The sequence below is a fragment of the Notamacropus eugenii genome, chromosome 4 (genome assembly GCF_028372415.1).
Source record: "Notamacropus eugenii isolate mMacEug1 chromosome 4, mMacEug1.pri_v2, whole genome shotgun sequence".
Classification (NCBI taxonomy): domain Eukaryota; kingdom Metazoa; phylum Chordata; class Mammalia; order Diprotodontia; family Macropodidae; genus Notamacropus; species Notamacropus eugenii.
Genome location: NC_092875.1, coordinates 353,968,527 through 354,040,615, shown reverse-complemented (window position 1 = coordinate 354,040,615; position 72,089 = coordinate 353,968,527). Strand labels below are relative to the sequence as shown.

The 72,089-nt window shown below is 37.1% G+C and overlaps 1 long non-coding RNA gene across 1 annotated transcript; it reads right to left on the bottom strand.

Moving 5' to 3' along the window:
• Positions 1 to 39,221: 39,221 nt before the first annotated feature.
• LOC140501588 (uncharacterized) lies at positions 39,222 to 55,024 on the bottom strand. The gene is made up of 2 exons (XR_011966257.1): positions 54,864 to 55,024; positions 39,222 to 50,492 (listed from the first exon to the last, which is right to left on the bottom strand). It is a non-coding gene; the product is annotated as an uncharacterized lncRNA (long non-coding RNA).
• Between the last annotated feature and the right edge of the window lie 17,065 nt (positions 55,025 to 72,089).

The following is a 72,089-nucleotide window of genomic DNA, read 5'->3' as shown; positions in this document are numbered from 1 at the left end:
CCTAGACAATATGAGGCTTTAATGTACTGCTTTGGGCTGGAACAAAGAACAAAACTTGTATGAATAGACCAGAGCTCTCAGTGGCAGCTGGTGCCTGGGGTTCTTCCCTACCTCCCTATTTTCTACCTCTTTATTTCCTTCTAAAAATCCCAGGAAGAACTAGAGACTATACCTCTGCCTTTGCAGCCTCACATTTCTTGGGTTTACAAAAATGGAAGCTGTGGTATCATATTTTTTCCAGTGTGGTATGAGATGTGTGTGTGTGTGGATCTGTGTGTGTGTGAACATGTGTGTTTAAGGGAAGCTCCATTATCATCAGTGTTCTCTATGGAACTTGAGTAGGTTGCCCTGATTGGTTACATCTGTGCTGTAAGTTTATGTAAAATGTTCCAATGCAATAGGGACAGAATAAAAGATGCAACATTTTCTTTGTCAATATTAATACTGGAGCAAACACAGGCTTTGTGTAAAAAATGTTAATATGGTGCATGGCTATTGACAGCCACTATCAAATCTGCATATTGGCCTAGCAAGAATTTTGTAAAATCAGAGGGATTTGTTTGTGTTGTGGTTTTTTTTAAAGTACAATTGATATTCCCCAATCTCAAAGAATACAGTTTCATTTTGATGTGCTTTCCTGAATTTCTACTGAACTCAGAAAAGAAGTGAGTTCTTAAGTAATATGAGGACAGTTCCCTTAAAATCAGAGTTAAAATACAGATATATGCAAACAAAGGCAAAAAGAGAAAGGGAAAAATGAGAGAGAGAGTGAGAGATAGGTAGAGAGAGAAACAACAAAATAGACAAAACAGAGACAGGAAAATGAGATAGAGAGACAAAACAGAGACAGGAAGAGATAGAGACAGAGAGTGAAAGATAGAGACAAAGGATGAGCCAGAGAGACAAGAAGCACAGAAAGAGAAGAGGAAAGAGAGGGAGAAGGCAGTGGAAACTACATAGAGATTCTTGTGACAAGATGTCACAAAAAACATCTTTCTAGGCAGCATGTTGTGATTTTTGTGTTAGCAGGATCCCTTTTCTCTGAAAAGCACTCATAGTAACTCATTAACTCTCACCCCAAGCTATGAACATTATTATCTTCTTTTTACCAATGGTAAAGTCGAACTGTGGTGATATCACGCAGGTCGCATAGCTAGTGTTCTAGTCCTCCAACGTCCAAGGTCAGAACTTTCCATCATCCCTGGAGTGGGGGCTAAGTGAGGAGAGGAAAGGACCAAATGAGGAGAAGCAACAGAAACAGAACTTGGGAATGTCAAAGCAGGGCCACAGGGCTAGAGAATACTGTAGCAAGGGGTAGAGTCACAGCGGGATCTGTGCCTTCAGAAAGGAGATATCTGGTAGCTCTCAGTTTATATGATCTTTTCAAAACCTTATAAAGCTGTCATCAATAGGTTCAGTTTAATAAAATGTACGGTAGGAATGCTTTTTATAGGCAGGGAGTTCAAGCTTATCAACTTCCAAATGTTCCTTTTTTTTTTTAACCAAATGCCAAGCAAATGTTCAGTACAGACATTGACAAAAACAGATTCAAGGTGCATTTGGCCTTTCAGGCCCCTTTCTCTCTCTTTTCAGCTTTTCATTTTATTTGCGTTTTGCTTGTTATTATAACAACCCTTAGACACGCCCATGCCAGTGTGCTAATGGTGACCCAAACAAGTGCCTAATGAATTGTATCAAATAGGGATGCTGCAGAGCACATGAAGAGGAGGCCTGAGGCTCATTAATCATGTAATCTGCCTTTCTGGGCCCTGAATTGCTTGACGTAGGGGCATTGTGAGTGGCTCGTGCATCTGTCAGGTCTACCAGATGCCAGTCTTGCCCTCACCATTTCTGTGAAAGCCATTAATCAATATCCATGATTTGCCATTGTGGCCCCAGATCTTAATTAGGCACCAGCTAAAGGCAAATGAAAAGGTAAACCCTTCTTATAGATGGTGTTTCAAATGATTGTGCCCTACTTCACACAAAGGCAATGGGCCCTTTTCTATTAGTTGAACTGATAATTAAGAAGTGATTGCTATTCATGGGTTCCTTTGTTTGAAATTGTCCAGTGTGATGGTGCCAGGGGAGGACCATGGCAGGAAAACACAATGAAGACAGTTCTTTAGATATGATGTCTTATTGACCAGCTGTGGAGAATAGACTGAGGGACTGGATGACTTAGTGTGGTCTCTCTGAATCCAAAGGAGGGCAAAAAAAGCAGGTTTCCAGAAAGCACTGCCTGGATCCACTATGTCATGATAAATTACAGTGTTTCTGAAATTTGAAAATAAATTATATTTCTCTGTAGGGTAAAATGCCACAAAGGCTACCATAGGAGCCTGCAGGAGTGAATTTTTTGAAGCAATTCAGTGATCTCTCAGCCCTCAATCAATTTACCTATGATAGGCTACAGATTCAGTAAGTAAAATAGAGGTTACAATGTGAAGCTGTCCAACTTATAGACTCTTCTACACATTTCTTCAAGAAATTTTCTCCTCTTCCTTTGAAATACTACAAAGTTCATTAAAATGCTATCAAATTAGGAATCACAGAACTCTAAAATGGAAAGAATACTAGATTTGGGGTTAGAAGACCTAGGCTCAAGTCTCTTGCTGCCTGTCTTCTCACTTCTCTAGGCCTTAGTTTTCTCCTCTCAGAAATGCAGAGGTTGAACTTGATGGTACCCAAGGCCTCTTCTAGCTCTTCATCCTAGGATTAAGTAGCAAAAATCTAATTGCTTGCATTTGAAGCTCTCTCTTCTTTCATATAGATCAAAGGGTTCATAGTTTTCAGAAGTCACAACTGCTCAGTTGAACCTAATCCTGAACTCAGCTCAAAAAGCCCAGTATATGGCCCCTTATACTTTGATGAAAGAGGAAGCTCAGTTTCCTAGAGGAGCCTGCAAATGCTAAATGTGACACACAGTAAAACAAAATATTGAGAGAGAGCTGAGCAGTGCCTAGGTTTCTCTTGGAGGAACCAGAGCTGATTCATAAGATTTCCAGGAGCATGATGCCAAGGTCATGGGAATGTTGCCTGTATGAGACATAAGACTTTATTGTTATATAACCAAAGACCGAACATCTAAATTCAACCAGTCACTTGTAAAGTGACATTAGCCATAACAGGGATAGGCTCGATCAGTCCCATTATTTATACTAGAAAAATAACTCAAAACACTAACGGTATCTTTGATCCAAAAGGCAAATTACTTATGTTTTTATTATCTTCATGTAGTATAATTTACAGTTTTAGAAAATGGGACTAATACTTGTACTAATATGGACTCAGAATCAGTTTTCTGTACTATAATTCCAAGACCCAATTAATAAGTCCATATATATTTGTTTACCGGCATATGAGACATCTAATATAATACACCTATAAAAGTTTTTATTTTGAATTTCTAACTTGTATGAGTCTTCAGAAAACTTGGTCTCTTTTCATTTCCAATTTGGAGAACTAAAAAGAAAAATAAAACAAATTGTCTAGACTAAAAGCAGAGTCAAACAGGAAGTTGTATTCTTACTATTTTCAGCACTGAGACCAATATATAGTAATAGCCCCACAGATTCACTCTATTGCATGAATTGCTACTAGGATGGTTACTTTTCTCTTATTCCATCTCCTTTTCAACTTACCCCTCATCCTTTCAAACTGTAAACCAGCTCAGGGCAAGACCTAGCTGAATCTTGTCCTCTATTGGTAAACAGAAACTCACCATGATTGTCTCTGTGCAGTTCTTTTCCTTCTCCTTCTCCGTTACCAAAATCAAATGTATTTTTTTCAAAGGTAAGCCTCTGCCTTTTCATCTAGCTCAGATATCTCCCTTCTACACTAGTCCCTCCATCACTGAATGTGAGGTCCTCCTTGAAAGTGGTCTATGACAAGCTGAGAAATGTAAATGAGTGTCAGAGAAGTGAAGATTTAAAAACATGAGGTATTTCGACTCAGGCACAGGAGTTAGAAAGGACTTTAGAAAACAGCTAATAAGTAGTAAAGTCTGAATTAGAACTTAGTTCTTCTGATTACAAATCCAGGGTCCTATCTTCTACACATCTCGTTGTCCACAGTACAATAAAGGTCATGTGGTAGCTTCCACAGTTAACACAGGGCAAGCCTAGATATATAAAGTGTATGTAGCAGAACCAATCAGCTGATTTATGCTGTCCTCACAATCCCAATATTGTTCCTCACAGCTATATCCATTGTTCAGAGACTGGTATCAAATGTGATGAGAGCCAAAATTAATGGATTGATGGTTTTGCAATCTGTTAATTTCTCATAGATAGATACAGTCTGACGATACTAACATATAATAATGTTCCCCACCTCTCTCATAGAGGTACTGTCAGTCTTTATTACAAATGTCTCTAAAGGTACTGGGTTCCTGATAAAAAGAGGATAGACAAGATCTGTTATTATTAAATGCTATTTGGGGCTTGTTAGCATATTCATGAATCTATTCAATTTAAAATATATTTAATTTCCTTAGCACAGTAAGTAATTCATTTTTCCATGTGATCATGGGTTCTGTTTCATATTGAGGGGATTTTGTTTGCCATTTGGAAGATATGTATCATATAGTCACTATATTAAGGTGAAAGACCGGGGAAGCAGTAAGATGAAGACTTACACCTAACTTGTCAGCCTAAAAGTCTAAGACAGAACCCCTTCTGAATGGAAAGCAGCCAAGCTCAGTTTAATAGAGTTGCTCACTGAACATGTATCAAAATAACCCCCACAAGTGCTAATGAGGAACAGCATCCCTTGCTACTAATCAGGAGTGCATATGCATATTCTGCAGATTTGATGGGAGCGATGCATTTGGCAAATTGACATGTTGATTTCTTTGTGTGCAGCAGCAGCTGCCAATATTCAATGAAATTATAACTACCCTCTTTCAGAGCTAAATGAGGAGACAAAAATGGCAGGGCTGGGTGAGGCTGGTGGGGGTGTGGGGTTCTTTTCTAATGAGAATCTGCAAGTTTCTTTTTCCATCAGTACCCAGAGCACTAATGCAAACTAATCTTTTCCTTGCGGTAAACAGCCCCCTGTTGAAACCTTGTTTAATGTCTCCAATAGAGTATGAAAGTAGCATTAGCTTTACAAATTGATTGATCTTTACTCTGGTCTTAGGAGAAACAAAGATTCTAGTGAACACCAAGAAATCTTTGTGTATCTTTGCCTAACAGATATAACAATGAAGGTATTAATAGCCTGAGATTTGTGGACTCTTGAATTCTGTTCATTTTGGAGGTTTGGGGCTCTACGAGGAATAGTAGCCCTAGAAGATGAGAATAATACAATGATTGCTTTCCAAATAATAGGAAATGCTGGCACAGACACCATGCCACTCAGAGGGCAACTGGATGCAGTTGGAAATAGAATGCACTCTTGTTTGATTCACTCTGGCCAGCTTGGCCCCTTACTTACCATTGGGAAATCAGAATTTTCAGTGACACAGAACACAGCTTCCTGTTTGCTTCCTATTTGAGCCAGAACTTTTTGTTCTAATTAGTTTGTGGATTTCAATATGCTTTCCCATCTTTAGCACTATAAAACTATCTTTCTCTTCTCCTGAGAGATCCTTGAACTGTGAGCTTTAACATATTTGTATTTTTGTAATTTAATTGTTTTTTAAGTTACTGAATGTCTCTTCCCTCCTGCCAGCCAAAGATAAATGTTCTCCCATTGTCTGTAGTGACCCAAAATGTCACCAGGTACTGTTTTCCAAATTTTTCAGTACCTCAAAAGAAAGTGGGGGAGGTTTATCTGGATTTTGTTAATTACATAAGAATGCAATATGCTATTGCAAATGGAATTCTGCTGGTGCTTAATTAAAACAAATACAAAGATTTTAATGAATTAAACAGATTTTGGAACTGTCTTGTTACTAAAGAGCCAAATTTTAAGTGTGAATAAAACATCGGCACAGGAACAAGTTTTTACTCTTTGCTCCTAATGAACTTACATCTGGCCAAGAGGAAGAAGCTTAGTCATAAGTTTGTTGTACTGTCTGTGGAAAGCCACCTTTCCCCTTTTGACTCCTCTTCTCTCCTGTACCCTCTCCCCCACCCCGACACCATGGGTGGCACTGGAAAAGGAAAAAGAGAAGGGAGTTATCTTATTTCTCTTATCCATCTCTATCCCAGATTGAATCCTTATGATATTTCATTTGGAAAATGAACATAACAAAGAAAAAAAGTGATTCACAAATTGGCAGAGCAAAAATTTGTATGTATGATGAAACTTTCATCATGAGAGATACAAAGCATTATTTAAATATTAGCTCATTAATCTGTCTCACTCTTTTAGGAGGTAGATATGTGGAAATGAATATAGCTTCAGATTTATTAATGGGAAACTGAAAAATATGCAAGAAAATTTTGTTAATTTGATCCTTCACCAAAATGTGAGACCTGGACTCCTTCTTCCTCTTAACTTTACCTTTATACCACCCAGGGAGACATATTTAAGCTGTCAGAAAAAAAACAAACAAACAAACAAACCTAAAGCACTGTCTCTAGACTCAAGATCCTGGTTTGTTTCCCTGCTATGCATCTGACTAGTTGAGAAAATTTGGGCAAGTGACTTAGTGTCTCTAAGTTTCAGTTTATTCCTTTGTAAAATGAGAATAATAACATATTTATTACTCATATTACATGGTTACTGGAAGCATCTCTGAGTCACAGAATTTCAGTCTTGGAAGGGACTTCAGCAAATCTCTGATTCCACCTATATGTGAGAAGGAATCCTTATCAAAATATATTTAGCAAGTGGTCATCCAGCTTCTTATTGAAGATTTCCAGGTAACTCCTACCAGCTTCCAAGGTGGCCTGTTCCACTTTTGGATAGCTCTAATTGTTATGAAGTTTGTCATGATATCAAGTCTGAATTTTCTTCTTTGTGATTTCAATTCATTACTCCTGGTTTTGTCTTTTGGGGCTAACTATTCTTTCCTTCACATAGTCAAATTCTTTCCTCAAATTCCATTCCTCAAATACTATAAGATAATTATCAGACTATAGGACATCCAAATCTCCCCCTTCTTACAAATTTGATTATTAGATAACACTTCCTTTTAGCTAAAGTCCCATTCCTCTTTTACAGCCAGACTCCCAGAAGGAAATGATAAGAATATCAACATCTATACTCATTGAGCCTACTTCCTGCTCATTTCCCAACCCTTTGCAATCTGGTTTCAGAGTTCATGATTTAACTGAAACTTCCCTCCAAAGGTACCAATGATCCTGTCTCTGCTAATTCTGATGGCCTTTTCTCAATCCTACTTTTTATTTTTTTTTTACCTTTCTGTAGAATTTGACAAAATTAACCAGCCTGGAAATGCTCTCCTCTGTGGGTTTTCCTGATGCTACTTGTTTCTCTTACTTGTTTGATTACTCCTCAGTTTCTATTGTGGGATCATCATCTATTTCATTTTTCTTCTTGCTTTGTATTCATTCTCAGTGACTTCATCAGCTCATGTTAGTTTAACTCTTATCCTTAAGTTGATGACACCCATATCTATTTATCCAGTTCTATTCTCTGTCTTTGTTTCTCTCTCTCTTTCTCTCTCTCTGTCTCTTTCTCTGTCTCTCTGTCTCTGTCTCTCTCTCTTTGCTGTATTTCAGGCTCATATAACCAACTGCCTAATGGGCTTTTCAAAAATGTATTTCCCATAGGCATCTCAGACTCAACATGTCCCAATTTTAAAGTTATTATCTTCCCCTGAATATCCCCTTCTTCCAAACTTCCCTACTCACCCAAGTTTTCAACCTTATTGTCATCCTCATTTCTTCCCATCACCTATCAGTTCCCAAATAATATTCTTTCTACCTCCACAACAGATTTTTCGTCTATTCCCTTATCCGCAATCTCATAGCCATAACCTGTTTCAGGACCTCATCTGAACTTTTGCAATAACATAACTGCCAAAATTATTTTCCTAAAGCATTGATTGAAGTCTAAAGACTAACGTCTGACCATGTCACTCTCTTACTCAATAAACTCCAACGTCGGTTACTTTCAAAAACGAATGGAAATTCATCTGTTAGGCATTGAAAACCTTTCACAATCTGATTTCAACTTACCTTTCTAGACTAATTATACATTACTACCCTTCATGCACACTATGATCTAGCTAAACTAGCTTTCTTGCTTTTCCCCTTGCACAACTCTTTGCCTTTCATCTCCATGTATTTATCTTGTCTCCTGTGCCTGGAATTAACTTCTTCCACAACTCAGCCTTTTAGAATCTCCTGTCATCTTCATGGCTGAGTACAATTGCCACCTTCTTCTGTACTGTTTCCTGATCTTCCCATCTACTAATGCTTCCTCTGTCCCAACTTACCTTGTTATTTATTTTAAATATACCTATGTATGTACTTGTCTGTTCTATCTAGATTGTGGCTTTTGTCTTTGTATTTCCAGCAATTAGCTCAGTGCCTGGCAAAGTAGGTGATGAACAATTGTTGATTGATTATGTTCCTCCTCACACCAAAATTTTCTCTTCCCCAGGCTAAACATCTCTACTGCCTCTAACTATTTCTTATATATGACACAGATTTAAAGCCCTTCTCCATTCTGGCTGACCTCCTGTCAATGCTCTTCATTCAATTAATGTCCTTCTTAAGTAACTGTAACCAAAACTAAACATAATACTCCTTATGTGATCTCTCTAGGATAGAGTAGGGTGAGCTCACCTTATTATTCCTATAAACTCTACTTAATATAGCTAAAGATTACATAAGTTTTGGGCCGACATATTATAGTGTTGACTAATCTCAAGCTTTCAATCCAAACTCATTTTGATCTTTCTCAAATGAAATATTATCTAACAGTGCCTCCCACATTCTGTACTGAGAAGTTTGTTTAAAAAAAATCCTATGTAACACTATTCAATTTTATCTTATAGAATTCAGCTCAATACTTGAACCTATCAAGATGTGTTTGAGTCTTGATTTTCTCATCTGGAATCTTAGGTCTTTCTCTCAGCTCTCTGCCTTCTGAAAATATGATAAACATTCCATCTATGCCTTTAGCCAAAGCATTTGTAATGATGCTAAGTAGATAGGGGAAAAACCCAGGTCTCTGAGGCATCACACTGAAGACCTCCTGCTGTTTCCTTAGGTGCTTTCTCATTCTGGAAGATACTGACACACTACAATTCCCTCCTCCCATTGGTGAGTTCCTCTCAGAACAGAATTGCCTAGATCAGCCATCCTTCATCCCTCTGCGAGCTCCATTCTTAACTCTGAACTTTGCTACCATGTCTCAGCTCCCTCCTCACCCTGGAAGACATCTCTTCCACTTTGTCATTCTCACCCTGGAAAATCCCTCTACTCTCCTCATTCCCCTCTGGCATACTGTATTCATCCCAGGACCTCCATTTTGAGGAAATTCCTAGGTCATTAGTCCTTAACTATTCTTCTGTCTCTTCTCTTGGACTTCACCACTGTGCCTAGGCATTAGTACCTTTTCCTCCTCCACCCTCTGCTTTTCTCTGCTCTTTCATGTGTTGTCACTCTCCATTAGAATGCAAGCTGCTGACAGCAGCTACTGTCTTTCTTTTTGCTTATATTTATATTCTCATTGCGGAGTGCAGTGCCTGGCATACAGGAGTTTAACAAAAGACTGTTGACATAGAATTGTTGACATCTACTCTTTGAATCCAGTTTCATTCTATTGTACCATGAATTAGCCTACATCGTTTTATTCCCCTCTCCACAAGAATACTATTAGATATTTTGTCAAATACTTTGTTAAAATTTAGAAAAACAAAAGCCATGCCTATAATCACTTTATATACCAGATTCATCACTATCAATAAAGGAACTAAGTTTTTAGTCCGCCCTTCCTCTTCATGAAAGCCAAGATGGTTCTTTATAATCACCACTCCCTTTCTGAGGTGCTTACTATTTATTACATTAATGATCCATTTTTAAGATTATTCTAGTAATCCCAGTCAAGCTCATTGGATTATAATTTGCAGGTTTTATTCTATTACTTCTTGTGGAAAATCAGGACAATCTTTGAACTTCTCTAGTTTTGCAGCAATTGTCTTGTTCACCACATTTGTCTGTTTATTTGTTCGTTCGTTCAGTTGTTTTTAGCTATCACTGCTGGCAGCTTAATAATGTGAGCTTTTATCCGCCAGGTCTTTCAGTGGTGGAACATGGAGTTCATCTGGGCCAGGTAACTTGAAGCCAGCAACAGTAGCTGAGGATTCCTTTCCTATCTCCTTCTTTTCTGGTAGATCAATTCCCTATTAGTCATTTCTATTCTATTCTTTCCTGTCCAGGGGTCATTCTTCTGAGCAGGGAAACAGAAGCACATGACGTGATTATGTAGTGTGATTTTAAACTCATATTACTATAATCTAGTATTATTGTTAGCTATGGTGAAAGGGTTTGTGGAACAAATTAATAGTGTAAAAATAATGGGGGTGTTTGTTTTCTTAAATAGGTTAAACTTTTTCAAGTTTTTTTTCATTATCCATTTGAAGACAAACAATATATGTGCTAATTTAAAATGAGTCATATATTCATGAAAGTTGCCCTAGTAAGGCCTTAAGTATGTAAAACATAATAGTAGAAATAAGGAACTGGAAGAAAGGAGTGCAGGAGCTAGCTCAAATCATTTCTGGCTGGGAGAGTCAATTGTTCATTTTTCAAAATGAGCATTTACACCCTGGAAATCAGTAAATACAACAGATCATGGTTTGATTTATTATTTTGTTGAACATCTAGACTTAAGAAAGTGATGGAGAAAATGTTAATAATGCAAAATAAATTTAAATGTATGTCATATGACCCTGATTGTAAGAGACCATAGAGATCAAACAGATTCTGACACTGGTCTTCTTAGATATTCCTTCCTAGGTTCAAGGGATTGGTGTCAGAGTTTGAAATAAAGTGGAGCCTATATATGGTCATTAAATAGTGTTAGATATAGGGGCAGGAAATAAGACTGACTATGACTGATATAATATTCTCATTTCTTTTCTCCCCATGTTCCTTCCTCAAATATTGATTTGAACTTTTTTTTATTTGAAAGAAGTTTCAATTGTTAGCCAAGCATTTATGACTCACAAACAGATTTTAGACCACAAAAGCAAGCTTTCTCTCAAAGGAAAGTGAAGCTACCTTGTTGTTTACATCCTGTTTGCCCCCACAGTTGACAAAATAAATGTTTCTCTGGGAGCTACAATTAGGCAGCTCTTTAACACGGATGAAGAACACTAGAAGCTATTATATGAGTTATAGGTCTTTCTTTTACTGTCTCCCAGAGATGCTCATTAGATATCCTCTGTAGGACCGACTCCTGTCAACAGTGAGAATTAAGAATTACAGTGAGTAACTACTAAGAATCTTCTATTTTTAATAAGAGAAATGATATAGCTGATATTCGGCATCTCTAAGTGTACCATGAAGTCTTCCTAGTACAACATTTCCTTGTCTGAAGTCAAATGCCCAGACTAAATTCAAATGTCTGTGTTTTCCTTTTTTCTCTTTAAATTTAACATTGAGCTAGACTTTTATTCTCAGTACTTTTTATTGAATTCTTGGTATATTCAATTATTTAATACCAAGTAAGTATAGTAATAAAATTCACAAAATAATTAGAGGCAAAATAGATGGATTGAAAAACTTAATTAAGAGCATCGATGTGAGTGAAATACTGTAAGAACCTTGAAAATGAGTGTGTCCTGAAAAAAAGCCCACCAAAGCAAAATCTAGGCATAGAAGCAAACATTGAATGTTTAATATACTCCGCCTCTTCTCCTCAATCAGCTAGCAATTATTTATTGAGCACCTGTTTGGTGCCTAGTACATAGGATTATAGGATTTAGAGTTGGAAGGAACATGAAAGCTGAACTACTTACCTACCAATTTCACCATGCTGTTATAAGGAAAACACTTTGTAAGCATTAATATCTATGAAAATATGAGCTATTTGTATTATCATCATCCAGCTGAAGTGCTTTATTTTAAATATGAGGAAATTGAAGCCCGTAGAGAGGTCTTAGTCTAGGAACACACAGTTCCAGGAAAGACACACAAATCTATGATTCAAACACAGATTTCCTGGAGCCAAATTCAGAGTTCTTTCTACTACATCACCTTGTACTCTTTGGAGTACTCTGAGGGAGTGATACAAAGTTGTGTACATCATACTTCTCTTCCTAGAGCTTGTAATCTAGTTGAGGAAATAAGAGAACAATAAGGCAATTAGGGGCAGGGCACTGCCCCTGTAATTTCTAATTGAAGATACTCCCTGTACAAATGTATTTTGCCACTGTCTCTGCCTCTTATAATCTTAAGAGAGTTACCTTGATCATCAAGAGGTTAAGTGACTTACTTGCCCAAGCAGTATGCCAGAGGCCGGAGTTGAACAGGTCTTTGTGGATTTAAGCTCAACTTTCTCTCTACAACTTTAAGACTTAAACTCACAAGATAATTGTTGAATACTATAAGGTATTGTATAATGCCAAATTGCATGGTATAAACGATGTGGTAGATTTTCAGAGAAAGGGAATATAAGTGATGTCCTGAAAAGTCATAGTGGGTGGAATTTCAGATGGGCCTTATGTCAGAGTCAGGATTTAGGAAAGTGGAGGAGCCAGATTGTAGAGAGCAAACAGTCAATAAGTGAAGACAAGGGGATGGACATAGTATGTTCAAGGAACGATGGGAAAAAATACTGAATAGACTAGAAAAAGGATTCTCTTGGGAAGGAGGTGCAAACATGGAGAGGGAGGATGGGTTATGTGGAGGTCAGGATGATTAGACTTAGTATAAGAAACAGTAGGAAGCATTTATAGGTATTTGAACCTGGGAGAAAAATGATAAATACTGAATTGAAGAAAGAGTCATTTGACTGTAGGGTCTAAGAATGATTGGTTAGGGGAAAGGCTAGAGTCAAGGAAACCCATTGCTTCAGCAACCCAGTTGTAAGGTGATGATGAGGACATGAAACTAGGGTGCTGGATGTAGAAAAAGAGGAAGGTCCAGGTAGGAAAAACATTTTGAAGAAAGAATCAATAAGAGTATTTCTTTTTAGTTATGCTTTCCTGGAACACTGTGTTTGTGGAAGAAATCTGAAGCTATCTATACAAAGTGTACCTTTGCTAATAACTCCACATTGTTTAACTCAAGAGGTTTTGTTTCTCTCTTAATTATTGAGTTAGAATTCCAACGCATAAAGCATTGAGTAGAATAGAAACCCAGATGCTGGAAATGGCTTTTTGTGAGCTAATCAGAAGGCTTTGCTGTAGAAAACTCTCCCTAACATAATGGAAAGGCATGCATGTTTGAAACAGATAATTCAGTGAAAGGCAGAATTGGTTTGTCATTAATAAGTCAACATCCAGGGCCTGTTTGCACTAACAAAAGTTTCCCTAGAACATTGTTTATATAGACTTTTTGCATTTGCTGAAGGAAGATGTCTGTGTATTCTTAATATATGAGATCAGAGTAGAAGAGGCTACAAAGGGACAGAAGAGAGATGTAGTATCCTGGTCTTGCCTTGACTCAGAGACAGAGGAGACTTCCATGTACTTGTCTGATTGATTTCAGGAATCCAAACTATTCTGTTCTACTTCTTCAAGCTTCATCTCCTTAAATTTAGGTGTTGAATCCTGATAAAATCCAAAGTTGGTCTTCCAACTGTGACACAGTTAACAGCTAAGCTATTGTAATTATTTATATCTTAGTGTAAATAAATTGTATAATTTTGATGAGAAGAGGTGGGGGAAATATCCTGAAGGAATTCTATACTTGGAGAAGGAGGGAGGGGTCACAGTGAAGGGCACCCAAAGTATATTTCAGGAATTCCACAGTTTTGACAGTACCATGATAATATGATGTGATGGACCAGTGAACATTTTTTTTCTCAATAAACAAGATTTCCTACACTCCCTTGGACTTCTAAGTCCTAGATCAGGGCTTGCTACACTCCTGGGTCCTCATTAGTGATTCAAACTATTTCTCTACCACCATTCCTCAATAACTTTTTTCCCTTTTGTACTTCATGCAATCCACCAGAAGTACCCTTTCATCATCTTCAGTGATGCTATTATTAATAGTCTTCTAGGCCAATCTCCAAACTTGTAGAGCAACTTTATTATCTGTTTCCACAGCCTTTCTCTACTCTATGCCCTGGCACTATCTTGAGGTACTTCAATGTTTATATTGTCTGCCCACTAGAAACCTGTCCAAACAATTCTTCAAATCTATTACACTTCAACCATACACCAATGTGGTCACATGCTAGACCTCATTGTCTTTTAAAATTATAAAGCTCTAATATATGGCCTTTAAATTCAGCTTTGACCATAACATATTATTCTTCTACATTTTTTCTAATCTTTCCCCCATATTAAATCTACTCTTTGCTTTATATTCACTGTGATTCCTGGTTCCATTCCTATTTTCCTAATCCATCTCCTCAAATCTTTTTTCATTCCTGGCCTTGATCTCATGGCTTTCTACTTTCATGTTTTACTATTGTCCTAAAAACCTTCATCCCTTTCCCCATTTTTCAGTTGTGAGAAGAATACTGAGTCTGCCCTCGGGAGAAACTTGGCATTGAACCTTGCCTCTAATGCATACTGGCTAATGGACAATGTTCAAGTCATTTAACCTTTCTGAGATTCAGTTTCTTCATCTGCAAAATGGGGATAACAATATCTGTAGAACCTACCTCATAGCTAGTAAGTAGTTTTGTAAGGATCAAATATGAGAAGTGGAGTGTTTTGTAAATTTTTAAGCCTATGTGAACATCGTCATCGGCATCATCAATATTAACCTACAACTTTTCATCTCTAAATTATTCCCACCATTTCATTTCTCTTTTCTTGCTCAAGGAGCACTGGGACTTTTTTATAAAAGGCACAAAATCAAGTTAATTTCACCCACCACATATTGATGGTCATCTGAACTCTTTATTTTATTCTAAGTAGCCTTTGTTCTAAACTTCTCTGCAAGCTACCAAATATGCATCCTATCCCACATTTAAATGATGAACTACCCTCCAAATTCACTGAGAAGATCAAAGATATCCCATGTGAACTCCCTTAACTTCCTTCCATAATTCCTTAGCATCTTCATCCACCCTTTTCTCTCCCTTCAGGTGCAGAAGGATACCCTACTTTTCATCAAGGCTAAAAGCTCTAATGATCCCCCTGCCACTACCAGGATCTTATTTCAGCATTTATTCTCTTTCTCTCCTGTATCTTTAGTATCTCTGTTTCTGTCTTTTTCTTAATAGTGTTTTGTCTGCCTACAAACATACTCAGTCCTCATTAATCCTTAAAAAAAAACCTTCCCTTGACTCTTCTATGGCAGCTGTCATCCTATATATGCCCTTTCCCTCACAGCAATTTTTATAAATATTTTATTGATAGATTTTGTCTCTCCATCACAGTCACTTCTGTGTCTCAAGGGGAGGGAAGAACCTTTCCTCTCCCTACCAACTGAACCAACTTCAAAACTACTTGAGAAAAAGTACCCGATACTTCCACTTCCTCATCATTCATTCTCTTCAACCTCTTGAAACTGGACTTATGCCCCCACCACTCTGTTGAAACTGTCCTTTCCAAGGTTTCTAAAAAATTAATCATGAAATACAATGACCTTTTTTGAGTCTCCATCATTCTAGACTTCTCTGCTTCTTTTTGTGATCTTAACCCCCCTTTCTATTGGATATTTAGGGATACCATACATTCCTGGTTCTCCTTACTTCTCTCTACTGCTCTTGCTCTGTCTCCTTCACTGGTTCCACATTATCTTCTGAATCTGTTAATGTGGGTGCCTGAAGGTTTGAACCTCTTCCATTTTCCCTCTATATTCTCTCCTTTAGCAATCACATTTGCTCCAGGACTTCAATTGGCAACCTTGCATGGATGTACCCAAATCTCCATCTTCAGTTAAAATCATTCTTCCAAGCTTCATACCTGTATCATTTTATCTACCTTTAGGAAATCCCCATGTAGATGTGCTACCAACATGTTAACCTTAACATATCCAAAACTGAGTTCATTGTCTTTCCCCTTAAATATTCTCTATGTAATTTCAGTATTTCTGCTGGTAGTGCTACCATTGACATGCTGTTCATAATTCTCACTTTAGAGATTTCTTTGATTATTTCCTCTTGTTCACCATTAGATCCTATCATTTCTATCTCAGCATCTTTCTAATTCCTCTGCTACTTTCTATTTCGATTGCCACCACTCTAATAGTAATCCTAATATCACACTCATGGATAGTTTCAATGATGTCCTCATAGGTTTTCCCACATCTATCCTCTTGCCCTTCCCCTTTATCTTTAATACAGAAGCCAGGATAATGATTTTCTTTTAAAAAAACAGATTTGGTCACATCATTCCTCTATTCAAAAATCTTTATCAACTGTTGTCTACCAATTATAGTTCATTTTTTAAAAATCTGATATTCAAAACCTTGAACAAAATCAGTGGCACTGTGCCCTATATGGCTTCTCTGAGATAGTTAAATGGTTCAGTGGACAGAGCTTTGGATCTGGAGTCAGCAGGGTGTGAATCCAAATGCAGTCTCAGAAACTTACTAGTTTTGTGACACTGGCAACTCAATTAAGAGCAACTTAAGTTTTTTTTTTTCTCAGTTTCTTCATCTATAAATTGAGGATAATAATAACAGTTTTCAGGGTTCTTGTGAGGATAAATGATATATTTACAGTGAGTTTTAAACCTTAAAGTTGTACGTAAAGGCTAGCTATCATTGTATAGCTACAACTGAAACACTTTACTCTTTAGTCAATGACCTTTGATGATTTTGAAGGAAAGAGTGAGGCTGACAACTTCATGCAGTTCTGTCTCACTTACATCCAATTCATTTGCAAGTGAAGTGATGTCATTGGTCTTCTTTGAGAATTCAAGATGAGCAACAAGTCTCTAGCCATATTGGGCAACTTCCTCCCTTTCCATAGCATCCCTCAAATAACTTTACAATTTCATTTAGAATATCTTACCTCTCTTTATCTGTTAGATTCATACCTATTCTTTAAAGTCCAGTTCAAATGCTACCTCTCCCACAAAGATTTTCCTTTTACCAATTGGTAACCACTTTACCCTCTAGCACTTTGTTGTGTGATTCTTTACTACACTTAGTACTGAAATATTGTGCGTTATGACTATTCATATTGGTATACTATTTCTCCCAGTAGACTATGAGTTACTTAAGGATTAAGGTCTTACCTGAACTTCATATCTTTCCCTCAGCATCTAACTCTGTATCTTATAGTGGTAATAAAAATCATTATTTCAATAAGCACTTATGTGTGTTGTATTGTTCTATATTGTGGGCTTACTAACTTCCAACAATCCTGAGAGACTAAGGATTTTGAATTTAATTTTCAAAATATCAAGTGACTATACCTTCCACTGGTGCAATGGAAAAGACCTTTGTACTTTTATATAATATCAATTGTTGCAAACGATATATGTGTATATATATATATACAATGTATAATATAATGTATATGTATATATGTGTATATATATATATAATGACGAAATAGATATCTTATATCAATCCTGCTGAATGTCAGCACGTTATTCTTTATTAGCTTTAGAGATTGTCAAGATATTGACTACATCCTTTTTCTATTTCCTCAGCTACAAACTTTACTATGACAATGGAGAAGCTTTGTGCCCGTCCTCCAGAGATCTCAAGGCATTTTATAAACCATTCCTCTTGAAATAGTAGGCAGAGGAAGTAAATTGCTATCTTTGCTATAAGTGTACACACACACTCACACACACACACACACACACTTGTATTTTGCTAAATTGCTGTACTTGGTATAGGTAAACACAGACATATATGTATTTGCATTTTTCCCCCCAAGGGCCATGGATTATGCTGCCAGTTAGTTAAAGGGAGAAAGGAGAATGGAATTTAAAAGACTTGTAGATGATATCACAGGATTAAATAATTTACTTGTCCATTTCACTAAGTTTCATAGTAACCTTGGGGAAAACCCCTAGCCTTTGGGCTCTTCTTTTCCCCACCTGTAGAATGATCCCTACTACCACTTGGCAGGGTAGTTCATGAGACCACATAATTGGCACCATATTTTTATGGTAACAGTATAATTGTTACTATAATTTTCTTGGATTCTGAAATCTGTGAATAGATACGCATTTCATTTCAACCATAATTATGAGCTTTCTTCTGCCACCAAATCTTTTCCAGGGGCTGTTGACAACAGGCACAACTAACCGACAATTCTTTTCCTTTATTCTCCCCAGTCCAACTTATGGTGCAAATGCTAATGAGCAGTGAAATGAAAATATAAGCAGTCAGTGAGAGAGAAAAATGATCTTGGATAATTAAAAAGTAGACCTTTGGATCATAGATTTAGAGCTGGAAGGAATATGAGAGATCATCTGGTATTGGAATAATTGATACAGCTATATAAAGACAGTGGCAGCTAGGAGAGGCAGGTGTAGGGAGGGTACAAGATTTGGAGAGGCAAGTTCCAGTTCCAAATCTGTCACTGCTTTTTTACCCTGGGCAAATCATTTAATCTCTCCATACCTCAGTTTCTTTGTCTATAAACACGAGATGATTGGACTAGATCAAGTAATCTTAACCTTTCTAGTATCATGGACCCCTTTGACAGTATATTGGAACCTATGAACCCTTTCTCATAATAGTAATGATTATATGATAATAGTAAAATAATGATGATGATGATGACAACAATAGCTAAGATTTATATATTGCTTACTATGTGCCAGGCACCGTATTAAGATTTTATAATTATTATCTCATTTAATCCTCCCTAGGAAATAGGTGCTATTATTATACTCATTTAACAGATGAGGGAACTGAAGCAGAGATTGTGACCTTCCCAGGGTCACATAGCTAATAAATGCCTAAGGCTGGATTTGAACCTAGGTCTTCCTGACTCCAGGATCAGTGCTCTAGCCACCTAGCTGTAGAATAATGCTTTTTAAATGAATAAAATAAAATACATAGGATTACCAAAGAAAATTAATTATATTGAAATACAATTATCAAAATATTTGAAAAACAATTACACAGATCTCCAAGTTAAGGACCTATGAGCTAGATGATCTCTAAGTTTTCTTCCAGTTCTCATCCTAGGGTAGCCACAGCATAGGACAGGGAAGCAAAACTTTGTCATGAATTCCTGTTAGTTTCCTCATCTATGAAATGGGGTTGGGGGAATGGACAAGATGATCTCTGAGATTCTATCTGACTTTCAATGATTCCAGGACCTTGTTACTTCTTGCCTTTTCTTGTATATTCTTTGCAAAATGTAAACTCGAATTGAGGAGCTATCTGTCTCATCAGGGTAAGGTCTTTAGAGCCAACCCTGTAGTGACAACACAGAGTCAGCTCTATCAGTGGTCTATTAAATCCTTCACAACTGGTGTGCCAGCAGCTAAAGTCCGCACTGTAAATAAATATTCAGTGGTATACAGTTCAGCTTGAGTTCCTTTTCTTAGAAATCTATACTTTAAGATCTTCCATTGTGCAGTGATTAACTCATTGTGTGGAGGTTGGCCTCCTTCCATGTCTCTTATGTTTTATGTGGGCTTCCTGAGGAAAAGCTTGAATGTTTTCCCCAAGCAAGGAGAAAGGTAGTGCAAAGAAGGTGACCGCTTTCACAGAATTTTCCCCAAAAGGCAGTCTGCGCCAGGGAAAAGAGTACTAGAATTAAAACTGAGGTGCACTGGGTTAAGATACTAACTTTATTACTTAATATATATGTGACCTCATGCAAGTCTTTTAAATTCTTGGAACCTCAATTTTCCCCCAAAAAAATGAGGGTTTTGGACCAAATCAACTCTAAGCTATATCTTTTCGGCTCCAGTTGTTGGATGCTATCATAAAGTATCCAGAATACAAAAGGAGTGTTCATATGTTTTGACCCTTGCTTGTTTACTGTTTTTTGATCTAGGAGAAGAGTATGTAATTATTATCATGATGTAACTACTTTTGATGTTTTGAAAGTTTGCTGGATTTGGAATCAGCACATTGGATTTAAAAACATGCTTGGACACTTATTAATAAGCCATATGACCTAAGGGAAGTCACTTCACCTCAGTGAAACTACTACAGAGAGTTACTGCAAACAAAGTGCAACAGAAAGTGTGGACCACTCAGAGGTACACTGGATTCAGCTTGAGCGAAGGCTTCAAAAGCCAACTGGGCAATTTTCAAACCTTGGAAATCAGCAAATGCTACAAATCAAGGCTTGTTATATTGGATTGTGATTGTTTGTCTATATTTAAGAAAGTGATGGAGAAAATATTAATACCACAGATTAAATTTAAAAGTATGCCCAGAAAGTCGATATTTTGGTACAGCTTGCTGTTAAACATTTACGAGCACACCACTGAAAATGTCACACAGATTTAAGTCTTGTTATGGCAGTTGTGATGACAAACACCAAGTGCTCATTCACTATGGCAATCTGAACCCTAATCCCTGAACCTAGGATCAGAAGTGGATCCTACACACCTTTATTCCACTCACTTGCCTTGGGCAATATAACCTGGGGTGATTCATTTAACTTCACGATTTTTGCCTTGTCTACAAAATGGGATGATAGCACTGATTCAATTTAACTCCTCTCTGGAATTGAAAGGGCATGGTAGAAACAAAAATATTCTGAAGACAAAAGTGTCATTCTGAGTTTCAAATATGAATTTGAAGTGTCCTATATGACACAAGAACTATTTTCTATGAGCAAAATACCCTGAGTTTTGTTCCATCCTTTGAAGGAAGGTTATTGAATATTGGGCTGCTACTGCTAGGATATCTTTAGCAATAGGGTCATCAAAATGGGAACCCATCATCTCAGAGAGGATCATTGAAAATGAGTGGTGCCTGTTTTCCAAGAAGAGGCTTTTATCCTGTCATCTTTTACTTTGAATTTTTCCGAATACAGTAAGTGGCAACATCCTGTAGACAGCGATGTGTAATGATGTCACAGTGAATCGTGTATCAGTCCAGACAGTGCCAACTTAATAAAGGGTGGAGTTCCAAGTGGGAGACTATAAGGTATAATGAAATGAGTACCAGACAAGAAATAAGGAGATCTGAGTTGTAGAGTTTTAATGCTTCGCTTCACTAGATGTATGTAATCTTAAGGTAAGTCTTTTCACTTCTCTAAGCATTGGTCTCCTCCTCAGTTAAAGCAAAGACTAGGTAAGTTCCATGACTTCTTTCAATTCTACCATTCTAAATAGATCATTCTTTAGTTTATAGTCTGGAACTCTGAATGTCTTCCCCTTTAGAAAGAATCACAAATTGTAGTTAGGTTTTCTGTAGAATCAATAGAGACCTGTTTAACTCATGATTTACGTTATGAGTTATACCTTAAATAGCATTAACAGGAGGACTTTTCACCATTCCCTCCTCCTACTTTCAATCCTCTGACACGTGAGATTCTTTGAAATCTGATTCTTGAGCCACTCTGAATGCCTAAGCCTGTAGAAAATGAGTTGGAAGTCAATGGGCCCAAACTCTGCCAGCTGAATGGTGTTACAGCCCTGGGGAAAAACTTAAGTAATCAGGGACTTGTGGGAAAAGGAGTCAGTGGGGCTCCATCTTCCAATGTGTCATCAGGGAAATCTTTATTGGCCACTCGTGTTCAGTTATTGAGAACTGCTTGTACTTGAGACAATCAAGTAATTTTAGTGTTGGAAGAGAGCTCAGTGGCTGCCCAGTCTGACCCATACCTAAAAACAGTCCTCTAATGAAACATATTCAGTAAGTGGTCATCCAGACTCACTTTGATGGCCTCCAATCAAGGGGGCACCTATGATATCCCACATCAGCCCACTCTCCTTTTGGACAGCTCTAATTGTTAAGAAGTTTTTTGTTTGTTTGTTTTGTGACATCAAGCCCAAATTTGCCTCCACAACTTTTACCCCTGCTCATACCAGAACAAACTTAATCCTTCCCGACATTTAAACTCTTTAAGAAACCCCTTAAGAAGAAGCCCTTTAAACCCTTAAAGAACACTATCACACATCCCGAGTCCTCTCTTTTCTAAGTGAAACATGCCCACTCTCTTTAACCAATTCTCATTTGACACAGAGCTTGGGTACTTCAACTCTCTCATTGCCCTTTATTATATCTTCCTTAATTGTGATCTCCAGAGCTGAACACAGGCCATCAGATGTGGTCCAACAGGACAGAGTTCAGGAAAAAAAAAACCTGCCATCTCTTTACTTGTGGAAGCTGTGATGCTTCTCATGTGGCCCAGGGTCCTACCACTTTCTTTGGCTGCACATCACACAGTTCATTAAAATAGCTGGATCTTGTTCGGGTCAACTGCTTGATGTCCCTGGGATTGCTAATCTCTTTAAGAGTCCCTTTGGGGCTGCATTCTTTCTTAAATTCTTTTCCTATTGTAGCAGTCCTGAAGTCACTGTTAGTTGTTTTAAAGCTAGAGATGGGAAGCCTGGTGTCAGGTTAATCTTTCATAGATTCTAAATTCATAGAGGGCAGGAACCAAATTTTTTTTTTCTTTAATTTTATTTTAGATTCAAATGCTGGAACACAAAGACAAAATAGAGAAAAGAAACAAAAACATATCATAAACTTAAATATTGGAACTAAAATACAAAGTTAAAAAGAAAAAAAATGTCATGTGCATAGCAGAACATAAGAGAAGATTCAAATTATGTAACAATGTATTTTTATTTCAAGAAAGCCTGTATGATAAATAATACTTGAAGTGAAAATTGTCCATCTTTTCTTTGTTTCCTTTTGAGTTCTTTCATTCTCTGCTGTGTACTTTTTTACATTGTTCTTTTTCCCCTCCCCCTATCCCTTCCAGAAGCTATAGATACATAAATACATATATACATACATATATAGACATATATTTTCTCAAACCTATTCTACAACTGATCTTTGGTTTTTGTATTTGTGCAAATCTCTTGTTTCCTATCCCTCCTGCCTCCTCTACTTAACTTCTATCCACTACCTTTCCCTCCTCTTACTTGCCTATGCCCCCCAAATATCCCTCCCCTATCCTCCCATTCCCATAAATCTAAACATCCTTTTATACTCCTTTTTACCTATTCCTTCACTCTCCCCTCTAAAGATCCCTCCCTTGTCCTCTCCCTTCTTCCTATGCCCCTATGGTTTTATTTCTTCTGAATTTAGAAGTTTTTTTTTTTTATATTCTTCTTTAGAAGAATACTAAAAAAAAAAAAAAAAAAAAAAACTTGTTCCCTCTTAAACTCATTCCTGATGAAAATAGGTTACCAGAACTACCAGCCTTCCTACTCTCTCTAATTCCTCAGTATCAATTGTACCTCATTTGTACAAAATAAATGCTCTCTTTTTAGCTATTCCTAAATGGTATTACTTTTAAAATTAATATCATAGTCGGGTTTACCCTAATCTTTGTTATGAGCTACCCAATTATTAATAAGAGTCTTAGACATACGTTTTACATTTTATATATGCAAAAGGTAAACAGTCTGTCTTTATGAATACCTTATAATCAATCTTCGGTATATACCTTATTTTTCTCTTGGTTGTTGTATGTCAAATCTTCTATTAAGTTCAGGATTTTTGTTAACGAAGTCTTGAAAGCCTGAGAGTTTATCAAGTGTCCATTTTGTTCATTCTGAATAATACTTAACTTTGCAGGGTATGATATTTTTGGCCAGAGGCCCAGTTCTTTTGCTCTTTGATAAAAGACCTGTGGTTCTTTAATTTCTCTGCTGCTAGGTCTTGTGTAATTCTAATTGGGGCTCCATCATATTTAAAATGTTTTAATCTTGATGCTGTTAATATTTTATCATTGAGCTGAGGGTTTCGAAATTTGACTATGATATTCCTATGAGCTTTCCTCATAGGATCTCTTTTAAGTGGTGATCAATGATTTTTTTTTCTATTTCTACTTCCTCCCTTGTTCCTAATACTTCAGCACAATTTTATTCAATTTCTTGTATTATTGTATCAAGATTCTTTTGTTGATCATAACTTTTAGTTAGTTCAATTATTTTTATATTTTCTCTTCTTGATCTATCCTCCAAATCTGTTGTTTTTCTTATGTTTCACTTTCTCTTCTATTTTTTTTCATTATTCATATTTTGGTTAATGATTTTTTGATCTCGTATAATTTTGCTGGCTTCACTTTGCCCAATTCTAATTTTCAAGGTGTCATTTTCTTCCTTAAAATTCTGGATTTCCTTTTCTAATTAGTTGACTTTCCTTTCAGAACCTTCTTGCTTTTTTGGATCATACTTCTTTATTTTATTTTATTTTTAGTTTTTCCTCCATCTTCGTCATTTGATTTTTAAAGTCCTTTTAAAGATCTTCTATAAATTCTTTTTGGGCAGGTTACCATTTGACGTTACTCTTTGTGGGTTTCTTTACTTCAATATCTTCCTCTGAAGATGAACCCCAGTCATCTTTATTCCCATATGGCTAAATTCTTTCTCCTTTGCCTGTGCAGTTTTTAGTGGTAATAACTTAGTTTTTGTAATCATCTCTTGCCCCAGATCATTAGTTCTCCCCTCTAGCTTAAAAACAAAGCCAACCCTCCAGCCTCCTGTAAGTGCTCATAGCCAGAGGCTTTCTGCCCCACGGATTCCACACCTGTCTCTATAGCTGGGTTTGGCATTTCTTATGAGCAAAGAATCCCTCAATCTTCCTGGGCTCAAATGCCCAACTCCTCCCACTATCCCAGGGATGAAAGTTCCTGTGGGTGGAGAGAAGGCAGCCTCTCAAAACAACTAATCCCTGGACTTGCAGCTTGTTGTGGAAACAGGACCTTGCCTGGAGGTGTTTACTCTGCCCCCAGACCAAATCTCTTCCTAAGATTTTTTTTAAGATCTTCTTGAATTGTCCCAGGAAGACCCCTGCTGTGCCCCTATTCTGATTTATCTCTTACCAAACTTTGTTAGCCCTAAGGTGTTATTTTAACTCTTGTGGGGGAAAATCTTGAGAGCTTGGAATTTTCTGACCTACTCAGTGATCTTCCCAGAATCTTCTGATCAGAATTTTTCAAAGATCATTTTGTTTACTGCCTGAAACAGTACCAAAGTTTGTTAAAAATAAAGTGACTAACAGTCATGACTTAACTATAGTTTAAGATAGGGCCCAATTAAAAAATGGAACATAACCACACAAAAAACAATTGGCCTAAACAGCTGCTTAGCAACCCTAACTCCCAAAATCTCACAAACTGTCAGTGAGCATGTCTGTCACCCTTAGGAGGGAAAATTGGGGGGAGGGGAAGGAAGAAATGCCAGGAAAGAGCTGCCAACATTTCTGAGAAGCAGCTCAACCCTCCTGACCTACACATAGGTTGGAATTTTAATGTGCATGTAGTATGGGATTGTAAGCCTGCTCATAACCCATCAAAGGCTCTACCCCCTATCTGGGCCCAGTAGGGGTTGTAGTTTTATAGTTTGGGAATTGCTAGTTTACCAGCCATGACTTTGGTTGGACCTTCAGAAAGCACAGTTTAATTTTACGATCCTAAAAGGGAGGTTATCTGCTTTTTACTCCTGTGTGATTTTAACTTTTCCTAGCTTGATAGAAAATGCCTTCCGTAAACTATTGTTAATGCTTGTTTTCCAACTACAGGAGCTATATAATATAAAATATAACGGCAGACATTAATACAGCATTTTGAGGTTGGTTCTTTGCACCAAACCTGAGAGGTAGGTACTGTGCCCCTATTTACATGTGAATTAAGTGACTTGCTCATGGCTACACAGCTAGTTGGTGCAGATGGTGAAATTCTAATCTAGGCTGCTACTGTCTCTAAGTTGTAGGCTCTTTCTCTCATACTACTCTTGAGTTCAAATACCCCTTCTGATACTTGCTACCTGTGTGATCTTTGTCAAGTTACGTATATCCCTGAGTCTTAGTTTTCTAATCTCTAAAATGAGAGAAGAGGCAAATCAAGACTATATGATTTCTGAGGTTCCTTCTAGATTTACAAACCTATGTATGACTTTAATTTTTCTTTAATAACAGAGGAATCTAGATTTTTAGGATAGTAAATGGTGCATTTTAAGATCATGAATGATTACAGAGGATCTAAGAACTAGACCTCCTGACCCTGAGGCATTAATCAATGACTATATTTCCTTCTGTGATTCTGAGATATAGCTACATTTTAAGAGAAAAAATTAAGATACGTTTTTCCCTCATATCATTCCTTCTCTTCCTAACAAGCATACATTATTTTGTTCCTCCTTTGAAAAGGCAGATACCCTAGCAACAGAGACTTCTTTCAGTGAAATATACTCTATTCTCTCCAGGATGGATATAAGATTAAAAAATAATAGCCCTTCTACCTCCCTTAGGCTGGAAGATCAGGATTATTGATCATCCCCCCTGGACTTTTAGCTCTGTGAGTAAAAACAAGCAAAAGTTGGGGCCTGAACTAAAAGTGTTTATGGCCCAAATCTGAAACTTGAAGGCAAAAGAACTACTAAATGGTTGATAATGAGGGAGGAGAACTTTCAACTATTTTTAAATCATCTGCCCATCTCTTTTATACACAAATGCAGCCTTTCCTGGAGTATTCTTTCCTCATGATGAAGCTATGACATAAGGAAAGAAAAATGAGAGTTGGATGCTAATTACTTTCCCCATTGATAGCTTTTGGAGATAAGATAGGGATTCCAAGCTCCTTAATAACTAGTAATAATAATCTAAAACAATAGTGAGGAACAGAGAGAGTGACATCTAACCATTTTTCCAATGCTTGTATAATTCCTTGTCCTTTCTCTCTCCATTTTCCCCCACCCCCAACCATTTTGGAATGAAAGTATCAAAGAAAAAAATAGAAATTATTCAAATAATTATGATTTTTACTTTTATCTTTGGTAATTTAACCATTGCCTATGTGTTTTGGAATTTTTACATTTCTACTTTTTGCTGATTGATCCCAAAGTCATTTTTATCTTTCATTTGTTGATGACAATGACATTCTCTTAAGCCATTTCTCCCATGCCATCCCATTCCTCCCATACACTTATCTTTTTCTAGGTCAGGGTTCCTTACTTGAGGTACAGGGACTTGTTTTAAAATATCTTATACTTTCAATATAATATTATTGAAATAATAATTTTGATACAGTTCTTTTGTGATGCTATATATTTTGTTTTATGCATTCAAAATCTTCATTCTGAGGAGTTCTAACTAAACTGACCAAGTGGTCTATGACACAAAAATTGTCAAGAAACCTTTTTATATAGGTCCTAGAAGAGCTGCTTCCTAATTTAGAAAAAAAAATCCAATCAGGATTGGTAGCAAGGGTTGTGGCCATTAGATGTCATTCACTTGTACTTCAGAAGACTTCATGAGAAACATAGGTGGAGAAATCAGAACAGAAAAAGAAAGGACACCAGACTCTCCTACCCCATCAGGCTTTGTTCAAGTGAATAGTGATAAAATTAAAGTTAAGTGGGAGAACAAATAGTAAGGCAGGTCCAATGCTGATAATAGTCTTGGGGAAGAGGAGCAGAGAGTGCTGACAGTTTAGTTTGGTTGGTTGGTAATTGTCCTTCGTCTTCAAAGAGGTCTAAAATGACTGCCATGATAAAGTGAAATTTCAGTGTGTCCAACTGTGGCTGATCAGACCAATACAAGCTCAGGTTGGGCACAGATAGTCCATGTGAGTATTTGGGGTGGATATCCCAAATTTGCACATCCTAAGTTCACTTTGTGCTCTCTCAGCTCTGCAGCAGTTTAGGTATCTATTTTATGGAAGAAGAAGAATTTGTAAAAAACAGTTTTCGCCTAATTTTGGAGTTGTCAATGTTTGCAAACCATTCAGGAAATTCAGGCTAAATTATGGTTTCCCCACTCATTAACGAAGTGGATTAACTTATTCATTGGTCAATATTCTCCTTTACTTTATTGTTTATACCCCAAACAATCTATTAATATGCCTGAGAGTAGGAGCACCAAGTTAAATGCCAATCAGAATACTTTGTTTTCCTAATAATTTTAGGTTTTCTTTTCAATTCTTTGCCAGTGCTAGAATCCGGACCAGATGGAACATGGGTATTATTTGCTAGGACTCTGTCTTTCTTTTTTTTATTTTAAAGAAACTCTTCTAACAGCAGTTCCTGTAGATTTTTGTTTTTAATCTTGCCATTGTCTGTACCCATTACTTCTATCAGCACTAGAGTTTAAATGGTAGGAATAGGGTGAGATCATTTTATCTTTCAGGCTCAGCCTAATAATATATGGTGCTTCAAGGAATGTAAATTGCTCATTGCCCCACACCATTCAAAACCTAAGTGCCAGATTTCAATTTTCTAATGGGAATGTGGAAGCTGCAAAATGGCATAATCCTGTCCTGACTGTTAATTAATCAGACACTAAAAGCTCCTATCCTCTGGTTAAACAAAAGGAGTCTGACAAGAAAGAGGAAAGTTCCTGTCACTAAAGGTGCTTGATTCAAGATGGGGGGTGGGGAAGAGATAGGAATACATGTGTAGAGGGATGTTCTTTAATAAACATCACCCACCACCACACCTTAACCCTTTCCCTTCAGTTGGCAGCAAGAGATATTTGGAAGACCATGACTGAGGGCAGATCAGACTTTCTCCTGGGCAGAATTTTGTTTGTGTTTTACACCCAGTCCATCTTCCCTTACCCCCATCCCCAGGAGAGCTAGGGACAGGGAGAACAGGCATCACTGGCCTCCCATTTAGGGGCCTCAAGAGACCTCCTGTGGGTGTGTTAGTAAATCAGGGCAGACAAATGTGACTCGTGCAAAGAACCTTACAGCTGAGGCATTCTTGGCAGGGCTTTCTGCTGGCTTCGCAGAAGGGAACACTCCCCAGCAATTCAGCTTAGAGAGGCTGCTACCCAGGGATCATCGGGATCTAGGTGTGAAGGTTGCATATGGAGGCAGGAGGGGTATCACAACGAGAGAAAGAGAAGGGGAAAAGCAGTAGGGAAGAGCCTGGCTTATAACTTCCTATGGCATAGGAGCAGCCTCTCAATTTGTCTCCACCTGCTGTAGGTATTAAGTTCCAAATATACATGCTGCTGCTGTTGCTGTCAAATGAAAACCCTTCCTTCCTTCCTTCCTTCCTTCCTTCCTTCCTTCCTTCCTTCCTTCCTTCCTTCCTTCCTTCCTTCCTTCCTTCCTTCCTTCCTCTCCCCTTCTTTTTCTTTCTTTCTTCAGTCATTTGTATTAAAGTGGCTTAGAAGAGAAGATTAAAAAGGGGTAGAGAAGCCCCCAGTGCCTTAGACCATGCTTGTCCCCTAAAACTCCCTTTCTTCCATACTAACTCAATACAGGTTGATTTCTAAATATCTTAAAGGAGAAAGAAATAGCTGCTACCCCAGTACGGTGCATTTTGTTTTCTAATTACCAGGTTGAGTGAAAAATTATTTTCCTAAGTATAACCAGAACTATTTCCATGTTTGGTTTAACAGATTCTCTACAAGATTTAGTGCCTTAAGCCGTTTTGTCCCCAGTCCTCTCAGTTACCAAAACAAGAATCGTCCTTTGCAAAGGTCTTTCTGATTATATCCTTTCCCCCATCCCTCTGTCTTCTTGAATTTTTCATAATACTCTTTTTGGATTCCATTCACTCTCTAATGTGTATTATAGTTGCCTGAATATTTTTCTCATTCCCTTTTAGTAAAGTAAAAGCTCTCTGAGGGATGGGGCCATGTTTTTAGAAGCTTCTAGCAGTTGGAGCTGAAAGGGACTTTATATATCACCTATCTACCCCTAGTACCTACAGAGTGCCTTGGAAATAGGTGCTTAGTAAATACCTATTGTATCTCATTAAGCTGACAGTCACCCTGACTTCATTTGAGAAGTCTCTATTGTATCATGTGTTATGATGTTAACTTCTCAGGCTCTTTCATAAAATAAAGTGATCCCAACACAGTGAATAATTACAGCATGGACTTAGAAATGCTGCTTAAAGGGATATTATTAGATTTTGGTGCTAAAATCCACCATTCCTATGCTGTGGGAGGGAATTTATCATTTTGGGCAAGAATGTTATATTATAAGCTTCCATACAATTTATTATCATCTATACCTGCCAGGACTTTTTCAGTTTTGCTTCTTTCTAAATAGCTATGTCTCATTTTATGTAAATGCTGATCATTTCCTCCAGATATATTACCATATATTTATCCATCTCAAATCTTATCTTTTTTAGAATTGCAATTTTAATTTGTCTTTTTTTGGTTGTTGCTGCTGCTGCTAAAATGAGAAGTTATCCTTGTCAAAGTTGTTTTGGAATTTTATTAAAAAATTCAGATTCTCTGGTTGGCTGCCTACATCCTCTCAATCATGGATGCTGTAGAAAATCACTCACCAAGACAGAAGTTTGCAATTTCCTCATTTAGATATGGCTGGCAAACTCTAGTTTTCCCTGGTTTTGAGTTTAATGGAAATGAAATTAATTTTCACAACTTGACTTGCCTTAGTTTCACTGGGATAAGATTAGTCCCAGAGACAGAAAGACCTGCGGTCAAATATTACCTTTATACTTACAGCTGTGTGACCATAGGCATAGAATTTAAGAGCTTCAATTTCCATTTTGTTAAATGGGGATAAGATCTATTGCCTTTTTGCCTCATGGGATTATTGTGAGACTCAAAAGGAAATAATATTTGTAAGTACTATGTGAATGCCAGTTATTCTTACTCTTAGTACAATTACAGAGGCTGGAAGATTCGATTTAGCTTTGGACCAATGTATATGTTATGTTTTAGAGTCACAGTAGCCTAGTAGATAGAGAACTACCCACAGAGTCAGTAAGATGCGTTCCAATCATCCCTCTGAAACATACTGACTGCTGCATTCTTGGCAAGTCACTTAATCTTTTTACTGCCCCAGTCAACTCTTTAACACTATATGTTACAGAATCTCTATTGATAAAATGAGTTTCCTTTTATCTATGGGATTGTGAGTTTGGTTCCCCTAAAAAATTATTGAAATTTCAGTGCTATGTGAGTTTTCATGTTTTCCCCCTTAATCCATAATCTGTCTTCAATACATTAATATGAGCATTATCTTATAATCTATTTGTAAAGCAATCAAGTCATATTTTTGAGTGAGTGCTATATAGTAGACTAAAATTTATCATGATTATTGCCTCGGCTGCTGGGCTTTGCACATTCTGGAATGTGTATTCTTATCTCAAGGAGCAATCTTTTTTTTCCCTACTCGAGCCACTGTCATCTATCCATCCATCCCTCTCTCTCTCTCTCTCTCTCTCTCTCTCTCTCTCTCTCTCTCTCTCTCTCTCTCGTTTTTAAAGTAATTTAGTATCGATATTAACATATCTACACAACTTAACGCCTTTCCTTGTCATACCCTCCCCTTTTCCTTTTTTTAATCCCTTGGTCATCTAAGTCGATTTCTTATGAGATCCAATGTTTCCCTTTCATTAGTATAAGGTATTTTTCTCTGTCATGATTTTATTCTCCAGGTTTTTCATGCCTCATTTTAGCCACACTTACCCTGAAGTACTTTGACTCAATAAATATTTAAGGTATTTCCCTCTCTCAAGAAACTAAAGTCTTTCCTTAATTGGGGCTTTCCACCAGCTTAAACTTGTCTCTTCTTTTATTTCCATACCTTACCTGGACTTGGTGTTTTATCCTCACCCCCATCTCCTAGCAGTTCATAACTCTTTACCAAACCCTAGAGAGGCAGTCATTAATAACTGTGGCTATTTTCTTTCCTCAAATTAGAAGAGTCAAAGGGACTTGCTCAAGGATTGTGGTAGGTAGGATTAGGAACTAGAAATCTTATGTCTGGCTATATAGACAAGAGAATTGGAAGGCAGTGGAGGCAGTGGGGCAGCCTTTACAGAGAAGAAAGAGAAAATGACTGGATTTCACTATGAACACTGATGATAGGAATATAATTCCACTCTTGTTCAACCCTCTCCTCACCCTCCCAAATACTACACATCTCCACTGCAGATCCTGAAAATCTTTAAAGTACAAAATCAGATCCCAGAAAGCCTATTCCTTCTCTGCGGGGAATATAGGGGGTGGTGCTACTTGACTGCTTGAGTTAAACAAAACTACCTCAAGACTGAGCACCCTTTTGATGTCTCTCTCTCTGTCTTTCTGTCTCTGTCTCTGTCTCTGTCTCTGTCTCTGTCTCTGTCTCTGTCTCTCTCTCTCTCTGTCTCTGTCTCTCTCTCGTTGCTAGATTTCCTTTGAAGCCAGAGCCTCAGACCTCCTTAGAACATGTTAACAAGTTCCTCAGCAGTGAGGGGGCAGCTCAGAATTTCAACAATGGAACCCAGGCAGTTGTCAGACACATATAAACTCTTTCATTTTCTTGCTTTACAACTGGCTATCTGATTTCTGTTCAGTAAGGGATTTAACTTTTTTCTCCTCAGAGCTACTCTACTAAGCTCTGATAGGCCCCTAGTACAATGAAAAGTATCCTCCACATCCCTTTCTCTGCATCTGCTTTTGTTGGTGGTACAGACTGGAGTGACAGGATGACATGTGCACGTAAACTACTTGATTCAGTCTGAAATTATCCTGCGAATTATGGCATATCTCACCAGGGCTATCATGTTATTTAGTCTGCCAGTAGTTTATCTTTACCTTTTCACTGTTTATATAAAACATTTTTATTAGAACAATGTATAATATTAATAAAAATGAAATAAAGTGATAATGAAGTAAATAAAACCTATCTTCAATGTTATACTTGGTAAATTTATAATATATTTATTACATCTATTTAATACATACCAAGTAAATATGCTAACCATTACCAATATGCAATACATTTAATAGTAGAATATGACATTTCAAACTGTGTGTTTCATAGGTATCTCAAACTCAGTATGTTTAAAAAAAATACATTCTCTTTTTTCCCTCAAACCCTCCTATTTCCTGAATTTACTACTATTATCAAGGAACCACCACCCTTTCTGGCACCCTTGCTTACAATTTCAGGGTCATTTTCAGCTCCTTTAACTCACTCCACATATAAAATTCATTGCTAAATCTCATTCATGTCTCATATACTATCTTCTTTTCACTTGTCCAGCCAAATTCCTAATTCAAATTCTTGCAATTGCCTTCTGATTTTTGGTGTTTCTGCCTCAAGTCTCTCTCAATTTCCTTCTGTTCTCTAGTCAGCCACCAAGGCAATTTTTCTAAAGTATGTTCATTCATCCATCATGTCTGACTCCTTATAACACCCCCCTTTTTTGGAAAATATTGAAGTAGTTTGCTCTTTCCTTCTCAGATAAGGCACTAAGGCAAACAGGGTTAAATGACTTGCCCAGGGTCACACAACTAATCTGAGGTCAGATTTGAACTCAGGAAGATGAGTCTTGAGTTCAGGCACATCACTCTATCCTTTGTGGCAACAAGCTGCCCGTAAGTATTGGTTGAACGTATAAACTCTCCATGTCATCCTTACCCCAACTCAGTGAGCTCCAGTGGCTCCTTATTACCTCTGTATCAAATACAAACTCCTCTATTTGAAATTTCAATCAATCAGTTATTCATTAAGTGACTTTTAATACTGACATACAAGTATAAAGAATGAAACCATTGAAACTCATAGTGATTTTATCCTCTAGGATGAAAAATACACATGCAAACACATGAACTATATATACATATATGTATACACACAGAGATAATAAATAGAAATATAATAATATATATTATATAACATATAGATATTCTATAATAATATATAATAGAAATATAATAAAAATGATAAATAGAAATATTAACATAATAGTTTGGAAGGAAGAAGGTAGGGGAATCAGAAAAGACTTCATTCATAAAATGGTGTCAGAGCTACATCTTAAGGAAAGGAAAATAGACTCTGAGACAAAAATACAGAAGGAATACATTCCTGTCATTGAGGACTGCAAAGCATGGAGATGAGAGATGGAGTGTGTTATGTGAGGAATAGCGAGAAGGCCAGTGACTTCATTACAGGAGGAATAGTATTAAATAAAGACAGAAAGATTGACTGGGGTGAGGTTGTGTGAAACTTTGAAGTCTAAACAGAGAAATTTATATTTTATCCCAGTTGCAAAAGGAAGCCAACTAGAGTTGGTTGAGTAGGGGAATCAAATGGTCAGTCGTGTGCTTCTTGAAAGTTACCTTATTAGCAGTGTGTAGAACAGACCCATGAGGTGTAAGACTTGGTCCATGGAGACCAATTAGGAAGCAATTGAAAGAATCTTAGGAGGAAAGTGAGGCAAAGTTGACATAAAATGGTAGCTGTGTGAATGGAGATAAAGGGTGACATTTAAAGCTCTTGTGAGGGTAGAAGTGTTAAGATATGGCAACTGACCAAACATATGGAATCACAACTTGGCCTCTTCCTGTTTTTCCAGTTTTTTTGTATTTCATACTCTCCCCTCCCTGCATTTTGTTAGCTACAGCCAGCTACACTGGTCTAATTGTAGTTCTCAAATGGGACACCTCATCCTCCTCACCTGTTCATTTTCACTGACTATTTCTTATTCTTGGAATGTTCTTCCTCATCACCTCTGAACTTTTGATTTCTTTGGCTTCCTGCAAGACTTAGCTCAAGTTTTACCTTCTGTATGATGCCTTGTCTGGTCTCTCCAGTAGCTAGTGCTTTTGTTCTGAGATTGCCTTCTGTCTATTCATACATATTTTGTATTTACCTGGTTATTTACATGTTGTCTTCCCCTGTTATGGTTTATGTTCCCTCATAGCAGGAGCTGTTTTTGCCTTTCTTTGTATATTTAGCTCTTAGTGCAGTGCTTGGCATATATTATTTGCTTAACAGATGTTCTTTCTTTGATATAAACTGTGTGCAGAATTGTTTAGAGACAGAATGGAATACCTTAGGTAAAATTTGGATAAACTATGTCCCTAGAAAGCACCTAGAATGCACGGCTATGGTTAATGAAGACTTAGAAAAAAATTAATGATGATACAAAGCACAGGTAATATTTTTACCAGTACTGCTTCTCAAAAGAGAAAGGCATATTTGGAAAGTCAACAGCTGGCTGAGGCGCCATCTGAAAATGGGATTTGAATTTCTGGATGATAAATTAATATACAACAATGATGGACTCTTGGTAAGGAGTGGAGTACTTATAATAAGGACTGACTTTTTTTCTTGAACTTTGTGAATCAGATTAAGAAACCTTTATACCAAAGAGGGACATAGAGAAAACTGTCCACAAATAGGTTTGATAAAATACTGGAAAAATATCAGAGAAGGAATAGTAGAAAAATAAGTTCTGTAATTCGAAAGTGCTGGACACAATAGATTCACCAGAAGAAAAAGAACATTGGATTGTAAATATAAATTCACAAAGTGTGTGTAGCAAATGGACTGAACTAGAAATCCTAAGGCAAGGAAGCAAATTTAACCTCATATATATCACCAAGATTTGGGGTATTGACTTATGACTGAGGTTTTGTTTTTAAAGTGAATACCTTATTCAAAAAGAAGATAATAAAGGAGTTAGATATTGTTGTATGTTAAGGATACCTCACATTAGTTGTAAGGAAATAAAGAGACCTGAGAGGAATCACATGGTGGAAAGCATTTGAGTGAGAATCAATAGAGTAGAAACAGAGCTAAAATTATTGGTAAATACTACAGACTACTTGATTTTATGGCAGGGGAGGGCAACCTGTGTTTACATTGGTATAGGGAGCTCCTCATGGACAAACTCCTTTTGTCAGTATGGATGGGCACCTGCTCTAAAGTGTATAGACTTGGAGAGTCTCCTAGGGCACTGAGAGGTTCAGTGACTTGTCCAGAGTCATGCAGTCAATCTGTGTCAAAGGCTGGAGCCGAACCCCAATATTCTTGACTTGAAGTCAATACACTAAGCAGCTTTTCTAAACATCTATGAATGAATGCAACATAATGGTGGAGATCTCAAAGAACTACATCGAAAACACTAAAGCTCAGAATGAACTGAGGCTGGTGGTTAATTCTAATCATAACAAAGGCTTTTTTAGATATGTTCAGGATAGTATGTATGATAGATATATGTATGTGAAGAATAGAAGGGATAGGACAGCTGCTAGGGGTGCATGTGATGATAATAACAGGTGACAACAAGGGGACTTTTTACTCATTTTTTATGTTACTTCTGTCTTCTTGATATTTGGACCTAGAAGGACAGAACAAAAGTTGCAAAGATAGAGTGGAAGCCCCCTGAAAATTATGAAATTGTTAGTCAGCAGTTAATTGTCATCAATAGTTCAAGTCGTCAAAATGATTTTAAATCATATCTGAAGGAACTAAAAGATCTGGATGAAGGGTTCTACAGTACTGGAAAGGGGGGATGTCTTGATTTTAAGAAAAGGAAAAGGGAGAGTTTGAGTTCTAGAAGAGAAACAAAATTCTAGAAGTCTCAAAAAATAGTTTTGAGTGTTTAGAAAGATGAACAGCAATTATTGAATGCCAGTGTGGCTTCAGGACCAAGTCAAACCAGAATAACCTAATTTATTTTTTATTTTGAAAATTTAATAGACTTTTAGACCCAGGAAATGGTTATAGGCACAACATATTTAGATTCTAGGATGCAATGCCTGGAAATAGGATGGAAAGCTGCAGGCTAGGTGAGAGTAGCACAGTAAGATTAATTTGGAGCTAGGTGAATGACTACCCACAAAGTAGCCATTAATGATTTGATAACAGTTTGGAAGGAAGTGCCTAATAGAATACTTCAAGCATCTGTCCTTGGCTCTTTGCTGTTAGCTTTTTTTCATTCATGACATAAATGTCAATATAGGTGATGTGCTTGTTAAATTTACAAATGACCCATTGCTCAAGAAATAGCTAATCAGTCCACTGGATAACAGAATTCAGCTTTAGAAAGATCTCAACAGTGGCCAAACCTGATAAGAAAATAATTTAAGAGGTATAAGTGTCAAGAGGGGAGAAAAACTTAGTGATATTTAAAGAAGTTCAAAAATGGAAATAAGGGACAGCAAGTTTCCATTTCAGTAGAATTCAAGAAGAGATTTCTTGACCACTTATTTGAGACATAGTGGGCAGAATTTATTAACTGGTTAGAGATTGATTGTGACTTCTTTTGTCCCTTCCAACTCAAGTCTCTGTTTTCATGTAGTGAGTTCACCTTCAGTAAAGGAGTTTAAACAGCAGCTTGGTGCGTACTTGTTGAAAACATTCATGACTTGCATAAAGGTTGGATAAAGTGATCAATAAGGTGCCTTCTGAATATTGAATTCAGTGTTTTACTATGTTATTTCATTGAAGTCAAAGACAAATGACCAATGAAGCAAATGACCATGTGTTTGAATTATTTTAAAAATAAGCTTTTGTCTTTTTAAAATATCATCATTATTATCCTCAGTATTCATCCCCTACTTCTCTCAGAAAGCCATTTCATTTAACAAATGGTATTTTTAAAGAGGGAAAATATCAGCACAGCTGGTGCATACATTGGAAAAGTCTAAAAATATTCAATGTATAAAACCGTAAACTTATCTCCTTCATTTAGGGAAAGTTGAATGTGTACTCTCATATCTCTTTATTTGAGTCCTGCTGGATCTTTCTAATATTGTTACATTCATTCACTTTTGAAATTTTTTTTGGTATTCTTTTCATTTCCATTGTTGTAGTTACTTTTGGCTCTGTTTACTACACTCTGAATTAGTTCATATAGATCTTACCATGCTTCTCAATATTCATCACACACATCATTTCATATAGTACAGTAATATGCCATTATATTAATGTACCACAATTGTTTTAGACATTCCCCAATCAACAGACACCTACTTGGTTTCCAATATTTTACTATTATAAAAGTGCTGTTAGAACTCTTTTGGTGTATATGAGGACTTCTTATTGCTGACTTCCTTGCAAGCAATATCAAATAGAAAAATGACAGATCCATTTCACAGTTTCACCAACAATGGGTGTGTGATTGTCCTTCATTGCTGAAGAAGACCATGCTGTCAGAGAAATAATGACATGACTTACACTTGAGTTTGTTTTGAGTGAGGGAGGACTGTGCAGGTCACCAGCCTCACTTCTCCTCCAGAGCCATCTGAATCCAATGACCAGATATTCATCACAATGACTGGAGATGACCCAGGATGAGGCAAGTGGGGTTAAGTGACTTGCCCAAGGTCACAAAGCTAGTGAGTGTCAAGTGTCTGAGGTGAGATTTGAACTCAGGTCCTCCTGACTCCTGCACTGGTGTTCTATCCACTGCACCACCTAGCTACCCAAAAACAATGGGTACCTATCATTTGACATACCCTCCAATATCAACTATTGCAATTTTTATCATCTTTTGTTAATTTTCAGAGGGTAAGGTGAAACCTCAGGGGTTGTTTTTACTTGTATTTCTCTTATTAGTGGCTTTAAGCATTCTTTCATATAGTCATGAATAGTTTGCAATTCTTTTGAGAACTGTTTACATCCTTTGATTATCTATATTTTGGAGAATAGTTATTAGTCATATGTTTATCAATTGGTTATATTTCTTAGATATCAAATCTTTATCAGAAAATTTGATTAAAAAGTATTTTCTCATACAACCACTTTCATTCATGGTCTAGATTTAATTTTGTCTGTGCAGAAGCCTTTTGGTTTCATATAATCAAAGTTATCTATTTTATATTTTGAAACTGCTTCTATCTCTTGTTTGGATATGAATATATCTTCTACCCATTGTTGTTAGAGGTATATGATCAGTTTCTCTTCTATTTTGTTTTTGGTATGATCTTTAATATTAAGGTGATATATTCATTTATAATATATTGTAAAATATGGATCTAAGCCTAATTTCTGACAAACTGCTTTCCAAATTTGCTGATAGTTTTTATCAAGTAAAGAGATTTTTCCTAAGTGATTTGTATTTTCCACTTTATTAAACACTACATCAATCAGTTCAATTGTTTCCAATTCTTCCTTGCTTAGCTTCTTCTGTTAATTTATCTCTCTATTTTTAACCAATATCAGTTGGTTTTGATAACTACTGCTTGATAATGCAGCTTGAGGATTGGAAGTGCTTTTCTTCCTTCATCCCTACTTCTTTTCATCCTTTCCCTTAATATTCTAGATCTTTCATTTTTCCAAATGAATTTTATTATTTTTCAAGTTTTATTGGCATAGCATTAAACGGGTAAAATAACTTCAATAGTATTGTCATGTTTATTATATTAGCATGGTCTAGTCAGAAGCACTGGATATTTCTTCAGTTATTTAATTTGTTTCCTATTTCTTTAAGGATTTTGTAATTGAATCTATACAAGTCTTTGGGAGATTGGTCCTCAGATATTTTAATGCATTTTGGAATGAGACTTTCCTTTATATTGTTGCTTCTTCAGGTTTATTGTTACCATATGGAAATGCTGTTGGTCTTTGAGGGTTTTTTTTAAGACTTCAACTTGTCTGAAATTATTATTTGCCTCAATTAATATATTTTCTGATTGCCTGGATTATTATTATTTTTTTTACATTGGAAAGACTTATCTTTGTGAGTTTAAATCTGGCCTCAAACTCTCACCAGCTATTGATCCTGGGCAAGCCACTTATCCTTGTTTGCCTTAATTCCTTATTTGTAAAATGAGCTGGAGAAAGAAATGGTAAACCACTGTAGTATCATTTCCAAGAAAACCCCAAAATGAGGTCACAAAGAGTAGGACATGACTAAAATAACTGAACAACAACATAATTTTAAAAAGGTCTTTCCATGTCTCTACTTTGCAGAGTTTTTAGTGCAAAAGAATGATTTAATTTGTCAAAGATTTTTTCTGCATATGTATTGTGGTTTTGGATATTTTGGTTTTTAATATGATTAATTATGTTAATAGTTTTACTGATGTTGAATCATCCTTGCATCTCTGGTATAAATCCCACTTGGTCATAATGAATCATTTCTTGAACAAATTGCTGTAGTCTGACAGAATCCTATTTAAAAAAATTCTGACAGTATTCATTAATGATATTTGTCTAAAGTGTTCCTTCTGTATATTTGTCAAACATAAGGATTGTGGTAAGGTTTCTCAGTTTTTCAGAATAATTTGTGAAGCATGGGTACTGCTTTTTAAAAGTTTGGTAGAATTCTTCCGTGAATCCATAAGGACAAGGAGAACCCCTTTCCCCCTATAACTTCCTCATATATATTTTGGTAGTTTCTTTATATCTAAATCTATTTCATTCTCTAAATTTGGGTTATTTAAGATCTCTATCTGGTTTTATGGTACTTTGGGTATTTTATATTTTGAAGGTATTCCTCTATTTCTTTTGTGTTCTTATTTTTTGTAACTGCCTGATACACTCTAGCTGTTCTTTTTATTTGTTCTGCATTTGCTATAATATCACCTTGCTCATTTGCTATGCTATATTGATTTGATTTTCTGCTCTTTTTAAAAATCAGATTGTTAATTTTATTGGTGTTTTCAAAGAATCATCTTTTAGTTTTACTTATCATTTCAATGGGTTTTTTCTATAATTTATCTATTTTTCCTCAAATTTTTAATATCTTATTTTTGTGCTTATTTTGAATTTGCTTATTTGTGGGCTTTCTAATATGTAATGCATCTTTAGTCAATTAAACTTCTTTTCTATGCTGTTAATGTTTGGAGGGTTGTGATTCTTCCCTTAAGGATTGCTTTAACTGTATGTTAGAAATTTTGTATGTTGTTTCACAATTGTCATTTTCTTTTAAGTAATTAGTAATCATTTCAATGATTTATTGTTTGATCCAATAATTATTTAAGATTTCATTGTTAATTCTCCTTTTGGGTTTGCATTTTTTGTGTGGTTCATGAAACAACGGATATTTTTTATTGCGTTGTGGTCTGTTAATGATACAGTAACTTTTTGCCCATTTACATTTGTTTGTAACATCTCTGTGTCCCAACAGAGGGATTTTTTGTAAAAGTTATAGGGGGTGCTACAAAATACATAATTTTTCAGTCTCATTTAGAAAATGCCACAATAATTTTAACTTTGCTTTCTCCAGCACTAAGTTCAGTTTCATATTTTCTCTTTTGTGTATTTTTCTGTTAGATTTATTGAAAACAGGGAGGAATATTAAAGTTTTCTGTCACTATTGTGTTACTGTCTACGTCTTCTTTTAGCACAGTTAGTGTTTCCTCTATGAATGTGGATTCTAAGGTGTTTGGAACATGTAAGTTTATTACAATATTGTTTTTTTCTTATGGTTCTTTTCAGTATAATGTAGTTTTTTATTTATCCCTTTTATTTTTTAAAAGTTTCTTTTTGCTTTGTAAGATGATTGCAATTCTTGGTTTTTCTTTTTTTTTTTTTTGAAGTCATTTGATGCACAACAATATTTTTCCTATCCCCTACATTTTATTTTGCATATGTCTTTGTTTTTTAAATGTGTTTCTTGTAAGCAGTAGATTGTACTTGCAGATTGTAAAATTTTGTTTTCTCACCCAATTTATTACTTTATTTCATTTAATTTTCTATTTAATTCATCCACACTTAAAGTTATCTGTTATATTTTCATTTTCTTCCATTTATTTCTAACTTTTTGAATTACGATTTTCCACTCTTCAAATATAAACACAGTGCTATATTCTTTCTATGACTTTAGCTTATTTTTTTTAAATGTAGCCCTATTTTTCACTGGCTCTCTTGCTACCCCTCTTCCCAATTGTTACCCACTTCCTTTTTGGGTTTTGTTTACTGGTTTTATATTCATTCTTGTTTTTAATCTTGTTATTTCATTCTTCTCCTTCCCCACACCCACTCAAATAGATTTTTACTCATTTTTCTAATTTTTAACCTGTCCTGTTCATTAGTTTTTATATTTAATTTTTTGTGCCCCTTTCCTCTCTTTCTGTGCACTCCAGATCAGCTTTTCTTTTTTTTTTTTTTTTTTCAGAGTCGAACAAGGGTTGAGCTTTATTTCAGGGATTCAGTTACAAGTGCAGGGGATAGGGGGAAGGAGAGAGATATCTCCCAAAGAGGCAAAGATCTACAATAAGGGCTTAGGAATAAAAGTGTAAGTGGGGAGAGAGGGGGAGGGGGGAGAAAGAGAGAGGAAAGTGAGGAGCCTAGTAAGCTCACACGTGGTCCTTCGCCCAAGAGACTTTTTCAGGCTTTCCTGAACCTACTTAAGCCCTTTGCCCGTAGTTTACATATCAATATCGAGCCTGTTAGGAGACAACAGGTGTGCCCAATCCGGGACGACCTCGAGGGCAGGGAGACTCCACCCATCACGTATCTCCCGGGGAGAGGCGGAAATACCCGAGCTAGCCAAGCTAGCTCAGTCTGACCTTCTCGAATCCCCGCTGTTCATGGAGGGCCTCGTAAGACTCTAAGATTTAGAAGTCCCACTTTTACCCGCCCGAGACCGTCCACACGGAATTGAACTTCCAATCCTCACATTCCCCTTCTTTGTTTTGCACGGAGCGCACCTGGCTCTAGAGTAAACAGCGGTTGGAGGCTTAAGTGGGTTAGGAAGGCCTTTAGCATATGGGCACCTCACAACAAAAACTGCATTCACATGGAAGTCTGCAGCTAGCACAGCTGACAAAGAGAGGCATAAAATAAAACAAAGATGAAACTAAATGGCTGAGTTACAACAGGGGAAGTGCAATCAACTAATCCCAAAGCATTTTTTAAGAGGAGCAGTTAGTGCTGGCGCCTTACACATCACCACCCCCTCAGTCATGCAAATGGATCTCAACGGTCAAGCCTGAATGGCCAAGCCTGTGGTATTCAGGCGAAAAGTTGGTCACCCCTTCCCCCCCCAATGTCCTGGGTTTGTGATATCAAAGTCCTCCTTCAGCCGCTGAAAAAAGATGCCTAGATGGAATGGGCAGCAATGTTGGGATGAATGCTGCTTCCTCTCTGGGCAGCAGGGTTAAAGCTGTTAGCAGCAGACTCAGGTGGTGCATGATCCTTCTCCGGGGTCTCCGGGCTCTCGGCCTCCTGCGTCTCCGTCGCCTCCGACCTCGGTTCCCACTTACGGATCCTTCTAATGGGAATCCACGCATTCCTTTTTCAGATCAGCTTTTCTTAATCTGTGAGTTGGGACCTCATATAGAGTGGCATGATTAAATGTGGGGATCATGAAGAATTTGACAACAGTAAGAGTCTTCTGAACATGCAATTACCTAAAATTAATTCCAAATCAAATGTATAATGAATCTGTGGTGTTTATGGCAGTTTTCCTTTATTGCATCACACACCTTTTACAGCAGCCTTCTTCTGACACTCAACATGTTCCCTTTGCTCTGTGCATGCCACCCTACCACATACCACCGACAAAAGCTGCTAGAAACACTTCAGCTCAGATTTGAGATTATTGTATGTTATGAATCATAGTATTTTTACTGCACACACAAAGTTTTCTGCTTTCACAGAAACATAAGTTTAATTATGGAAAATAAAAATTTTAATATTTTTCTACCATCATTCCTCAGCATGCAAGTATCAAATTAATGTATCTTTGAATTATATTATGTTAGAATGTTTGATTTTTTAAAAAAAATGCTAACTCCTTTCACAGAAAAATAAGTGTTACATTGCAGCAAGAAAAAGTCCTTTAATAATATTTCTTCACTATGACCATTGTATATGTGTGAATATCAGGTTTTTAAAAATTAAGCACAAACACATGTAATTTCATAAACTAAACCTAGTATTTATTTGAGAAACTATTAGCAATATTTATTGATATTTTAGGAAAAAATATTTTTCAGCTATGAATAGGTGGCTAAATTTATACAAAAATAGAAAAAATATTGATGACTATGTGACAGTCTTTGCTATCAAATTGTAATACATCTAGATTGACAAGAAAAAGATAATATTTTGAATCATTTTTGCAATGTATTTACTTCTAATAATGATGATAGTGTGGAAAAACCTCTTTGCTTAATTTATAATGAAGATTTGGCTGTGGAGAACATGAAACCACCCAAACTGAAACAACATCTTAATATCAAGCATGCAGCACACTGCAAAAAACTAAAGGAATATTTTGAATAACTTTTGAAATTGTCAAATAAAGAAAAACAATGTTTTGAGAAATGTTGCTGTCAACAAAAAGTATTTACTTGCAGCTAATGAAACTTATTTAATTGCAAAAACTAATAAAGCTCTACATGATAAGAGAACATCTCCTATTACCAGCTGCTATTAAAATGTCAGAAATAGTTCATAGGAAAAAGTATGGGGATGAAATTTATAAAATTCCTTTATCAAATGATACTCTTTCTAAAACAATTTCTGAAATTAGTAATGACCAATTCCAATAGCTTATTACAGATGTCATTGCAGCCCCAAATTTTCAATTCAATTAGATGATACATCTGATATTTCTAACATGTCACAGTTGTTACTTTATATAAGACATGTTTATGAAGGAAGTGTTCATGAAGAATTATTGTTTTGTCACCCTTTGGAAGGACACATAAGAAGGGAAGACATATGTCACAAAGTCAAATTTTTCGTAAATCAAGGTTTATAGTGGAAAAATGACTTTGGAATCTGTACAGATGGTGCTAGAACAACGATGGGCAATAATGTTGGATTTGTAGCAAAAATTAAAGATGGTGGCAATGAACATTTCACTCTTCCTCACTGAAAAAGCCATCAGGAGGCACTTGCAGCCAAAAATGCAGACAGATGTTGTGCTTCAAGATACTATCAAAATCATTAACTTCATTAAAAGCCATGCCTTTAATAATTATTTATTTTCAAATCTTTAGAAAGACATGGACTCCAACTAAAAAAACTTATTATGACATGCAGAGGTTAGGTGGCTCTCAGGAGAGTGAATTTTATACAGATTATTGAAATTGAAATTGAAAAATGAAGTTATATTTTTGACTGAGCAGAATCCAATTTTGTTATTTTTTCATAAAGATTTATGACTTTCAAAACTGTGTTATTTGTGAAAAACTCAATGATTTAAGCATGGCACTTCCAGGGAAAAAATTTAGCATGTTTATGTTAAAAATTAAAATTGAAAATTTTGCTAAAAAAGTTACCATATGGAAGCATAGAGTGGAAAATGGTTCTTTAGAAATGTTTACACCTACGTATGATTTTATAGTTGAAAACAACCTTCCCAAAGATTTGATTGTTAAGAGTTATAACTGATCATCTGAAGTGGTTGGAGACACAGTTTCAGAAATACTCTCCTTCAAATTTTGATTCTGAAAAACTAAGTTGGGTTCACAAACCATACTCAATTGGAATAAAAAAGTCAGTCACCTAACATTAAAAGTTCAAGAAGAATTTGCCAAGTTATTAAGTGACACAGGTGTAGAAATTGAGTTTCCTAAAAAAAAAAAAATGTTAAATGAATTTTGGCTTGGGATTAGAACAGAATTTCCAACCATTTCTGACATGATCCTAAACATAATTCTGAAATTTTGTGTTAGATATTTCATGTGAAGCAGTATTCTCATCGTTGATGATTATAAAATCAAAATATCAATCAATTCTGAAAAATATTAAAGATGCTCTAAATCCTGCAGTATCCAATATTCTGCCAAGATTTAATTCTTTTTGTAAAAATAAACACATCATCTCATTAGCATGCAAATTTGCTTTCATCTTTAATAAATAATAAAATTAGATGTATACCAAAGAATTGTTTCGAAATAAATTTCCTTATGATTTATTCCAATAAATGTTTGATTTGTATACTGACTTCATATATCTACATACCTAGAGTTGCACAAAACTTTTTCAAGTGAAAAGGTCAAGTGGAAAAACTTTAAGAATCCCTTCTCTACATTGTCATTTTCTGGTCCATGACCTTTATAATCCCTCTCTGTTCTCTGTATTCCTCATGAAATCAAAACTTTCAAGATATCTATTCTGGGCTCTCCCCTCTAGGCAGTTTCTCCTACTGACTTTTAAATTTCACTCCTTGGATTCATTCCCCTTTCCATTGTGCTTAACTCACTCTAGTGGTGACAGAGGAGATATTGTCTCCCTGGGAAAACCTCTATCCGCCCATCCCACTCCTTATAAATCACCACTGATTTATATTCGTCCCCTTGCCCAATTTGCCTTGAAATCTCTTCCCTGAGTCCATGTCCTCACACTAACTCCATGTGCCAATTTTACCCAGGAGTTCCAACTGTTACTCTCCCATAATATGATGAGTCTTTTCAAGCGTTAGATCCCCCATACCACACCCAGCTCAAGGTCTTTCAGACAATCTCTCTCTTTATAGCAGCATTTATCAGTGGAAACTTCTTCCATTACCAAAAAAGGTCTCTCTCCTTTTCTCTTTTTTCAACCTTTTCCCCCTCCTCTCCTGCTCATCTATTGTCTTTTCCTCTTGTGAGACCATAGGGTTCATCTTCCCCTCATTGCTAAGCCTTGATTTGAACCTAACACATCCCACACTTTTCTCTATCTCCCTGCTACTCTTGGACTTTCATAATATTCCCCCATTTTGTAATATAGTTTCACCCCCCCCAATAAAACATAAAATCATTGATTCACCTTGATTTAAGGCAAGGTATTGTCATAATGTCCATAAGATGCCAGGCCCACAATGTCCATAGTGCCTTGGCCCGTGTTTTGGTTGTTCTTCAGTAATTTCAGGAACATCCAATTCTTTGTGACCCCATGGACCCCTGTCCATGGGGTTTTCATGGCTAAATTACTTGAGTGTTTTGCCTTCTCTAATGGATCACCTTTTTGACAAGGCAATGATCCATGGACAAACAGAGATTAGGTGGTTTGCTGATGGTCACACAGCTAGAAAGTTTCTGAGGCTGAATTTGAATTCAGTTCTTTTTGACTCCAAGCCCAGCACTCTATCCACTGTGTAACCTAAATGCCTCAGATCTACCACTTTACTGTTATCTCCATCTGACTTTCACTTCACCATTGTCTCTGGGTACATTTAGAAGAAAGACTCTTACTGGTCTTTCTGTTGTAACTCTGCTGCTTCTGCTCTCGACTCTTATTCAGTTATTGTTGTGCTGTACCTCTCCTACACTTCTGTTTCTGGAACATTTGAGAAGCAAACAATCTCTTCAAGTATGGTTTTTTCTAAGAATGCTTCAAACACCTCTTCATGATAGAATACACTACTCCTTTCTTTTATATTTGAATTCACATTTTCAGGCTAGGTCATGTTGGACTGTTACCTAAACTCAGTTGTTCTTGGGAATACATTATTTCTTTCCCTCCTGCATTTTCTGGTGGGTGTAGAATATTTTGTTTTCTTCAAAATTCCTTTTTTTTTATATTTGAAGATCTTTTTCCTGTTTGCTTGCAGAAATTGTTATTTCTGAATTGAGTTGTTAAATTTAATCACTCTGTGTCTTGGAGTTTATAGAGTATGTTTTTTTTTTCTGAAAGTGATCTGTGAATTCTTTTAAATGACATTTTATTTTCTAAATTCAGAAGTTTTGAATAACTCTCTAACATTATTCCTTGCATCACATTTTCAGGTTTCTCTCCTGTGTTTTTCTGGGAAACCAATGACCCTTGGGATGATTTTATAGATCAGAATGTTTTGGTGTTTTGATGAAGGTATTTTCTTTGAATTTTTTTTTTTTTTTGCTTTCCTTCTTCTAGATTGTTCTTCACTTATATGTATTTGCATTCTTGACTTGTTGTTTTCTTTTTTGTTTCTTGGGTTAGACTTGCTATCACAGATTCAATTTTTTTTATTCTTTCCATTATTTCTCTATGTTCATAAACTTGGTTCTCATAATTCTAATTTGTTTTATAAGTCACTCAGGAACAGCATGTTGTGGTTCCATGTTCTCAAGTTCCCAAAGTATTCTTTGTCTCATGAAGCACTGGATGATTTTCTTTTGTTTTACATTATTTTTTTATTCGTAGATGCCTGAACTTGTTTTCTAAATGTGGAAGCCATATTCCCTTTTGCTTGTAACATTTGACGTGTTGATATATCTGATTATGTTTAAGACATTTTGAGTTTCCATCTTCCTCAGATCTTCGATAATTTCATGATCTCCCCCCACCCCTTGTTTTATCATTACTCTCTTTCTGTCTCCATCCTCTCTGATGGTGGTTTGAATGGTGGCAGAATCTCTCAAGCATCTCAGCCTGCTCCCATGCTGAGTAGTTCAGTTTCACTATCCTAGTTATTTGCCACAAGTGACTATTTTTGGGGGGAGATGAACTGAATGCAATTGGATGTTGAGCTCTTTCCCTCTTTCCCTCCTAAGTGGAGTGCTGCATAAGCCTCCACATGTGGTATTCTGCCCTGTTATCCTATCCAACTTTCTCTGTTGATCCAACTGCTGTTGTACCAGCAGTTCAGAGAGCTGCTCCACTTAGTGCGATGGGGTTGATTTCTATAGTTTGAGTCTTCAAGACTCTGAGAAAAGGTTGGGATGCATTGTGGGGTTAAGTGCTCTTTCAAGCCTGTATATATATTCTGCCTTTTTTTTTTCTATTCAGCCACTCTCTTGCAGAAATCTGTGCAGCAAAGAATGCTGCCTCTATGATGCTGGCTGTATATTTGTGGCCCTAGCAAATGTCTAAAGTCTGAAGCCTGAATCTCCATACTACCAAAAAGGAGGGAGATGAATGTGTGAGGTTGGGTTTTGCGACAAGTCCATTTTGGGGGTCCTTGGGTCAGCTAGTGTAGACTCTCTCTGCTATTATGGTAAGTAGGGAGATGCTATTCAGTGAGTTCAAGGTAAGTGTCAATTCATTTTTTTTTAACTTCTTATGCACTGGAGATGTCCTATGCCATGGAGACAGCTGAAATTGCTTTATCTTTGCTGCATAATTTCTTTTTCTGGTTTTTTTTTTTTTTTGGAGAGATCTGAGAAGTTATAGGAATCAGAGAAAGTTTCTAGTCCTCCACCTTATTGATCACATATGAATCAATCCATACATTTAAAATTTTGTATTTTAATTGTACACATATTGCATTTTAAGGCAGGAACTGAGATTCATTCAACACTTTCCTTCCCTGCCACCTGTAATTAGGGCCAACTTGATTATATACCTGGTAAAGTTTATCTCCTGCATCCTATTACTTTTCCTTTCATCCCCTCATTTGATCCCTTTCTGTAAGTAGAAAAGGATCTAGTAAGTCACTAGAAACTTATTGTGAATTAAGTATTAACCTTCACAAGGGAAAAAGAGACCTCGAAGGAATGATTCTAGTGGGAGTTGGACTTTATGACCTCTAAGGTTTTTTCTAATTCTAAGATTCCACAATGCTGAGTCCACAAGATTTGGCTATTACATAATGAAATTGTCTCCTCTGTAGCTCTTATAGAATTAGCCTTCTGGCTCTATGTTATTACTTAAAACTTTTCTATTTCAGATAGACACTGCAAACTCTAGGTGGGAAAAAATATCTTTTAACTGGAAATATCTTCTTTTTAAAGTCAAGAGATTTTCTACTCTGGTTTTTTTTTTTTTTTTTTTGGTTTACTACATCTATCTATAAAACCAACCTTTCTTATAATTCATAAGGTCTTTCTCACTCTTTTACTCAACAAATATTTATTGAGTATCTACTATGTTTAGGGTGTGTAGGGGTATTCAGGGAAGACTAGTACCTCTAGTGTGAGGGCTGCCAAGCCCTTTTCAGGGCTGCTTTTCTACATTTGGTGTCCACCTGAATCATTCAACTCTCAGCTGTGGTGCCAAGAAGTTGTAGAATGGGCAATGGCCACACCCTGTCAAACCATTTCAGCAGATAGACTAAACCAGGCTGAGGGTAATCTAAAGGTCTCAACTCTTCACTGAGTTCGGAGGGGTCTACCCCAAGCATGCGATGACTTCCCCCAATGGAATGGGCAGATGAGAACAATTCGTTCCAATGGCAATGAAGGTGGCTGAAGCAGTTGCTATGGATTGCTTAGAACTTGGTTATACATCAAAGATGGCAAAGTCATTCACTTCACCCTGAACCATCACTAATTGTCTTGACTTTTTTCTTGCCACTGGATTTCAATGACTGGCAAAAAAAAGTGAGGCTAAGGACTTTGCACAACTCTACCTCACTTAAATCCAATTCATGTGTGAGTCAAAGGACATCACTCATATCATTTTTTACCATTTTTCCTAACTCAAAGTCCTGTGGTAACAGGCAATTGGAGAAGTAGTAGGTGTAGATATACTGGGAGCTGTAGTCACAACCCTGTGCACAGGTGGCTCAGGCTATAGGGTCATTTTCTTACTGTGCTGAAGCAGTAATAGGAGTTGTCAGTCCCCTGGGTGTCTGAGCAGGCTTTTTTAAGGACCACACTGCTTATATCCTGGTGTGAAGAAGAGGCTAGCAAAGGTGCCTTAAAATTGTCTACTTTACTCAGTCTTGGCCTACTTGCATTGGCAGGCAGGAATCCTACCTTGCTGTTGAAAAACACACAAAACTTTTGCAAAGATGATTCCACTCACCATAAGTACATGAAATGTGAATATGATTGTGGACAACATGATATCCAATAGATCTGAAAGATGCTCTTGTTGTGAGAGAATTCAGCAAGTATCGCATCCAAGTAGCAGCCCTGAGTGAAATAACATTGGAAAATGAAGGCCAGCTTACCGAAGTCAGAGCTGCATATATATATATTTTTTCTAAAGTGGCTGCAGTGATGGGGAGTGCCAAGAAGCTAGTATAGATTTTAATAATAAAAACTAATCTAGTCAACAAACTTGTATGCCTACCAAAAAGAGTGAATGACAAACTCATGACAATGTGCTTGACGCTTGCAGTGAAGCACCATGCCACCATCATCAGTGCATATGCTCCCACCATGATGACCTTGATGAGGTCAAAGAAAAATTTTATGAAGACCTAGGGACTCTGATCACCAATGTGCCAATAGGGGACAAAATTATAATTTTGGGTGGCTTTAATGCCAAACTAGGCACAGACTATCAGACATGGCAAGGAGTCATTGAGAGGAATGAGTCATAAAAAGCAACAGCAACAGTCATTTACTACTGAAGATTTGTCTTTCATGACTTTCTCATCACCAACACTGTCTTTCGTTTACCTAAATGCAATAAAACTCCATGTATGTATCCTCACATTGACATTTAATAGACTATGTCATTGTAAGAAGAAGAGACAGGATGTGAGTGATGAAGGCAATGTGTGGCACAGAGTGCTGGACAGATCATAGACTTATCCTCTCTAAGTTAAATATTCACATTCAACAGATATAGCAAGACAACTACTAGAAGACTTATTGCCAATAGATTAGAGTGCTTCTATGAGTGTGAACAGTTTGTTGCTAATTTGGATGGAAAGACAATCTAACACACTGTTGCCAATAGTTGAGCAGAAAAGGAGGGGGTAGCTTTCAGAGATTTAGTATATAGAATTTCATTTACTCATCTGGTCCAGATCACTCACAAACATCAAGATTGGTTTAATGAAAATGATGAGGAAATTCAGGAACTCCCAAATGAAAAATGAGAACTCCACAGGGTTTACTAGCAAGATAGTTCATCCATCTCTAAGAATGTAGCATTTAATTTCATTAAGGATAAACACAAGTGAAACTTAAGAGAGATGCAGGATTCTTGGCTTGGTTAAGAAAGCATATGAAATTCAGTTTTACACTGATAGGAAGAATTAAAAGTGTTTCTATGAAGCCAAGAAAGTTCTTTATGGGTTAAAGACACCTGGGGCATCTCAGCTACTCAATGCTAGTGGAGCCACATTGATTAGTGATAAGGACACGATCCTAGAGAGATGGGATGAATACTTCTATAGTGTTTTTAATAGATAGTCATCAATCAATGCTGAAGCCATTGACTGTTTACCTCAGTTTGATGTCAATCACTCCCTAGCTGAAGTTCCAACTAAAGAAGAGGTTTTGAATTCATTAGACTCATCTCACATGGCAAAGTACCTGGTGATAATTCTATTTCATCCAAGATTTATAGGATTGGGGTTCCATAGCTCATAAAAAAGTTAAAATAAATTTTATGGGCTATATAACAAAAGGATGTTATCTTCCAGGATTTCAAGGAGATCTCCATTGTTCATCTTTGTAAAGGAAAGGGAATTAGGTTGTCCTGTGACAATTACAGGGAGAAGGTCTCTCTCTTAGTCATTACCAGCAAGATGCTTTCACCTGGAAGGTGGTCATCTACCTGAGAAGCCAATATGACTTCAGAAAGGGTTGAGGAATGATCCATATAGTGTTTGCTGCTTGACAACTCCAAGAGAAATGCAAGGGGCAGAACAGAGGTCTATACACATTTGTAGATCTAATGAAGGCCTCTGACACTATCTGTTGTGCAGACTTATGGAAACTTATAGCAAAATTTGGCTGCCTGGAGAAGTTCATCAGTGTCGTATGTCAGTTTCATGATGGCATACTTGCTCAGGTTCTGGATAATGGACTATACTCTTATGCTTTCCCAGTCATCAGAGTGAAACAGGTCTGCGTGCTTGTTCCCATGCTTTTTGGCATGATATTTTCTGTAGTATTGTCAAATGCCTTCAAAGAGGATGAAAGTGATATCAAGGTCAGCTACTGCACTGATGGTAAAGTATTTAACTTGAAAAAGCTACAAGCCAAGACTGAGGCAGAGCAAGAGTTGTGGCGCATTACTTTTTGTTTACAGATGATTGTGCTCTCAAGAAGCCTTTGAGGCTGAGCTGCATCAAACTATGGACCAGGATGAGGTTCTGGGAAGATGGTGGAAGGTCAGAAAATTTCAGTCCCTCCAGATTTCCCCCACAAATGAAATAAAATAACATCTCAGGGAGAACATAGAACAGTAAAAATAAATGAGTAGGGGCAGAACAGTGGTTCTCCTGGGACAATCAGAGATCTGAAGAAAAATCCCAGGACAAGGTTGGGTCCCTATGAAGAATAAACACCTCCAGGCTAGTCCCACTTAAACAACAGGGAGGCAAGCCCTGGGCTTAGCTAGGTTGGGAGGTAGCCTCAACACCAGGCACAGGAACTTTTTACCCCTGGAACAGTAAGGAGAGTTGGACATCTGAGCTGGGGAAGATCAAGGGAGCCATGCTGACAAGGAACTCCAAACCCAGCTGTTCTGTGAAGACATGGCCCTAGACAAGAAGGAACATACCTAGTGAGTGCAGAAGGAGTGGGGTGGGGTGCTATTGTCTGTGGGCACTTACAGGAGGCTGGAGGTCATGGTTTTGGTTCCAGGCCAGAAGGGAGACCTGAAGGAAGATCTGAGGCCAGAGACACCATCTCACATACTGTAAGACTAGAAATCCTAAAAATAAGCTGCTACAAATTTAAAAAAAAAATGAACAGGCAAAGGAGAAAGAATTCAACCATAGAGTTACTATTGGGAATGAAGAAGACTGGAGTTCATCTTCAGAGGAGGATAAAAGAAATCCTCTTCTACCCTAAAGAGTAATTTTAAATGGTCATCTGCCCCACAAAATTCATAGAAGAACTTTAAAAAGACTTTCAAATCAAATAAGAAAGATTGAGGAAAAACAGCAACAAACAAAAAGAACCATCCAAGAAAACAAGAATGTTATGAAAAGAAAGTTGATGAATTTTAAGGAGGAAAATTACTCCTTGGAAAGTAGAAGAGGGCAAGGAGAGGCCAGCAAAGTTATAAGAGATCAAGAAATAATTAAACAAAATATAAAGAATGAAAAAATAGAAGAGAATGCTATATATCTCATAAGAAAAACAACTAATCTGGAGAACAGATAAAGAAGAGAAAATACAAGAATAATTGGACTATTTGAAAGCTATGATTACAAAAAGAATCTTGATACAGTAATACAAGAAATAATTAAAGAAAATTTCCCTGAAGCATTAGAACAAGAGGGTAAAGTAGAAATAGAAAAAAAAAATCACTGATCACCATCTGCAAGAGAAAACCTACAGGAATATCATAGCCAAATTCCAAAACCCCCAGCTCAAGAACAAAATATTATGAGTAACAAGAAAAAAAAACAGTTTATATATGGCAGTATCACAATTAAAATCATACAAGACCTAGCAGTAGCAACACTAAAAGATTGCAGGTCTTAGAACTTTATATATCGAAGAGCAAAAGAACTGGGATTCAAGCCAAAAATATCATACCCAGCAAAGCTAAGCATAATTCTAATGAAAAAAGGATATTTAATGAATTGTCAGACTTTCAGGAGTTTGTTAAAAGAAAAATAAAACCCTGAACTTAATAGAAGATTTGACATACAAGAGCCAACAGAAATATGATACACACTGAAGACTGATTACAAAGGACTCAATAAGGATAAACTTCTTACCTGTTATTAGGGAAAATGTAAAATGTATGTCTAAGATTGCTATTAGCAATTAGGTAGTTTACAAGAAAGATTGGGGTACAGATGAGTATGATATGACTTCAAAAAGTAGAACTGTCCAAGGACAGTTAAAAGAGTAATTATCTTATACAAATGAGGTGCCAGAGGAAAAACCAAAGCAGAGGAATCAAATGAGGGAGGAGGGCAGGTAATTCTGCAAGTTTACTTTCATCAGGAATGGATTCAAGAGGGAACAATACATATATATTTAGAAGAGTATAAAAGTATTCAGTTCACGAAGAAATAAAATGCTAAGGGGATAAGGAAGGGGGAGAGGATAAGGGAGGGATCTTTAGAGGGGAAGGTGAGAGAATAGGTTAAAGGGCAGTATAGTAGGGTGTTTAGGTTAATAGGAATAAGAAAATAAGGGAAATAAGGGAGGGATCCTTTGAAGGTGGGAAAAAGGGGGAGAAAAGAACAAAGTAAAAAGTACACAGCAGTGAACAAAATCTTGACTGATTCTCTGCTGCCTGTGCTAATTTTGGCCTAACAATTAACTCCAAGAAAACACAGGTTCTCCCCCAGCTAGCTACATCTCCAATCGGCTACAACAAGTAGAAAACTTTTGAATTCTGTGGATAAGTTCACTTACCTTGGCAGTGTACTTTCCAGGGATGTACACATAGATGATGAGGCTGATGCATGAATTGCCAGAGCTAGGTCAGTGTTTGGGAGACTCTGAAGGAAAATATGGGAAAGAAAAGATTTTAGATTGCCTACCAGACTAAAGGTCTATAGAGCTATTGTACTGTGTGTGCCTGTGAAACCTGGACAGTAATACCAGTACTATACTAGGAAACTAAATACATTGTCTTAGGAAGATTTTGAAGATCACCTAGCAAGATAAGGTACTGAACACTGAGGTCTTTCTCAAGCTGAACTACAAAGCATTCAAACTCTGTGACAGAGAACATAACTCTGATGGGCTAGCCATGTTGTTTGAATGCCTGACATACCTTTATCTAAAAGACTGTTTAACAGAGAACTTACACAAGGCAAGTACTCACATGGTGGTCAGAAGTGATACAATGAGACTCTCAAGGTCTTTCTGAAGAACTTTGGAACTGATTGTGAGAAAAGGGAGAAACATACGCAGGATCATCCAGCATGGCATGCTTTCATCAAAGAAGGCACTGTGCTCTATAGGTGAAGACCAATTTGAAGACATCTCCATTCCAAATGATTATATGGACTATTTGTGCCTGACCTATGGTAGAGCCTTCTGACCTTGTATTTTCCTGATCATTCACAGTCAGAAACACTGTACTTGATTCCAACAGTGATGCCATTTTGGTCCTCTGTGAGAATGAAGGACAGTAATCGACCAACCATGTTTAGGCACTATATTAGTTGATATGGGGGATAACAAGACATAATTTGAGCCCTCAAGGACTTTAAGCCTAGTGGTTGATAAAAGCATGTACCCAAGTTGCCCCACTTTGAGGGGCAAACAAGGAAATATAGTAGACTGGGGAAAGAGACATCAGTGTTTGGCACATGGAAGCCACTTAAAAAATGCTTGCTGATTAATCCTGTCTGAAGTTACCAGGGAAGATTTTTATGGAGCTAATAGCATTTAAACTGAACCTCAAAAGATGAGCCTTATTTTGAAAGAGATGGAAGGGGAGATCAATCCAGATGGAAGGAACAATATAAGAAAAGACAGATAGAAAGGTGGAAATTACAAGCAGATAGTGGCAAAACTTACAGCTTGGATGGAGAGTAGGATATATGTAACACAATCGTGGAAAATAAATCTGCAAGTGTAGATTAGGGAGATACTGTGGAAGGGCTTGAATGAGATGGTGAGAAATTTAGACTCTATTCAGTAAGTAATAAGGGGTCATTAAAGGTTTTGTATTTTACTGTGACAAAATGAAAACTGCTGTACAGACACTAATCTGAAAGTGACATACAGACTAGATTGAGGAAAATTGAGTCAAGAAGATTAGTTAGGAGAATATTGAAATAGTACAAGTTTGAAATAATGATCATCTGAATTCTAATCTATAAATGTATCTATTGTTCTTTTTTAATGTGAACATTTAAAGGCACCTTGTTCCACAGCAGATTTAAACACTGGGCCTAGATTCAGGAAGTCCTAATTTCAAACCTAATCTCAGACGCTTATTAGTTGTGTGACTTTAGGCAAATCACTTAATCTCTGATTGCCTCAGTTTTCTTAACAATATAAATTGGGGGTAATAAAAGCACTGGCCTCCCCAGGTAAACATGAAGATCAAATGAGATATTCATAAAGCGCTTAGCACTGTGTCTACTACATAGCAGGTACAATATAAAAGCTATTTCCTATAAAGCTTTCTCATTCAGGCTCAAAAATCTTAAGAGTTACACTTGAGTCTCCATCTTTCCTTCAACCTCCACTTTCAATTAACTGCCAAATCTTGTCAGTTCTATTTTCAAAAATATCCTTCACATCTGTTCCTAGTCTAATATCAGCATCTTAGTCTAGAACTTCATTGCCATATGATTAGATTATTGTAATAATTGTAATAATTTCCTATTTCTCTAGCTTGCAGTCTTTAAACTGTTCTTCATATCATTGCCAAAGCAGAATTTCTAAAGCTCAGATCTGATCATATAATTCTCTTACTGAAAACTTTTTAGTTTCTTCCAGTAGGTTTCTACAATATTCTTTTTAAAAGTGATCCATTGTTTCATCTGTGTGGATATTCTCTCCACCAATGTAGATTGAAACCCCTTCATATCTTAATATATAGCCTTTATGATTTCCTGTACCAAAATTAAATATTTGACAACAAACTTTCTCCTGATGAGTCTTTCCAAAATTATCAAGGCTTGACCTAAGATAAACATACAGACATTCTATCACAACCCCTTTGCTCAAAACTTTTAAGCATGCATTCCACTGGCATAGAATTCTATTTTACAATGAAACATCAGACTGGAACTTTAGCAAATAGCCTAGAACATTTAAATAATAGATTTTTGGATTGTTCAATTATATCCTTCCTTAGAAACATGTCTTAGTTGTATTTGTACTTAAACTTTTGATGAATATCATTCCTGGGTAATCAATCCATTTTGTAATTAACTGTTTCAATAAATAAAAGCAAAATAAATTTAATGAATTTCATTGTATTTAACCATTTGATTACTGTTACACCTGAGCATCATCACTAATCACTGTATTTTCCCTCTTCAATTACTCCTCAAACAAGACATTCAAGTAGCTATTTTAATTGATGAACTATAATCAATTAAGAGAATTGATAATGTTGACTGCTTCATGTAAAACATGACTTTCAATTACAATAAGTAGGGCTCAAAGGAAAAACAAAATATGTCTTATGAATACTATGAAAGAGAGAACCCCTTGACATCAATAACAACTTACAATTTATCAAGTGCCTTACAGATTTAGAACTGGAAGGAGGCTCAGAGACCATCCATCTAGTCCAGCACTCTCATTTTCTGGATGAGGAAATTGAGTAACGGTTATAAGTTGTATAGGGGCAAATTTAGACACCTTGTCAGTCATTGTCTCATAGTTGGAGCTCTCCCAGTGTGTAAAGGGCTACCTTGGAAGATGCTCTTCAGTAAAGGATATCACAGATGCTGGATGAGTACTTAACAGGTATACTAGAGAAGTTTTTTCTTTGGGGGGGGGGAGTGGAAGAGGTGGACCAAATGACTTTTGAGTTCACTTAAAGCTCTCAAATTATGCGATTCTGCTGTGAAGATAGTCAAGGGGCATAGGTAGAACTATTCATTATAATGTGGAGCAGTATTCTTTTATAAGCAAAATGAAGGAGGGGGCAGTAGAAATATCAACCATTGGAATCAGAGGACTTGCATTCAATTCTGACCTCTAACACTTCCTACCTGAGTGACCTTAAGGAGGCCAACTTCTTCATACCTCACTTTTTTTTCTTCTGTAAAATGGAAGTCATTGCATTAGATGACTTCTGATGACCCTTTTAACTCAGTCTATGATCCTAGGAGAAGGGAAGGGGTGATGATACTGAGATGTTTTTAAGCATAGAGAAGGCACATTGAGGGAGCTCACTATGGAAAGCCATCTGTTTCAGGAAAATAGGAAGATAAAGAATCTGTTTAATAAGCAGTCATTAGAGAAGGATTAGATAAGCTTTTAAATAGAAATGTGGATCCCAAATTCACAGATATTTTGTATGATGTTGTGTTTAGTGAAGAAAATTTGGTGCAAAGCATTTACACAACTGGCACTGAGGGCACAGCCTGGAAATTTTTGAAGGTGCTGGTCCTGAGGAATTGCTTATTCAAACCTGAATTAGAAATCTGTGCACATGTTGTCTGAATGCACATATTAACACAAGGCAACCTAGTTGTTTTTGTTTTCTGACCCATTGATCGACAGATCTCTCCAGTTGCTATTGATATAAGAATAGCTCATGTCCAGCACTAGAAAATTACTTGCAGATGGTCCACTGGAAGTCTGCCGTTGACCCAGCCATATGACATTTTCAAATATGAGCCATCATTGAACAACACAAAAAAGAAAAAAAACACTGCCTATGGTCATATGATAGAAAATGTTGGATTGCTTTCTTATTTTACTGCTCTTTGGATTGCTTCTTGCTTCAAGGAATTTGATTTGCTTCCATGTATTCCAGTTTAAGAAGGATGGTGACTTGCTGGTGCGTATATGGAGGACAACAAGCAGGATGGTGATGGACCTTGAGTCTGTCATGTTATGATCAGTTGAAGTAACTGGCCATGGTAAGACTGAAGAAAAGAAAACATGAAGAGGTCTAATGTAGAGAGAAGCATGTGTCTTCAGGTATATAAAAAACTGTCATGTGGAGAGGGGTTAGATTTGTTATGCTTGGTACAAGAGGGCAAAACCAGCAACAATGGCTAGATGTTCTAATAAGGCAAGTTTATTTTTTTAATCCCAGGAGATGAATTTAATTATTTCAATTACATGAAATTGAAAAGATTTCACATATACAACATTAATGCAACTCGAGAATACGACAGGAAGTTGATTATTACAAAAAAAAAGATTGCATCCAAGGACTGATAAGAATCTGCTATCCAAGCTCTCTAGAGAACTAACACATGTAGAGAAGACCATGAGCCATGTCCCAGTGGACAAGTGGTCAAAGGTTATAAACAAATGTTAGCAGTCACCTGAAGGATTGTTCCAAATTCCTACTAATAACAGAAATGCAAATCAACACAACTTTAAGGCTTCTTCTCATACCCAGCAAGCTATCAAGAAAGGCAACAACTAAAACAACAACAAGAATTGCATCATCCACATATAGGAGAGCTGAGGAAGGCAGTGACATGAACAAAACCTTGATGGAGCTGTGAGTTGGTCCAATCATTCTAAAAACCTTTGCAGGATTTCACTTAAATAAAGTTACTGAAATGTTCATGCCCTTTTACAAAGATCCCACTGAGGGATATTTGTTCCCAAGGAAGTCAAAGATATGGCAAAAGGGCCTGTATACATCAAAATTTTCATAGCAGCATTTTTATTTTGGTTTTCATAAAGAACTACATTCAACGAAGAGGCCCATAGAGTGGAGAAAATTGTTCTTGAATAAGGCAACTTTAGTCTTGATGTTGGGAATTTTTTAAAACCATTATTGCCATTTAAGAGCGGAATGAGCTGAACGAAGAAGTGATGCCTTCTCCCTTACTGGAGGTCTTCAGGCATGGTGGGGTGCCAGGCCTAGAGGCCTGAGAGCTACCCGAGTCTTACCTTACCTATCGCAGGTCTTTGGCTGGCCAAACCGGATAAACGTATGAGAGAAGAGACTTTCCGGAGTCGAACAAGGGTTAGGCTTTATTCAGGGTCCTGGTTACATGTGCAGGGGGAACTCTTCCTTAGGAGAGAGAGAGAAATCTCCCAAGGAGGCAAGATCTTACAGTAAGAGAATGAAAGCAGACGTGGAAGTGGGGAGAGAGGGGGGAGGGAAGAGCGAAGAGAGGAAAAGGCAAGAGGGGCCTTCTGTCCTGTAAAGGCCCCTCAGCGCTAAGAGCACCTTCGGGCTTTCCTGACCCTGCTTAAGCTCTCCTGCCGCATCGTTTGCACCTCAATACCGTGCCTGTTAGATAACAATAGGTGTGCCCAGATCTGGGCCAATCTCGAGGGCGGGGATGCTCTCTCCCATCACGTTCTCACGGGAAGAGGGGGAAATACACGAGATCTCACTCCTCAATTCCCTGCTGTTTCCTGGGGGGCCTCATGAGAACTCTAAGGTTTAGAAGCTCTCACCTTTACCCGCCCGAGACTGTCCACATGGAACTGAGCTTACACCCCCAACAGTGGGGATTCTTTCTTTTTAGATATGTGTTGGGATGGATGGCTTCTGGTTTCCATTCTAATTCTCAAATTCTGTGAATCTGAGATTCTCACTCAGGGACGGAGACCTTTGTAAATCTGAGCACAGAATTTATCCCTCAGAAAAACTTTTAGTTGCTGTATGGATTCTGTGATTGAAAAACACTAGACAAATGTAAAAAAAAGAATATGACCTCTTATGCCAGCACCTTTTTTCTACCTTCCCTCCAGCTTAGTGCCTAAGCTAGCTAAAGAAGAAAGAAAAAAAAAAACCCAAAGAGATTATTGAAAGGTACTGGATCCTATAGCCTCATGATGGCAGGGAAAAATGGACAGAGTTTTGGAATCACAGTCAGGAAGACCAGAGCTCAAATACTTTCTCGGATACTCATGACTTAGGCAAACCAGGATTGCTCTATAATTTTGCAAACAATTAAGTCCAGAATTTTAATCCCTTCTATTACTATCTTTTTCAAACATTTTTTGATTTGTTCTCTGATTTCTTCTCATGAGTTCTTAGGCAAATATAATCAGCAGGTGCTCAAATTAGCATAATTCCCTGGGATAGTATGGGGACCACTCAACTTAATTACAAACTATACACTAGGAAGTCTATATATATTTACTTGTACACAGAGAGGATAAATAATTCTAAAGGATACTCTTTGTCCTTAGTATTAGGATGAAGTAAAGAATAGAACTTTTATTCTGGATCCAGTAAAAAAAAAAATATTTGTTACCAGGCATTACTCTACATACAGCTTTGTTTCACATTTTGTTAGGGCAGAAGCTGGTTACCTCTTATAGTATGTTGCATTGGGTCAATTACCCTCTTTTAGCCTCAGTTTTTTCATCTGCAAAATGGGGATGATAGCAACTACCTTTCAGGAGAAATCAATTGAGATAATGCATATAAAGCACTTTACAATTCATAAAGTGTTAAGTAAATGTTAGCTATTATGGAAATACATATAGTATTTAATACCTAAATAGACTTACTTTGGAGTTGAAATAATACCAATATGTTCTGGATTAACATATTTTGTTGTTCTTATGCAGACTACAAATTTATTGGGTTTTGTAAACTGCCAGCGTAAAAACTCCTTCCACTGAAGGCAGTTGATAATTTATCTAATAACAATAATAATAATAAATAATAACAATCATTACAATAATTGGCATTTATATAGTGCTCGCCATATGCCAGACATTGTGCTAAATGCTTTATAATTATCATTTTGTTTGATTCTCCCAATAAGTCTGTGAAGTAGAAGCTATCATCATCCTCACTTTATATATGAGGAAACTGAGGCAAAAAGAAGTTAAGTGTTTTGCTCAAGGTTCCACAGCTAAGAAGCATCTCATGCTGGATTTAAACTCAATTCTTCTTGACTCCAGACCTTGTGCTCTAACTACTGTACAATTCAGCTGGCTCTAGCTTTAGAGTGTTGCCTAGGACACTGAGAAGTCAAGTAATAGACCCACAATCTTGGATAGCTAGCATGTATCAGTCATTGCTTAAACCCAGGTCTTCCTGATGACAAAAGTCCCTGTTCTTATTCCTCAAGGCCTCTCAAGCATAACAAAACTCAGTAGTTATCATTGACCTTACGCTAGAAAATTCTGAAACAAAGCAGTTAAAAGACTGCTATTTATCCAGTCCTTTGGAGTCCTGGTTCCCTCATTTGTTATTTGTATTATCCTAGACAAATAATTTTCCTTTATTTAAGCCTCAGTTTCCTGATCTTTAAAATGGGGATGATATAACTTGCTCTTTGTACAAGTACTTGGGAAGAAAATATTTTGTAAATCTTGGAAATCCATAAACGTTTCCATTACAACATACTAGATTACATGATCTCCAAGGTGGTCCAGTTAGAGCAGTCTATGACCCAATGTTCTCACTATAGCACTGTTCAGGTGTTTCAAAATCTATGCCTTTTTTAGAACAAGGAGCAGGATTTTTTATGGAACGGAAGATGCCAGGATTTTCCTACAATTATTTTTGGCAATTTTTCTTGAGCTTGTATTACATTATGTCTATATATTTTGAATAACAAAAAGCAGCTACATTTTAATTAGTTCCCAGCCTTAATTATTGGACTTCCCCATGTAGGATGTTTTTTTTGAATGGATTGTCATTACAGCTTATTGGCAGAGTGGTGTAGGGGGACCTTAACTCTGATGTAGCTGGCTTCACATCAAAGCAGTCTTTTTGAAGGAGTCAACTTCCTTTAAAAACCTTTATACCTTTTCAAATGCATACATAACCCTTGCCCCTCCCTTTTACCACCAACTTCAGAGAAAATCTAACCCCCAATTGCCTCTCCATTCATGACCAAGGGCATCCCATTCAACCTGACTTGGCCCTCTCACCAAAGTGATCAGACTATTAGACTGGGTCCAGATTTTTGCCTGAGGTCTCTGTGGTTTTCTGTATTTTGAAATGCAGCCTTCCCTACTTCACCCCTCTCCCCTGTGTTAAGGGGCAGTTTAGAAAGGCAGCAACTGTGTCTGACATGTAAATCAAGTACAGATGGAAGAAGGCAGGGATTCAGAATTGCCCATCAGAGAGAATAAAGGAGGCTATGTACACATGAATAAAGTATTTTACATTTTGTGTATGAGGCTGTCTGCAGAAAAAAAAATCTTTGGGGTCTTTCCCACTATAAAAAATCAACAGAACACAGCTTGACTTTTTTTTTTTTGAGATGAAGAGAGAAAGCTGCCCTTAGCCTTCCTCCTACTCTTGTTCTGGGAGTTCTGTGATTTGCATTTTGGATGTAAACTCTTGTAAATCAAAGCTGATTTCCAGATGAAAGTCTTACTGTTGAGCACAGACTAGAGGAGGTCTCTAAACTCCTGTATATATTTGGCCCCTAAAAACCTGCCTAGCATATGGATGAAAGCCAGAACAACCAGGGGATAGTCATAGATTTGTCATGGAAGACAAATGTCCTCTTTTTACTAAACATACTGTGGTTTAGTGAAAAGACCATTGTGTTGATAATACGAACACCTAGGATCAAGATCTGACTTCCATTAAGTACTAGGTATATGCCCATGGGCAAGAACCATTGCTCTTCTGGGACTCTCTGACCAGTTGGTCCAAATAATCTGTGAAGGTCCTTTTCCAGGACCACTGTCCTATGATCTGTGACTTTAGTGCTGGAGGCGAGATAACAAAAAAGGAAACCTAGGGAGCTCAGCTGGTAAGAGCATGGTCCTAAATGGGGGTATTTCAGTTCCCAAAAAACTTTAAATTTTTCTGGTCAAGCACTTTTTCATCTAACATGTTTCTTAGTCATGACACATACTCCTGAATGAATCACAGATTTAGAGCCTTAAAAGTCATCTAGTCCACCTGCTTCATTCTAAATATGAGGGATCTAAGACCCACAGTGCTTAAATGACGTGTTCATGTTCACACAGCTAGTCAGTACCTTGAATCATGATTTGAACACAGGTCTCTGATTTCAAGTTCAGAGTTTGATCTCTTACTCCAGGGGCCCTCATCCCACCTGCCTTCCTCTTCCTCTAGAACCTCGTCCTCTTCCCTCCTCCTCACTGCGAAACTTGAACTTTTATTCTTGCAATCTTTCAGGTTCACAACTTCTAATTTCCTAGCTGAATGGACATTCCCCACCTATGACCACAGAGGACTCACCCACAAAGGATCCCTTTCTTCTCTGTAGGAATACCTGCATAGTGGGGCAGCTAGGTGGTACAGTGGATAGAGCACCAGTGCAGGAGTTAGGAGGACTTGAGTTCAAATCTCATCTCAGACACTTGACACTCACTAGCTGTATGACCTTGGGCAAGTCACTTCGTCCCAATTGCCTCATCCTGGGTCGTCTCCAGTCATCCTGATGAAAATCTGGTCACTGGATTCAAATGGCTCTGGAGGAGAAGTGAAGCTGGTGACCTGCACAGCCCTCCCTCACTCAAAACAAAGTCAAGTGCAAGTCATGTCATTATTTCTCTGATGGTATGGTCTTCTTTGGCAACAGACAAACACATACATACATACATACATGCATAGCCCTCCTCCTGAATTGGCCATGGCATTTTAACTGACGCAGAAGTTACACTGATTCATGAAGCTGCCTGAGCTAACATGAAACATGGATCCAGGAGAAATAAACCAAAATAAATGCTCTCTTCCTTCTAAGGCCTCTAGATGGTTATGCTGCAGACTCAGGGCTTCCTAGTGATGTTTCTGGTTGTATCCCTCCCTTGTCCCTTCCTAGTTTTACTTCAGTGTAGGGAGTCAGTGGGTTATTCTGGTTTGAAGGCAATGAACCCAACTCAACTGTGAAAGGGTTGGGAGATTATATTGTTTTTAGGGTATTAGTCCAGGCCCTTATGGGAAATAATGAAAACAGAGAAATTTGAGTTAGAGGAGACATGAAAACTATGTGCATAAAAATTTGAAGGTCTATTGCCTGGAAGGCTCATGTTAGGCTCATTTTATTTGACTCCAGAAGGAAGAACTAGGAAGAACTACTCACAAGTAAATTTAAGTTCCATGTGTAAGACCATGGTCTAATAATTAGAGTTTTTAAAAAACATTACAAGGATTTTTTTTAACAAGGGGAAGATTTAGAAAAGAAAATAAATGCATTTAGATCATATATATGTATGTATATATATACATATAAATTAATTGTTAATTAGTTAATTGAAACATCCATATCTATATCTGTCTATAAAAAAGTGGAATTTAAAGAGTAATATGTACAATGTGTCCCTCGCACTGGATGGCAGGAAGATGTGAGGGCATTTTATCTGGTGTAGAATGCTTTCATTCTTGTCAATGGCTGACTGAAAATTCCCATATAATCTTCTAGATATGTTCTGTCCTTTACAATAATCTCTTGCTCCTTCCATGTCCTCATCAAAATGTACCTTTCCTCAACTGTGGCTAGGAAAGCTGTCTGTATAAGCTAGTTGACAGTTGGATATTAATAATTAATTGAGCTTAGCCCTCTTAGTGATATTAATCCAAGTGAATTTTTAATGAATAAAATTTGACTAAGACCTAAAAGAGATAATTTTGATTAAGGGGACTTTCCTAAGTGCCTGGTTTACTTACTTGTAAGGCTTGGACTATGAAGTATATTAGAATAAAGGTTGAATATAGTGTCAGATTTCCTAGATTATCCAAATAGGGCCATCTAAAAGGAAAGAGACATAGTGTTCAGAATGCTAAAGGTCAGAATGCACTGATGCTAGTGAGGAAAGATTATGACAACAAAATAGTTTTGTTTTAAACTATATTGGGGAAAGGAGGATTAAAGAAAGAATAAGACCATTACCTGAAGTTGGTGTGATGATGATAAGTAATGGCATAGAAATGGCAAAACCTACTCGTCATTCTTCTTTTGCTTTGGTTTCAGGGAGAATGATATTTGGACTGGGGAGAGTGGGAGAACCAGTAAATATGACTGATAGCTTATTTGAGGCAGCTTAGTAGGATAGAAAGCTAGCTTTCAAATAGCAAAGATCTAGGATCAAGTCCCAATTCTAATGCCTACTGGTTACATAACCCTGCTCAAGATACATATAGTGCACCAGAGTATTTGCCAATCTTTACTATAAGAGTTTCATCATCAAGAGTTTCAAATACCATTGAAATAATGGATCCAGTTTCCTTTTTGCATGAAAGACTTAAGAATTAATATCCCAAATAATTAAAGAGATAGTAAGAGAACACCCAAGTGACCTTAATGAGTTCAAGTGACAGAACTAGATGAACTACATCCTTAGGTCCTGAAAGTCAGAATGGATGGGATTGGTAAACCCCAAAAGCCACAATCTTTGAAAAATTGTGGAGAACAGGAGAGGTATTGGGGAAGGGCGTATCTTCAGATATTTTGAAAAGTGGATGAAAATGGAAACAACTTTTTATAATGGCATTGTTGGATTAGAATATTTGGCCAAATTGAAACAAAATGAAACTTGAATATAAATCTGCTTTTATATTTCATTTTTTAAAAATGAAATTTACAAGTGTATAATAGAGGAGTCACAAAAGACAGCCACTCATATGATTAGATCTGTGATTTTAAAGTGTTTTAAGTTCAACATTAATCAATAGGATGATATGATGGCCAAAAAAAGCTAATGTCATTGTAGGCTACATTAAGGGAACTAGCTTCTAGACATAAAAGTAGGTGATACTATGCCTTGGTAAGACTACATCTAGAGTACTGCATTCACTTTGGTATAGGACCTTTTAGGACATAAATTGATAATGTAGATATAATCTGAAAGAAAGCAACCCAGATAACTTTGATGCCAAGATGGAGTTCAATGTCATATGACAATTACTTGAAGAAAATGAGCCCATGAAGTCTAGAGAAGAAAAGATTTGCAAGCAAATTCCTTGTCAAGTATTTGAAGGGATTTTGTGTGAAAAATGGGTTAGATTTTTCTGTTTGATCCTAGAAGGAAGAAAAGTAGAAGTAATTGGTAGAAATTTTAAAAAGACATTAGGCTAGATGTCAGGGAAAAAAGGGAAAACTTCCTGACAAATGGAGCTTCAAAAATGGAATGATTTTCTTCAGGAGGTGGTACATTCCCCTCATTGGAGGATTTCAAGTGAAGGTTAAAATACCCCTTGTTAGGGAAGTTTTAAAAGAAATTACTTTTCAGGAATGATTTTAATTAGCAATATAGCCTGTTGCATATAATACTGGGTTCAAATCCCACTTCAGATGTTTCATAGTTCTGTGACTTTGGACAAGTCTCTGAAGCACCCAGGCTTAGTGTCCTTATCTGAAAGTGATTTGGCTTTGAAGATCTTTTTAGTGATCCTCTGACCCCCTGCAATCCCTATTAGTTCTAATATTCTGGGATTCTCTTATTCTGATGATTGTTTTCTTTATGCTTCAAAACTGTCTCACAACATTTATCAGGTAAAAAAAAAAAAATACTTCTAAACCGCATCATTTGCCTGGTCTCTCCCTGATAAAAGATCCTTCTGTTATTGGACAGAAAAAAGTCTAGAAATCACTTGTTAAATATAAATAACTTCCAATCATTCTCATTTTATACTCTATTTAATTTCAACCTATTTCTATTTTAAATAATTTTTACTAATATGGGTAATGATAGTTTGAAGAAGCTGTAATATATTTCCAGGGCAAGTAGACCTTTCTCTTGGGAAAATAATTCACTATTCATCTCTCAGTAAACTTGGCATCTGTATTCTTGATTACAAATTGGAAAATGGATTTTCTGTCACAAATAAACCTTGTGTGAATTTGGGCAATCTCACTTAGGTTTTTGAGAGCTTGCTCACCCTTGGATAAGCTGACCATCAAGTTTCCAGATCCTGAAAGACCAAATGGTAGAAAGGTCATAACAACCTTGAAGCCTTTTCCAGCTCCCACCCTCCTCCCCTTACTAGTACATCAGTTATGAGTGACATCTTCCTTCTTTCCTCACCATTTTACTTTTCACTATTTTCATGTCCTTTTTATCACTAGAGATCAGAATGAAGGACAGCAGTAAGAAGCGTCAAAGAAGCAAATTTAGGCTTGATGTCAGAAAAAATGAATAAACACACAAAACCCTCTCTAATAATCAGAGCCATTCAAACTGCAGCGCACTGCCTCAGAAAGTGACAGTCATCCCCTCATTGTATTCCTTTTAGGTTTGAGTTGAATAGAGCAGCATCTAAAGGCCCTTCCAACTCTCCAAATGCCATTACTTTGTGATTCTTCAATAAGAAAAATGTTTTGAGAATCTAAATATTATGAAATAGGGAAACAAATGAGGATAAGACTATACCTCTGCTCTCAAAGGGTAGCTGCAGAGATAGTTTATAGTAGTAATTGCTAAGGATAAAATGATCAGTAGGTAAAATAAATGCTACAGCACCTTAGAGAAAGGGGCAGCCTATGAGGCCACAGGTGGTAAGGAAGGGAGAAATGAGAGTTATTGGAATTGGGAGTTGGTAAGATGAAATAAAGCAAAGGAAGAAGTAAAGAAGGAAGGAAGGAGGGAAGGAGAGGAGAAAAAAGGAATGAAGGAGGGAAGAAAGAAGAAAGGAAGGAAGGAAAGAAGGTAAAAGAAAGAACCATCTTTTAAAAACTTATTTGTTTTCAGTTTTCAAAATTCACTTTAAATTTTCTCCCCCTTCCTCCCCTCTTCCTTCCCAAGATGATACGCAATATTATATGGGCTCTACACATACATTTCTATTAAACACATTTTCAAATTGGTCATGTTGCATAGAAAAATTAAAACGAATGGGAGAAATCATGAGAAAAACAAAACATAATAGAAGAGAAAACAGTCTGCTTCATTCTGCAGTCTGACTCCATGGTTCTTTCTCTGGATCTGTGTGGCATTTTGCATCATGAGTCTGTTGGAAATGTTTTAGGTCCTTGCCTTGCTGTGAAGGGTTATGTCTATCAAAAACAGTCCTCGCACACTGTGGCTGTTACTGTCTATAACGTTCTCCTGGTTCTGCTCACTTCACTCAGCATCAGTTCATATAAGTCTTTCCAGGCCTTTCTGAAGTCCTCCTGTTTGTCGCTTCCTATAGTACAATAGTATTCCATTATATTCGAATACTACAACTCGTTCAGCCATTCCCCAGTTGATGGGCCTCCCCTTGATTTCAGTTCTTGGCCACCACATAAAGAGCTGCTGTAAATATAGAAACACCCATTTCTCAAGAGATCATTATGTACTAGGTTCTGTGTTAAGTGCTGGGGGTACAAATGCAAGCAAAGAGAAAGTCTGTCTCTGCCTTCATGGAGCTTACATTCTGATGAGGGAAGATAACATGCAAAATGAAATTTAAAGTGTGTATGTGTGTGTGTGTGTGTGAGTATGTGTGTGAGTGTGTGCGGGTACATGTGTGTGTGTGTGTGCAAGTGAGTGTATGTGTGTGAGTGTGTATGTATGTGTGAGTATATGTGAGTGTATATGTGTGCATATGTGTACGTGTGTGCATGTGTGTGTACATGTGTGTGAGAGAGTGTGTGTGTGCGTGTGTGTGTGTGTGTGTGTGTGTAGGGTAGTTGGGATTAGGAGATGAAGTTACCTGAGTCAGGGCTATGGTTTCAAAATCCAAAAAGTCAGAACAGAAGTAGAAGGGGACTGGGAGCCACTCAGCCTGGGTCCTTTACAAAATGGAGGCCTCAGGAAAGATTTCTTTAATAAAAGAATCAAAATCAACAACAGAATTATAGAGAGGTCCCAATGAATTTTCTTTTTAGGAAATTATGAGAAATACCCTGGATGAGAAGCAAGAAGGATAGAAAGAATTGATTAGAGCTAGGATAGAAGAACTAAGGGAGAGAAAAATGCCCTTCTATATTATAGGCAACAACAATGTAACACTACATAAACTGAATGGGCTTTTCCGTAAAAATCAAGAATTTTGGAGGCATTGACAATCATTGTGAAACTAAGGGACAAAAGCAACAGTGAGCTTTCCACAAGAATAAAAGCGACTGTGGTTTGGAGAGCACTTTATACATATTGCCTCTTTGATCCTCATGTGAGTTCTGTGAGCTGTATGCCTAGTTCAGACCTTCGGAATCTCTCTCTTGGACCACTGAGATAGCCTGCTAATTGGTCTCTAAATCTCAAAACTCTCCCTTCTAATCCATCCTCTATATAGCCACCAAAATGAGATTTCTAAACTTATAAGTCTAACCATATCCCTTCCAGATGAATAAATTCCAGTGACTCCCAATTACATTTAAGATCAAATACAGACTTCTATGTTTGGCATTTAAATCCTTTCATATTCTGACTCTTACTGACACTTTGAAATGTATGCACATTACTCTTGCTGCTAAATACTGTATTTCTTTTGGCTACGACATCAATCCAATGTGTCTCCTTCCTGCCACACACACCTCCCCCTTTCTAGTTCATATTCTCATCACCTCTTCCCTGGGCTATTGCCAAAACTTCCTATTTGGTCTCCCTGTATCAATTCTCTTTCTGCTCGAAGATATTCTCCACTTTGGTTGCTAAAATAATTTTCCTTAAGTACAAGTTTGACCGTATCATCTCCCTAAAATCCAGTGGCTTGCAATTGCATCTAGAATCAATTTTAGGGTCTTTGGCATTTAAAGTTCTTTACAACATGTCCTCTTTCTGATTTTTCCAGGCATCCCTATGTATTACTGCCTTCCGCGCATTCTGCGATGAAGCCATTGATCTACTGTCGAACCTTTGCACACACCATTCCATCTCCCATCTCTATTCGTTTGCATTGCCTGTACTTTATACCTGGGATGCTCTCCCTCATAAACTCCAGCTCTTAGAGACTTAATTCTAGGACCATTTTCTCCAGGAGGTTTCTCTGGTTCCCCCATATGCTAGTGTCAACTCCTCTGCGGCAGTTTCTATCTTTATTGTGTGTTCAATAGTTAACAGGTAACATTTATATAGCGCTTAATATGTGACAGACATTGGGATTTGCCACTACTGCTTCATTTGATCCTCACCGCAGCTCTGGGAGGTGAATGCTATTATTATTTACAGATGAAGAAACAGAGGCTTAGTTAGGTTCAGTGATTTGTCTAGGGACACATGGCTGATGAAAAAGAGAAGGGGGACAGGGGAAGAAGAGACAGAGGGGGAGGGAGAAGAAAGAAGGGAAGGAGAGGGAAAGGATTGATGAAGACATGACTAGAGAAGTAGAGGTATGAGTGATGGGAAAATGACGTATTGGAAAGATATAGTACTGGAAAAAACTTGAGGGGGAGAGAGAGAGACAGAGAGAGTGACAGAGAGAGAGAGACAGAGAGAGACAGAGACAGAGACAGAGACAGAGAGAGGCAGAGAGAGAAACAGAGAGACAGAGACAGAGAGAGAGAGACAGAGAAGAGAGAGAGAGAGAGAGAGAGAGAGAGAGAGAGAGAGAGAGAGAGAGAGAGAGAGAGAGAGAGAGAGAGAGAGAGAGAAATTTATTAAATGTTTGGTGAAATTCAACCAGAGCTCTCTCCTATTGCCAAGTCTAAGACTCTTTCCATTCCACCTGTCTCTCAAGTAATACAGCAAACTATAGAGAGGCAAAAATAGCTTTCTGTATCCCTTACTGCTTAAAATTGCAATTTCTACTCATTATGTGTAAATATTATGCTTTCTAGCAAGGGATCAAACACAGGTTCTGATGTTTGGTGGATCTGTTCTCTTTCATGTATTGGCTGATGATAGACCAGAATGAATGAATAGATGTCAAGGATTTTCCAGGGGCACATATATACTCTTGTATTACTTGATTTTCTTAAAAGCACAACCAGCCACATTTTGGAAGAAATGTTTCATATTCTTCATAACAATCACTACAATCTGCTTATCATAGTGCTATCAACTAACACCCCTCAGTGCACCACTCCTTTAGGGAAGGCTAACAGTATCATATGGCCTGAAAGTCAGATCGGGGGAGATTAAACAGGTGGGGATTAATTAGCAAGGAAAGCTAGCTAATTAGCAGCTCTAGGTGGTCTGCTGGGATGACTA